Source organism: Carassius carassius, chromosome 10 (assembly GCF_963082965.1).
Source record: "Carassius carassius chromosome 10, fCarCar2.1, whole genome shotgun sequence".
NCBI classification, from domain to species: domain Eukaryota; kingdom Metazoa; phylum Chordata; class Actinopteri; order Cypriniformes; family Cyprinidae; genus Carassius; species Carassius carassius.
Window position 1 is genome coordinate 24,411,494 of NC_081764.1, and position 72,089 is coordinate 24,483,582.

The following is a 72,089-nucleotide window of genomic DNA, read 5'->3' on the forward strand; positions in this document are numbered from 1 at the left end:
TACCCCCACTCTCCGTCTGATCTAGCATTCATTTCTAGCTTGTCCCCAGCGGAGTGTATCAAGAAAATAGAGTAGGAGGGGTTCAAGGCTGAGGTAGATGGGGAGCAGCAAAGCAGTCTTTATCTAAAGGTGAGGAGGGTTTAAGCACCATGGAGTACATCGCATCTTATTTTCAGCTCTGAGTCCTTATCATGTCGCCTCCAAATCCACCACTCAAGGGGCCGCAGACTAGGGGCTAGACCTACCCCAACAGGGCTTTCCTCTTGAGATAATCCTAACTGGTGTTGTCCAGTACATCTTGCAGGTCTGAGTTACTTCCCATCACTTAGCAGAAATCATGCCATAACAAGATTGTTTAACACAGAGTGGAGGGAGATGTTGATAAAAACACATTTGTAACAAAGTAAAACCTTCGACCAATATTGATTTTGCACACAAATTCAGATTTTGTTGGTGCGGATTTTGTACCTGCACCATGGTGCAGGTACAGTATTTAAGAAATCTTTAACAAAATATTAATATTTGTCTTATTTGCAGTTGGTACCGTTGATATCATTGGTTGTTGCATTTTGCATTTGTGAACAATTAAGTCACATCAGTCCATTGAATGTATGGTGAGTTTATGCTTGAATCATTGTGCTACACATCTTGCCTTGGAAACATAGAGGTCGTCACTTTCATGACTGTGTACCAAGTCTTAATAGTCACCTCGATGTGTTCCAGTTAACTTTGTGCTGTACCACTGTGCTCCAATGTGGGAGATGGCAGATAAGAACATGTTGGGCCTGAGTAAAATGCAGCATGCAGGGCTTTTTCTCAAGACAAATGGTTAATGAAAACAATAAAACAAATTCTTGGTCTAATGACCACAAAACTCTGCAGAAAATTAATAATTAGGACATTAATGTAAAAGAATATCCAAAGAATATTCACGTGCTAATCACTATTGATAAATGCATCTCACTTTCTCCAAAAGGTTTAGCGAAAAAGTAAATATCAAGAGAGAACGTGTCTGTAAAAAAAGAATTGTAAGAAGAGATTTTCATGCCAAATTAGATGTCTGTGGGATAGTGGTGTATTTAACTGTTGTTAGCCTTTTCTGCTGCAAAGTTGTAGAATGATTATTGGTACCTTCAGGTGAACTGAGAGATAAATCCACTCCAGTTTGTAGAAGGAATATGATGTGGGTGAATAAATGCTTAATGGCTGTACCCTGTATCCATATAAATATAGAATTTACAAATTAACTATTTAATTCATCAATTAACTCTGATTGCTGACCACTTGTACAAAGAGGGGAATTCAAAATTTGTCAGAAAAAATGGTCTTCAAAATTACATCTTGTGTTGTACAAAATGTTTCTTTTTTTTGTCTTTTCTTTTCAATTTCAATTTTTGGCTTGATGTTTTTCTTTCATCTGCGTGTCCAGAGTAGCACCCACTCCCTTGTACATATATGCATTGATTCATTTTTTTTTTTTAAAGCTAGAAATATGTTCCCCATTTTAGATAAAATATGAAAGTCTGAACATAATATCGCGGTTGCAAGCATAATCATGATTATCATCATAATTGTCATCAAAGCATTATTAAATAACAGTAGTAATATATGTAACTTGTTATTTTCCCAGAGTTGTTGGTTTATGTAAAGCTGATATTTTCTTCTTTTTATTGGTTTTAAATTCTCATGGTTTTAAATAGGTGTTGAATATGTTCTCTTCTTGAAGTGTATTCCAGTCTTTTTCAATATTACAAAAGCTGAACTAGCAGCATCCTGACTGAGTTTAGAGACGCAGGCCTGAGGACAAGGAGAGAGGGATGGAGGAGAAGATAAAGGAGGGAGGATGCTGTCTCCTCACGGAAACTGCTGGACACCGAACCGATGGTCTTTAGCCCGGATCTCAATCTAAAATAGACAATAAAAAGAGAGGGGGAAAAACAAGAAAATTATACAAAGAGCAGTACAGACCTTAAAGATCAGAGTTGACTGATTTAAAGGGACAGTTCACCAAAAATGAAAATTCTGTCATCATGTACTTAATCCAAGACTCTATGACATTTCCACGTTGAGCATAAGGAAAAGGTCTGAGAAATGTCTCAGTGTTTCAGTGTCGACACAGTGAAAGTCCATGGTCATGGAACGTTTTCTTCAAAATATCTTCTTTTGAGTTTTATGAAAAAGTTATACAGGTTTGAAATGGTATGAGAGTGAGTAAATGATGACAGAATTGTTTTTATTTATGTGTGTGAACTATCCCATTAATTACCTAAATAAATAATATTTTTGGATTTTTCAAGTCAGATAAACCTACATATAAATTTTAAGAGAATTCATATCAAATAAATTATGGGTGAACTTATGTCATATCCCTTTAAGCTCCAGAAGAAATAAAAGTAAATAAATAAAATAAATAGAAATCAAATGCTTGTTACTTACATGTATGCATAATTCAACAAACATTACTTTGGTAAAGATTACAACCCAACATAACAATTCAAACCTTTGGAATTACTACAGCATAAAATTATTTACTTAATAAGCATCAATCATTTAGTACTACACTCAGTAATTAATAGTCATTTTTGTTTTGCGTCATATACATTTTTTGTTTTTCAGTTGTTTGGGGACATTCAAGCAAAGGAGGAATCAGGGGAAAGAGGACAGGAGTAGTATAGCATATCCTGGATCAGCACAGACTGACAAAGGAAGGGAAAGGTTTCATTCAGACACAAAACACATCCTCCTACCGCCATACACACTTTGGTCCCTGTAAGGTATAAGTATTTTGAAGAACATGTGAAAACCAAATATCAAACCATAACCAAAAAGAGACTCAATTGTTTTGAATACGCAATACATCTATAGTTTATAGATATATAATATGTCTGTGAATATGGTAAAATTACAGTCTATGTGACTTAAGATCTAATAAGGAATCCTACTTAGTCTCATGAGAAATATTTGACCCTACATATATTTTTTTGCAAAAAAGAGAGAGATTATAGTAAATAGCATTTTATGGCGTTCATCTCACAAGTCTGTCACAGAGCCTAATAACCTTTGGATAATAAAATGCACATGTTATATGAAAATAAGCAGCTTGAGGAGAAAATATTTTAGTGTCTACATTTTAGAGCTATATTTTGTTGTAGCTCTAATTGTATAGCATATAGAATGAAACTTGAATGCATTGTAAGTGGTTTAAATGCTTGGGAAATTTATGTGGACCTTTCTAAGGATTACATTTACATTTAATCATTTAGCAAACGCTTTTATCCAAAGCGACTTACAAATGAGAACAATAGAAGCAATAAGACCAACAAGAGAAAAACAACAGTATACAAGTGCCATGACAAGTCTCAGTTAGTCTAGCACAGAACCTAGTTTTTGTTTTTTTTTTTGTTTTGTTTTTTTCAAGAATAGGATAGACAAGAAAAGGTAAGTGCTAGTATTAGTTGGTTAAGTGCTGGCGAAAAAGATGAGTCTTTAGATATTTTTTTGAAAATGAGTAAAGACTCAGCTGTACGAATTGAGATTCGGAGGTCATTCCACCAGCTGGGCACAGTCCAGGAAAAGGTCAGTGAGAGTGATTTTGAACCTCTTTGGGATGGCACCACAAGGCGCCGTTCCCTCACAGAATGCAAGCTTCTGGAGGGTGCATAAGTTTGAACTAATGAGTTTAGGTATATTGGTGCCGTGCAAGTGGTTGTCTTGTAGGCAAGCATCAGTACCTTGAACTTGATAGATCATCTGGTTGGAATGAGAAGTAGAGTTGAGTGTCATCAGCATAGCAGTGATAGGAAAAGTCATGCTTCTGAATGACAGATCCTAATGACGTTGTGTAGATGAAGAAGAGAAGTGGTTCAAGTACTGAGCCTTGAGGAACCCTAGTAGCAAGAAGTTGTGTCTTAGAAACTTCACCCCTCCAAGACACCCTGAAGGATCTATCTGAGAGGTAGGACTTAAAACACAGGAGTGCGGTTCCAGAGATGCCCATCTTTCTGAGGGTGGACAGTAGAATCTGGTGATTAACTGTGTCAAAAGCAGCAGACAGATCCAGCAAGATGAGTACTGAGGATTTGCAAGCTGCTCTTGTCAGTCAGAGGGCTTCAGTAACTGAGAGCAGGGCAGTCTCAGTTGAGTGGACGCTTTTGAAACCAGATTGGTTGCTGTCCAGGAGGTTGTTCTGTACGAGAAACATAGAGAGTTGGTTGAACAACACTTGCTTAAGTGTCTTTGCAATGAATGGAAGAAGGGAAGTCTGTAGTTTTCTAGAAGTGCTGGATTTAGAGATGTTTCTTAAGCAGTGGGCTTACCCAAGCCTGCTTAAATGCTGAGGGAAATGTAACAAAGTGAAGAGAGTTGTTGATAATGTGAGTAAGTGAAGGCATGACTGAAGAAGAAATCACTTAAAGGAGGAGAGTGGGGATAGAATCAAGTGGACAAGTAGTAGGATGATTGTACAGGATGAGTTTGGAAAAGTCCGTCTCTGAGAGTGGAAAGAAGGAGGAGAGAGAGTGTGTATTAGTCGTTATAAAGTTATAATCAGTCTGTGGTGTGGAGAATTGGTCACTGATGATTCTTGTCTTATTTGTGAAGAAAACTGCAAAGTCATCGACTGTAACAGTCGATGAAGGTGGAGGTGGACTAAGAAGAAAAGAGAAAGTTTTGAAAAGTGTGCAAGAGTCAGAACAGTTATTAATTTTGTTGTGGTAATATGATTTCGTGGAAGGACTAATTTGGGTTTTAAAATTAAGTTTAGATTTAGTGGGTTAAAAATGCCAATTGGTTGTGTTGGTGTATACTGTGAATACTGTAGAACTTTATTTAATGACATTATGAGTTTTCTTTTTTTATATTGTACATTATCCGTTTTTATCTATACTGGAGAAAATCTATTTGAGAGTAATTAAACATTTTAGCATGAAATTGCAGTTACTTGTACATAGGGTAAGATTTTTCAAATGTAGCAAAAATAACATTTTTCCCCAGTACAATCTTTAAACAATATTGCAGGGGTTCTCAACTCTGGCCCTGGAGGTCCAATTTCCTTTAGTGTTTAAGTCCAACCTTGATCAAACTCACCTGCCTGTAACTTTCTAATAATCATGAGGGCCTTGATTAGCTTGTTTCTGTTGTGTTTGATTAGGTTAGTCTCGCGTAGCCAGACCTTCAGACTGACGGCAGAAGGTCTGGGAACTCTGGCCGCTTTGAATGGCAAGCAACGCCCAAGAGGCCATATGACTGACAGATAAAGCATCCAATCATCTTTCAGTTTGTGCTGTTTAGGTACGTGAAAATGTCCCCACCGTAACAGATCATGTGTAAAACTCTTGGGCATATTTTAAAGATTCTATGCTGCAAACTTTAAATATTTCACATACTTTTTGGAAAGATGACAGCGTTCTTCTTACATGAGTGGGTTTGGCATCACAGCATATTTGTTTGTTAGCAGAACATTAAAGAATGCGATATGCATGTTTCCCAGAAATCCTGTATACTTCAACCAATCCGATGATGACTTCAAAACACGAAGTGTTTCCAACTTTGTGTGTCGTATGCATCAGAAATTCAACCAAAAGTCCATGGGTGTGACGTCTGAGGCTAAGACTAGATTAGGGTAGGAGATAAACTTTGCAGGAAAGTTGACTTCGTGGGCCAGAGTTGAGAACCCATGAAATACTGTTTAAAACAATATTACAAAATCTTTCCAATTCAACTAAAGTCTTGGTTTGGTAAGGATGAGGGTAAACAAGCATGTGAATATAACAGACAGTGGCATTACTAGTTTACCCTCTTGGGGTGAGAATTTGTATACAGGTCCTTCTCAAAAAATTTGCATATTGTGATAAAGTTCATTATTTTTGAAATTTTAAAATTTCTGAACGAACAGGCTGTTCCCAGAGTGCTGTATCAAGGCACCTCAGTGGGAAGTCTGTGGGAAGGAAAAAGTGTGGCAAAAAACGCTGCACAACGAGAAGAGGTGACCGGACCCTGAGGAAGATTGTGGAGAAGGACCGATTCCAGACCTTGGGGGACCTGCGGAAGCAGTGGACTGAGTCTGGAGTAGAAACATCCAGAGCCACCGTGCACAGGCGTGTGCAGAAAATGGGCTGCAGGTGCCGCATTCCCCAGGTCAAGCCACTTTGGGCTATAGAGAAGCAGCACTGGACTGTTGGACAAATTTTGCATGTCATTCGGAAATCAAGGTGCCAGAGTCTGTAGGAAGACTGGGGAGAAGGAAATGCCAAAATACCTGAAGTCCAGTGTCAAGTACCCACAGTCAGTGATGGTCTGGGGTGCCATGTCAGCTGCTGGTGTTGGTCCACTGTGTTTTATCAAGGGCAGGGTCAATGCAGCTAGCTATCAGGAGATTTTGGAGCACTTCATGCTTCCATCTGCTGAAAAGCTTTATGGAGATGAAGATTTCATTTTTCAGCACGACCTGGCACCTGCTCACAGTGCCAAAACCACTGGTAAATGGTTTACTGACCATGGTATTACTGTGCTCAATTGGCCTGCCAACTCTCCTGACCTGAACCCCATAGAGAATCTGTGGGATATTGTGAAGAGAAAGTTAAGAGACGCAAGACCCAACACTCTGGATGAGCTTAAGGCCGCTATCGAAGCATCCTGGGCCTCCATAACACCTCAGCAGTGCCACAGGCTGATTGCCTCCATGCCACGCCGCATTGAAGCAGTCATTTCTGCAAAAGGATTCCCGACCAAGTATTGAGTGCGTAACTGAACATAATTATTTGAAGGTTGACTTTTTTTTGTATTAAAAACACTTTTCTTTTATTGGTCGGATGAAATATGCAAATTTTTTGAGACAGGCATTTTGGGTTTTCATGAGCTGTATGCCAAAATCATCAGTAATAAAACAATAAAAGACCTGAAATATATCAGTTGGTGTGCAATGAATCTAAAATATATGAAAGTTTAATTTTTATCATTACATTATGGAAAATAATGAACTTTATCACAATATGCTAATTTTTTGAGAAGGACCTGTATGTGGGATGAGGAGATAGTTATGCCTGTGAGTGCAAGGAGTCTATGATTTGAATCCTGGATCATATAAAGATTTTTTTCTTTAATGAATCAAAATGGCTGCTGTATGTCAGTGCATGTATATGAATTACTGCTCTATAACAAGATTTGCTGCTGAGTAATGTTATGTTTCAATAAGAAATCCACTAGCAGATGGATTTTCAGTATCATTACTCCAGTCTTTAGTGTCACATCCTTAAGAAATCAAATCATTCTAATATGCTGATTTGCTGATTATCAATATTTAAAACGAGTAAAAAAAATTTCATTTTACAGTATATCGTTTAACTTTTTTTTTTTTTTTTTTTTTGAAAATTATAGAAATTTATATTTTTTATTAAGCAAGCTTTAAAATCTCAAATTACATTTTAAAATATATTCAACATTTAAAATATAGGCAACTTTAATTATTCTCTAATTTCGAGCTTTTAATTGACTTAACTGCTGGACAATAACAAATAATAATGATTTTTTATATACTACAAACACGTATTTATCACATAATAAGGCAGAATAGTTTGTATACTGTAATAAATCTATGTCAATTAGCACTGTTTTGTTCATATACTGTATTTATCACCTGCTGGAGATGACTTGAAAAACCATATATTGTCGCAATCGTATATTAATGTCTTTGTGTTTCCATAAGTTTCAGTTCTTCTGTCAAAACAACTGTTTTCATACAGCGATAGCTGGATGCTGTTGCCCATATTAGGAGTTTCCTGTTATGACTTTCTGCGCCAGAGGTGCAAACCAAAGGTAATCACCAAGTACTCAATCTTGAATATCAACCAGGTAATATGCATTCCGACCATCTATCTTTGTAAAGATGATGGATCCTTGCAGTCCCAGAGCAGAAGACATGAACCCATCATAGTCAATTCATGGTTACAGAGAGACATCCTCCTTGACAATGAAGAAGAAACCGGGCTCCACAGGCCATAAAGAGGGACAGATTAGGCCTAGGCAACCACTCCAGGGAATGCTATACTTTGAAACCACTGGCCTAGGAGATTTAAGCGAGGCACTGACCGTTGAGGGCACGGGCACTCAGAGGGGAGCTTAACTCAGTAACAGGTAGCCCATCCTTGTCTGCCAGTGCCATGCAAAAAAAGTTCTCATTAGTCCCATAGTTGTTGCAAATCTACAGCTGGTGACTTTGGGCACTACATTTTAGTGTAGCTGGGAGAAGAATGCAGAGAATGTGGGAGTTAGAAAGCAGTGTTGCACACAGCAGAAAAAGTTCCTACTGACAAGCATCAGCATTTACTGTACATACTGCTGAAAAATGACTCAGCTTGCCACAACATAAACAAACTCAATTACAGTGTTGGATCTCATCCTTTATTCCCTAATAACAGTCCATGCAGACTCAGTGGTACAGTCCGATATTCAGCTCCCCTGGTGAAGGTGAAGGGGTAGATGTGCTTCCTTGCCATAGAGTAAACAATAATACTTTTTCATCTCCCTGGGAAAATCAGCAAAAGGAGAGAGGGTTTCCCACACAGCCACTCCCCAGCAGTAAGCTGCATAATAATGTGCATATTCTTTGCCTTCCTGAATGCTACACTGGAACATAGACAGAGCTGGCAATGGATATCTGCTAGGCAGCAAGCCAAGCAAACAAACTTTAACTCAACAAAAACAAACAAACAACAACAACATAAAAACCCAGTCAAAGAACAGGTGAGGAATTCAGGACAGATGAAACATGAAGATAAAGCACTCAACGGGTAACAGAATGGAAATAACAAGACAGGTGAAACAAGACAGGTATGGGCGATTCCACAGATGACAAATTGCCTGAAAGGCTGGGAGTCCATGTGGAAAAACAAATGCATGAAACACAATAATCCACCACCCACTCCTGACCATTATACTAAGACTCCTTAATGCAGTGGCTTTCAACTCTGGTTTTGGGGATTCAAAGCTCTGCACATGTTGTATGTCTTCCTTATCAAACACACCTGATTCACATCAGTGGCTCGTTAGGAGAGAGCTCTATTAACTGAAATAAGTATGAATGTGTCAGATAAAAGACAGAGAAAATGAGTGAGTGGTGAGACACTAGGGTCCTCATTTCTAAAATGTTGTGTAGAAACCGTCCTACATTTAATCTTATGATAATTTCTCAAATGTGCATAGATGTGATTCAGAGAATGAACGATTACGAACACACACAAAAACGTGTGAACACCTCTTTCAGATATGAAATTTATAAATGACAAATGCTGAATGGTTCAACGTCCAAACCCTTTACTTGAATGACGAGCAAAAAGAAATTCTTAAATTTTCAAATACCTGCAGTACTCAGACATCAAAAAGTGTGTATGCCAGCTTTGACCTTGATGTGATACTAAGCACTGTTACATGTTAAAGACCATTTTTATAAATCTGAATGCTGGCTTCCCTTACAGAAAACCACATGAATTTCACATGTATAATTGCATGTTAAAATCACATGTGAAATGATTTGAAACTCGTGTGAAACACATATGAAACATTTTCGTGGTGTAATTGTGTGAAATCCATGTGATCAATTGTGAACAAATGTGGGCACTTGGACAATATGTGATCACATGGGTTTCACATTATTTACTCCATGAAAATGTTTCGAAACCATGTTTCATGTGTGTTTCATGTTTTTTACTTGTGTTTCACATATTGCACGTGATTTTAATGTGGTTGCACGTGTAAAGTTCATGTCTGTCTGTTTTTTTTTCTCTAAGGGTTGGATTTAAAGGTTGTAGTTTAAAGACTGGGCCTCTATGGAAGTTCACTTTTTTTTGCTGTTTTAATAATAGCACTTTCTGATGACTCATGTTGAAGCATAAGCTAATTTTACACAAATGAGATTACACTCATGAGTCATAATAAATCATTGTGGGTTTTGGGAGTGAATGCAATTTACAGTAATGTAAAGATGGATTACACAAACAATAATTTGCCATATACAAGGAACAATTTTTGATAAAACCATTAATAATCTGCATATGACACTCTGTGGCAATGTGTTAAACTTATACTTATACCCCTATTTATAACCTTCTTTCTTAAATTTAGTATAACTAGGATTACCAGAGATAATCTAAAAATGTTGTTAGGATCAGTTTCTAATCAGTATTCTTGCATGAGAAGTCAGGTGTACTGATACTGAAGATACTAGTCTCTTCCTTTAAGATGCCTTTATTATGACTGTGGTGGGCCACATCGTCTCAACTTTGTAACAAAAGCTACAAAAACATTCAGAGGTAGAATTCTTAATAAAAATACATTCTTATCTTGTGTTATCTTATACTGTTTCTAGGGGTGAAATGGTTTATCAAGGCATGTAAATCATAAAAACATAACATCTTAGGGATTATTCAATTGATTAATAGTTCGTCTTAGTCTGTTATATCATCCAAATGATCCCACTGTTTTCCTTTCTCTAAGGCATACTTTCCAGAAATTCTTAAGTATTTTATGATTTGGTGAATTGGTTGCACAATTCGTATGAATGTATTGTATGTTTTTGTACAATCTGCTCCCTGATAGTCATGTTGACATTTTCCCTACAAAATCAAGAACACGTGAATTCATGTACAATTGCACACTCTTTCGAATTCTCATGAGTAGGGACTGATTGTCCAAAGGACAGAAACTGCACTTATTTTAATATCAACCATGTCTCGCTCTGTAAATGGTATAGTACAACTAAGGTTAGACAAAACATTAATTCTAAAAACATTTTAGAACATAAAGATTTCTTCTCACAAAGAAAATTCTGTGAAACTATTTTTACCCCCATGTCATTCCAAAACTGCATAAACTTCTTTCTCCTGTGGAAGATACACATTGTATTTGGAGAAAATATTATTTTTCCATACAATGGAAGTCAATGGTCATCAAAACTGTTTGGTAACCAACATTTTTCAAAATATATTATAAATTCATACAGGGTTGGAACCCATCAAAGTTAATGATGACAATTTATCCCTTTAATTTCTGTAATTTATCAGACAAAATTGGACTTTTTTGAGTCAGACAAACCAAGTATATCAGACTATAGTTGAAGAAGAGAAACAACTGAAAAACTAGTTGTTCAGTTCAGCTGCAAACACATTATGCAGATTTTCTGAAAATGCAGTTGTCACAATTTTTTTGGTACAGCATGGGATAAAAGCACTCAGAAGAGGTGTGTGTATATGGCCAGAAGTTTACTTACATTTTCAATTTAAAGATAAGTGAAATTAAACACTGAATATTATTTGAAGTTTATTATTATTATTTTAAATTTAGTGTATAACTGTAAGCTGTGAATGTAAAACAATGTGAAAGGGCCTGGGCCCAACTCCACCTGAACTGCAAATAGTTATGCCACTGCCAAGGACATTGCACACAAAATGACACAACGAGGGAGTGTTCAACATAATTTCATCAGCATTATGGCTGAAAGGATTAGACAATATTCCAAGTGTGAAGCTCTGTGGTAATAATAGCTACATGCTATTATTTCATGCATAGTTTTTTAGGGAGTGGATCAATTGATAAAAAACAGTGAAGTTAAACTGTACTCAAGTTAAGCTTACTCCATCCACTCGAAGAGAAGACCCTACACGTAGAGGTTGCTGTGGAGGAAAACAGTTGTTAATAATACTCTGATAACACTGTAACTGTTCACACACATTTTAATGTATACATAAAATACCAACAATCAGATGTACCAAATATGGCAATGGAGTTGTTAACACTGCACATAGAATATTTTTTGAATGCCTCTGTCTAATCAATTATTGTATAGAAACATCCAACATAGCTTTTGAAACATGCACTTTTTCATGCAGTGTTTTACCTGCGTTGGATATTAAATTACTTTTTATCCTTTGTGTTTATAATGTCTACCCATGAATGACATTCATAAATAAGTATATGTCTGCAAAAATGGGGATTTTATAAAGTAAGCTAATTGCTAACCATGACAACGGAAAGTACATATAGTCAGGGAGAAACTACAAGACTAATGTTTGTACCACAACAACTTTACATGACCACACAAGCACAAAAGTCACAGCAGCTGAACGACTTACCCTGGATCCTGCCAAATCTGTGAAGACAGAATAGAAGCGATTGTTTAGTAAGGAGTGTTTTGTGTATTTAGCAGTTTTAATACTGGATTTTCTCCCCAAAGCCTTTAAAAAAAGACTGTAAAGACAATGGAAATCTATAGGTATTTATCGATGTATCATTGCTTGTAGCTATTTTTGTCTAGGTTCTGTGTTCTTGATTTTGATGTCCTGCTTCTCATGCTAACTGTGCCAACAACCAACCTGTTTATTCGTGATAATGTGCGGTCCAAGTAGGCCTATCTGTCATTGTGCTTTGTATTGTTTTGATGTTTTATTTGTTAGTTTTTATGCAAGTGCTGGTGGTTTTGTTCTTAAAGCACTGTAGGTCTTTCTACATTAGATCTACAGAATGCATATAGTGGGACATGTCAAATCATTACTTTAATGAATAAGATTTAATGAAAGATTTTGGGGGTCAAATGAGATGGTGGCGTACAGTAGAATAGATTTCAGGCAGAGATGACACAAGGAAGGTAAGGGAGGTTTGGCAACCTACCAAAAGGTGTGTATCGATTTTTCAGAACTTATGCCCAAGATATCACAGATGATGTGCACACAAGCTTTCACATTTTTTGTCTTTCTGTCATCATCACTTATGTACCTTGTTTCCAAAAGAATCAGGAATCAAGTTGCTGGGGAGAGAGCAGCAGATCCTGTTATCTTGCTGGAATCTGACATGTAATCGTGTAATTAATTTCCCCAGTTGATTTGTCAATCTATAAAGAAATTGGGGGTGATTTTTCTTCAGATTTTCTCTCTCTCTTTTTCTTGCCAGTTATTAATTGTAGCAAAAGCACTCACATGATGAGGAAAATAAGGAAATACTGTCAAAAAGTCTGATTTAAGATCAAATAATCAAATATTTATAAACATATGGTGTATACCTCTGCATGCACTCATCAGAGTGGTATTTATACCTGGCCACTTCTTGCATTTTTGATTGTTTGGAATGCTATCCAATTGAGCTTGTTCTATTAATGTTTGGCTAGATAAATGTGTGTCCACAAATCAAACATAAATTTGTTAAAGCCTTCCTGCATTGCAGCTAAAACTTAGTTCACTCTGTTGTATTAAAACCACTCTCTTCTGTCCATATGGCAATTAATGTTTGAGATTTGCGGTTGCTGCATGCGTCTCACCCATCATTGCTTACTCATGTGTGGATTATAGGGTTACCAATCTTCCATATGCTGACATACTCCCAGTTGGAAGGAGTAAAGCTTGCATATGTTACATGAAAAAGCAGATGCTTTTACATTTGAAAGATTTGCATCTGAAATAATCCTAAACCAACTCCTGAAGAATGGAATGCATTGCTTCTTGAATGTGCCTTGGAAGGCACTTACACTTGGTTTGTTCCTAAATGAATAGTTATGATGGCCAAGTGTAAATATCCCCAGTCACTCAAGCTTCCTTACAAATCATACGAGTCACCAAAGCGGAGCTAACAAAATGATGGCACCTTGAAGCTGTCCAAAAAATCCACAGCAAAACTGTGACTGTTTTGCCACATCAAACAATAATAATTGATTAAAATTGATGAATTAATTGATTAAAAATCTGTAGGCCACCTCTCACCTTTATTTTCAGCCTTGATTTCATCATGTATAAAGTCGTTCTGGCGGTTTCCGAGGACAAATGCAAGAAAGGACAGGATGAGAGCATCTAGGATGCCGATGATGGCCAGTATGTAAGTCCAGCGCACTGAACAGTTGCCCAGTGTGTACTTTCCTGTCTCCTCTCCGCACATATCTCGGATGACCTCTGCATCCCAGCCATCTGGGAAAATCAAACAGCCCAGCACCAGGCACACAGCTGCCAAAAGAGAAAGGTTGAGAGACTGAGACAAAGGATTGTATAACAAAAAGTTTAATAAAAGCATAAATAAATTTAAAAAAGAAACAGTGGTCAGTGTATATTTGTAAAATATATGGACTCTAGTTACACAAACCCAGATGAAAAATAGGTACTCTTAAATGTACTATGAATTAAAAATGTACTTGAAATTCAAAATCAGTTACTATATTTATAATACAATTATACTCCTAACATACTTACTTGAAATGCATTAAAAATGTATTGAATTGCATTTTTATATATATTATACAAGTACTTTGGTAATACATATATGCTTTGTTAGCTAGAAATAAGCTAAAATACAAGCATACTTTTGTGTCATTTTAGTATATTTACAGAAAACATACTTATTTTTAGGGATGCACGATCATGATTTTTCATGGCCGATTCCGATACCAATTTTTTACAAGCAAACTGGCCGATTCCGATACCGATGTCCGATTTTTTTTTATCTTTAAGCAACAAACAAGAAAGAAGGAAAGTGTGCATAAACAAGATGTTTATTTGGTATTTAATAGGCCAAACTGACTTTTGGCTATTGAAAACAATAACCATAACCATCTGAAATTAACGGCAGTAACTGCACAGTAAGTAGACTACATTCAATACAAACATTGATGGTACAGACATCAGCATTTAGCTTTTGTTTTTGAATTGGGTTGAAACTACATAGAACTGGCCTTAAATTAAAAGATTAACTGTAACCATGTGAAATTAAATGCAACAACTGCATAGTTCTACAGTCCAAACAACACAATCAACACACATTCAATAAGATGTCTCTTAATCAGCATTCAGTATTTGTTTTAGTTTATTTATTTGGTTTTAAATAAAAAAAGGTCTTTACCAGTGAGACTAAATAAAAGTATAATATATAAATACATTATTCCAAAATGTTAAAATCAAATAATGTTTGTGCGAATAAAACAAAGATCCAAAGTGTTTAATTCATCCAATTAAAAAAAAAAAATTAGGGTAATGATTCACATCTATATTTTTTTACTTGAGCCTATGAAAAATAAATAACTATTGTCTCAAGTAAAAAAATATAGATGTGAATCATTACCCTAAAATGTTTTAATTGGATGAATGAAATTCATTTAAATCCATTCAATCCTAAAATTTTAGGACCGTTTATTTTGCGTATCCTGTACGATTTTGTCATTGGCGGAGCGGTCGGTCAATCCCACCTTTCTAGTAAATACGACTTGTGATTGGACTGTACGTCAGCAGACAGCAAAGCATTGGGCAAGAGAAGAAGGCCCTCCCTCTAGGATTTTTTTTTCAAGTTGCGAGGTTGCGAAGCTTCATTTTCGCTCAGTCTAAGTTTCAGAGTTTCAGAGCAGAGCTGTGTGACAATGCTGCCACAAATCAGTCGCAAGATCGCAACTGTATGGGCGTATCTCCGCAAAGTGGGTGTTGTTGTCACACACCTGGACTCATTTTGTGTGTTTTTGCCCCTGTGACCCAGTTTCTGTCTTCCGTGTGTGGTTTGATTAGTTCCCAGGTGTGTCTAGTCATTTCCGCATGTGTTCCATGTCCCTGTTAATTTAGTCATGCCATCCACCTGTGTTTCCCCATTATCCTTTGTATAAAAGCCTTGTCCTTTCTGTTCTGTTTTGTCGGGTCTACTCGTCAACTAGTCAACTCGTCTACTCGTTACTTGTCTGCTTGTCAACTTGTTACCTGTTACTTGCCACTTGCCACTTGCCACCTGTTATTTACTACTTACCTTGTTTATGTTTGATTTAATAAATCCTTGTTTCGTTTATCCCTCGGCTTCGTGTTCCTTCCAGCAGCGTAAGCCGTGACAGAAGACCCGACCTAAAAAGTTAAAAAAATTACGTGTTTTCCCTCCGTTTTGTTTTCCGTTTTTTCACAGTCTTTTTCTTTCCGCAGTGTGTCATGGATCCCCTCTATCGCCCCGAATACCTCCTCCTCCTGCTGGAGCAGGAGGGACTGTCTCTCGAGGACCATACCAGACGGTTTCTCTGGATAGCTAATGCCACCAGCTACCCGGACCACGCGCACGGGCGTTGTCGCCCGAAGATGGTCCTCGGGAGGATTTCGCCGCATTTATAGAGTGGAATCTGGTGAGAAATGGGTCACCTCTCACGGTCGGCCCAATGGAGGATCTCGCCAGGTCCACTCTGGACCCAGAGCCCAGCCTACAATCTCCCCACGGTACGAGGCTTAAGCCCGAGCCCACCGATGACGGAGAGCCAGAGAGCAACCCGTCAGACCAGGTGCGAGAACCGGCGACACTGCCCACCACGAGGGAGCAAAATGTGGAGCGCCAAATGGGTCAAAATGAGGGGGTTTCCAATTCACCTATGCCAGATCCTCCTGTAAGCCTAGGACGGGCTCCTGTTCCCCCGTTAAGCCCAGGACGGGCTCCTGTTCCCCCGTTAAGCCCAGGACGGGCTCCTGTTCCCCCGTTAAGCCCAGGACGGGCTCCTGTTCCCCCGTTAAGCCCAGGACGGGCTCCTGAACCCCCGTTAAGCCCAGGACGGGCTCCTGAACCCCCGTTAAGCCCAGGACGGGCTCCTGAACCCCCGTTAAGCCCAGGAAGGGCTACTGATCCTCCTTTAAGCCCAGGACGGGCTCCTGATCCCCCGTTAAGCCCAGGACGGGCTCCTGATCCCCCGTTAAGCCCAGGATGGGCTCCTGTTCCCCCGTTAAGCCCAGGACGGGCTCCTGTTCCCCCGTTAAGCCCAGGACGGGCTCCTGATCCTCCGTTAAGCCCAGGACGGGCTCCTGATCTTCCGTTAAGCCCAGGACGGGCTCCTGATCCTCCTGTAAGCCCAGGACGGGCTCCTGATTCCCCGTTAAGCCCAGGACGGGCTCCTGATCCCCCGTTAAGCCCAGGACGGGCTCCTGATCCCCCGTTAAGCCCAGGACGGGCTCCTGATCCCCCGTTAAGCCCAGGACGGGCTCCTGTTCCCCCGTTAAGCCCAGGACGGGCTCCTGATCCTCCGTTAAGCCCAGGACGGGCTCCTGATCTTCCGTTAAGCCCAGGACGGGCTCCTGATCCTCCTGTAAGCCCAGGACGGGCTCCTGATCCTCTGTTAAGCCCAGGACGGGCTCCTGATTCCCCGTTAAGCCCAGGACGGGCTCCTGTTCCCCCGTTAAGCCCAGGACGGGCTCCTGATCCTCCTTTAAGCCAAGGACGGGCTCCTGATCCTCCGTTAAGCCCAGGACGGGCTCCTGATCCTCCGTTAAGCCCAGGGCGGGCTCCTGATCCTCCTGTAAGCCCAGGACGGGCTCCTGATCCTCGTTAAGCCCAGGACGGGCTCCTGTTCCCCCGTTAAGCCCAGGACGGGCTCCTGTTCCCCCGTTAAGCCCAGGACGGGCTCCTGTTCCCCCGTTAAGCCCAGGACGGGCTCCTGTTCCCCCGTTAAGCCCAGGACGGGCTCCTGTTCCCCCGTTAAGCCCAGGACGGGCTCCTGTTCCCCCGTTAAGCCCAGGACGGGCTCCTGATCCTCCTTTAAGCCCAGGACGGGCTCCTGATCCTCCTTTAAGCCCAGGACGGGCTCCTGATCCTCCTGTAAGCCCAGGACGGGCTCCTGATCCTCCGTTAAGCCAAGGACGGGCTCCTGATCCTCCGTTAAGCCCAGGACGGGCTCCTGATTCCCCGTTAAGCCCAGGACGGGCTCCTGTTCCCCCGTTAAGCCCAGGACGGGCTCCTGATCCTCTGTTAAGCCCAGGACGGGCTCCTGATCCTCTGTTAAGCCCAGGACGGGCTCCTGATCCCCCGTTAAGCCCAGGACGGGCTCCTGAACCCCCGTTAAGCCCAGGACGGGCTCCTGAACCCCCGTTAAGCCCAGGACGGGCTCCTGAACCCCCGTTAAGCCCAGGACGGGCTCCTGATCCTCCGTTAAGCCCAGGACGGGCTCCTGATCCTCCGTTAAGCCCAGGAAGGGCTCCAGCCCCAGAGCTTACTCCAATGCCTGCTCCTCCAAAATTCCCACCCTCCCACCCACTCCTGCCCCCTCCTCCGCTGTCGTCTGGCTGCCCCTCTGCTCGCCCTCAGCCTACCATCATTGTGGTGCGAGCTCAGCGGGACTGCCATCCTCCAGCGACGCCTTGGTCGGCGTCTCCCTCACCTCCGCCTCCAGCCTCTGAGGCCTGGACTCCGCCTCGGCCCGTTGACTCGTCGGCTCCACCATGGCTCCTAGCTCCTTCCTCTCCGCCGTGGCCCGGCAGTCCGCAGGCTCTGCCTGGCTCCCTCGTCCCTCCGGCTCCGCCTTGGTCTGGCGTCGTCCATCCTATGCCTCGGGACTCCACTCCTCCGGCTTCGCCTCATCCCTCCGTCCCTCCGGCTCCGTCAGGCTCCTTCATCCCCTCGGCTACACCTCAGTCCTCGGTCACTCTGGCCTCACTGCGGCCTTCCGGATCCACATCGCCGCGTCAGTCACCAGAGCCATCAGTTCCGCCTAGGACCTCCGGCTCCTCCCCGTCACCCTGGCTCTTCGGCTCTCCGCCTCGGGCTCCTCCTCCACTTGCTCCGTTGCCGTGGGTCGAGTCCCTGGAGTCGGTGACCATTCCTCATCCATGGCTCCTTCCACCGTCGGCCCCACCTTGGGCCGTTATGGCTGTGGCCTGGGTCCTGCTGGGTACCTCCTGCTTCAGATCCTTCCTGTCTCCTCCCTGGCTCCTCCCTCCGTCATCTCCTCCCTGGCTCCTTCCTCTGTGGTCCCTGTCTGCTGGCCCCCTCCTGGGAGGCTGTCCTCCACCGGAACCTCCTCCCAATTTCCCACCCACGCCTCCCTTTGTTGTTTCTACGGTGCGAGGACGCACCTACCGGGAGGGGGGAGTACTGTCACACACCTGGACTCATTTTGTGTGTTTTTGCCCCTGTGACCCAGTTTCTGTCTTCCGTGTGTGGTTTGATTAGTTCCCAGGTGTGTCTAGTCATTTCCGCATGTGTTCCATGTCCCTGTTAATTTAGTCATGCCATCCACCTGTGTTTCCCCATTATCCTTTGTATAAAAGCCTTGTCCTTTCTGTTCTGTTTTGTCGGGTCTACTCGTCAACTAGTCTACTTGTTACTTGTCAACTCGTCTACTCGTTACTTGTCTGCTTGTCAACTTGTTACCTGTTACTTGCCACTTGCCACCTGTTATTTACTACTTACCTTTTTTATGTTTGATTTAATAAATCCTTGTTTCATTTATCCCTCAGCTTCCTGTTCCTTCCAGCAGCGTAAGCCGTGACAGTTGTAAACTCGGCTCTGAAAAAAATAGTCTGCAATAGGAGTGCTAATGTAATAAGTTTCGCCCTTTCGAACCTCAGTTTTCAAAGTTTCAAAACTTTTTTTCACCTATTCGCACACCAGTTTTCAGATCACTATTTACAAGGTTTCAAATCTTGAAAACAAACTATACACTGGGAGAACACTGACAAATTCGAAACTCTGAAAAAATTATTTCACAACACCGTCAAAAAGAGTGTTGCACTTCTGAAGAAGGAAAACTCAAAAACAAAATTATGTTTGCAGAGATTTAATTTTTTTTACCACTTTGCAAGCCTGCAAAACTCTGTTTTCAGTTTCAAAACTTTTTTTCACACATTCGCACACCAGTTTTCAGATCACCATTTACAAGGTTTCAAACCTGGAAAACAAACTAATACAGTGGGAGAACACTGACAAATTTGATAATCTGAAAAATTCTTTGTGCAACATCGTAAAAAAAATGTTGCAGTTCTGAAGAAGGAAATCTCAAAAACATGATGTTTGCAGAGATATTTTTCTTTTTTTACATTTTGCAAGCTTGCAAATCTTATTTTTCGATCTAGCAAAAATTTTTTTTGTAATATTTTGAGTTTTCGAACACTTAGTTTCAACCTTTCAGAACTTTATTTTCAGTTTTGAATCATCAGCAGGATTTTAATCCCATAGGAAAGGGGCTCTTATTTTTGCGCCAGTACAACAACGGCTGATCGCTTCCTGCTATCTGTACCTCAGACATGTAGCTCGGCACTTCCAGTGCTGAACGGCTGCTCGTGTCCTGCGCACAGATTTCGAAATACTTAAACACAAATGACATGATAGCGAATGATTACAATGTAGTCTGTGCATGCGGGTGCACTTCGGGAAAAATCGGCCAAAAAAAGACCAAAAATGAAAATCGTCCAGTTCCGATTTATGCATCCCTACTTATTTTACTCTTACTTATAGAATATTTTATGTTTACTTTTTATAAGAATGTAGTAAAATGATACAGCTTTTAGTGAGTTTAAATTATGTATCTTATTTAAATGTAAATTAAATTATTGTATCTTATTTATAACTAGATATTGACATACTGCTATATATTTTAACTTTTTATGTAATGAACATGTGCTTCAGCTTTCTTTTCAAAAGGTAGATATCTTGAAAAAACATTTTTAACATTTTAATATATTTTATAAACTATATTTATTAACTCACAGATATTAAATCCTAGACTAAAATGGCCATTTAAACCAGATTAACAGAAATCTGCTTTCTATGTCATGGCTTTAAATAGTGTTATAGTCTAGATCTGAATTTAATAGGCTGATTTTCTGGAGGAAGACTAGAGCTATTAAACTGACGCTTAAATTAAACCTACCAGGAAACAGGTTTAACTTCAGATTAATGTTGTGTTTCTAGTCTTTATATATATATAAAAAAATCCCAAACCTATAACCTTTCATTGAAGTAAAATGGTAGAGAAATGAAATCTCATTGTGAACTAAATGTTTTTCTCGAATACTCATTGCAACTTCCTTTTGCTAATTTAACAGCTATAATTCTCGGCTAAAATGCCTGATATAATGAGTTTGGAGAACACCTGACAAGAGATTAGAGACCAATCCTTCATATAGAATCACTCCAGACCCTTCAGATTTCCAGATCCATGTTGATACCCTCTCCACTTCAGTTGTCTATACGGTTCAGGTCAGGGAACTGGGATGACCATGGCAAAACCTTCCTCTTGTGCTTATGACCCATTTCCGTGTTGATTTTGATGGTGCTTTTGGATCATTGTTCTGTTGGACGACCCAATCATGGCACATTATAAGCCTTTCTGACCCAAAGACTCAACTATTTTCTGCAATTATCCAACTGTGAACCTTGGAGAGTCTTTGGTCGCTCAAACTGTCTTCCTCACATTGCATTAAGACAGTACAGACACAGACAATTTACTGTAAGCAGATACTGTAAGCAGATTTACTTCTTCTTTATATTAATCCTGTTCATTTTAGTTCAGGACTCCATAGTCAAGGAGTTAGTAATCTGTTCTTAATCTGTGTTTCAGAAATTCATTTTTAAAACCATGATTAACTCCCTGGCTTAATTTAAACATTCTGCCCCTATAGCTTTAAAATAAGCAAATGCATTCTTAAATTAAACTAATTTATAGCTAATCTATTATAAATATAAATTTGTCAACTATGCCTTAATAAACATACTTAAAATCAATATATTGTTCACTTTTACTTGTTTGTAAGAATACTAGGATGTTTTTAATACAATTTTAAATTACAATTCAATTACAATTCAAATACATTTTAAATACGTTACATTAATTGTAATAGGCTAACTGTACTTTTCCACAAGCATTTCCACATCGTATCATTTGAAGTGCATCATAAATAATTTTTCCAAAGATTTATTTACTTATGTAACTAAATTAAACAAGCTCATCAGATTGTTGAAAACAAACCTCAATGGCTTTTGTGGAAGCTCATATGTGCTTGTGTAACACATGCGACAAAATATGATTGGTTCTCAAGCATAAGGCAATTATTTCCAGAGGTGGGTAGAGTACCCAAAAACTGTACTCAAGTAAAAGTAAAAGTACTTCTAGAAATATTTACTCAAGTAAAAGTACTAGTCTTGAATAGTTACTTGAGTAAGAGTAAAAGAGTATCGGATAAAAAATCTACTCAAGTAGTTAGTTACTAGTTACTTTGGGACATATATACTGAGCCTATTTTTATTTAGATATATAGATAAAATGTATGTAATGTATGTGTGCGTGTATAAATGTATATAATTCATCAGCCTTTACTCCAATTTATGTAATTTATTATAAAACCTTGTCTGTTTACTTAAGTAACAGATATAGGTGTCATGCCATAACATATTTTTAATACGACTTTATATTAAATGTGAATTTAACATTGAAAGTTAATGTGATATAAATATTGCTACTAATCTTTCATTGTTCAGAAAGAGAGCAAATAACATTTACATTATTAAAGATCATTTTCACTGACAGTCTAGATTTCAATCACTCTCAGAAACTCACATTAAAATCACTGAAACTGTTAACACTGTGAAATCAATATCTTAATTAAAGATTCGTACACACATCTGCACTTTGTTGTTTCTGACGAGATAATTCGCCAGAGATAGGTATTCAGTCAGCGAGCGAGTGAAGGAAGCACCGGCATTTTAGCGATGACTCATCGGAACACCTCTGATTGGCCAATGCTTTAATAAGCTCAAAAGAATCATGTGTGATTGGTTATAATGCGCAGTGCTGTAAAAATGCGTCTGTCTCTGGCTCAGCGCCAGCAAGCGATCACAGATCTGAATTTAGCAGCTGATGATATGACTTGCTGAACGTACTCGCACCGGTGTGATTGTATTAAAATTAATAAAATCTTAATCGGCTATTTTTTGTCTTTTAGAAGCTGCATTCAACTTGACTCCCCTCTGTTATAAGCCACACACGTACAACAAACTAATGTCACAGTGGTATCGTGTACTGTAATCGAATGTAGCCCAAGTTATTACCTGTTAAACAGTAGACAGCACACGCGGTGTTCATCTAATAAGGATCTCCATCGCTAGCAAATAATAGCCTTTGCAGATTAGCTTTCTATTCAGTGCAGTTCCATAGCCACGTTTTCAACGCTCCTGATGTTAAACCTTACAACTCCGAGTGAACCGCTTCAGATGCTCAGCGCGTGCGGCAGGGAACTGAACGACTCATTCAAACTGATTCATGAACCAATTCACTCGTTTGCCAATTGGTTTTATCAAGCCTTTGAACAGAATTGAATCAAAAGAATGAATCATTCGCGAATGGGCATCGCTCATTGCCCAGAGAAAAGTAGACGCCGCGTTTGGAATAAACTGAAGCATTTATAACATTTATTGCATTAAGATAAAGTAACGAGAGGAGCGTCGCCCACAGTAACGAAGTAAAAGTACAGATTTCCCCCCCACAATTTACTCAAGTAAGAGTATAAAGTACCCATCTTTAAATATACTCCGAAAAGTATTAGTTACCCCAAAAAATTACTCAAGTAAATGTAACAAAGTAAATGTAACTCGTTACTACCCACCTCTGATTATTTCTGAGCTTTGGTTTAGCAATTCTGATGTGTGTGTGTGTGTGCGTCAAATGGATGTGAATAAAAGTCTCAACTAAAACCACTAATTCGTATAGAATAATTGTTGAAAAGTTTTTATATTTTTCCTATTTAAAACTTGACTCTTCTGTAGTTACATCATGTACAAAGACTGAAGGAAAATGAAAAGTTGCGATTTTCTAGGATGATATGCCTAAGAACTATACTCTCATTTCTGCGTAATAATCAAGGAGCTTTGCTGACGTACCATGTCCTACCCTCCATATTTATTTACCTTTAGTTCTCATTGTATTTTCTGCATATTCAAATTTGGCACAGCAACAATGCAGGGGAGGGACATTTAAGTTTATGCAGTTTTTACTCCTCCTATTTCCTTATATGGCAATAAGTGTGATTTGTTTCCACATGAATGGAAAATTTGTGGGTGTACTATAAATTAAACAGGCATAGCAGAGAGGAAGCTTTTCTATAAATAATTGCTTAAACTGTGGACCTGTTCTTCACACAGATGAATTTCACAGCTCTACAATGAAATGATCTTAAATTAATAAAATATTTTACCTTTCTTAGCTAAATGTGCTCTATGTATTATTTGATAAATTAATTTGTTTTATGCAAGTTAAAAATATAATTGAATGTAACTTTTTTAATGTCAGTAATATCTAAATTAAACTGACAGATTGCATCAGTGGAAGTAATTGTTATGGGATAGATCAAGTAGAAATATATCCTTGAAATGCAGGTTACGTTTTAGTGTGCCAACCTAGGATTTTTGTGACCCTCAGGCCAGTCCCTTGAAATTTTCCTGGAGGCTCCACTGTTTCTACTTCTATCTGATGTCATTAAGATGAATACATCAATGCAAGACTGCCTGCACAGGAACAGATCGGAAATTACTTCAGATTTCATGTCTACATAATTGCCCAGTCACATTCTCATCTATTTATTAATAATGTGTGTATGTTTAACCAGCTTGTTTGCAGCATGTTTTATAATTGTAATTATGTATATATGTGTATGTGTGTATCTGTGTTTATTAGGGGTGTAACGGTACGCAAAAATCACGGTTCGGTACGTACCTCGGTTTTAAAGTCACGGTTCGGTTCATTTTCGGTACAGTAAGGGAAAGAAATGCAAACATTAACCCTCTTGAGTCGATTAACGCGGATACGCGTTTTGAGTCATTTTCTCCTGATAACCCCGAAAAGAACTTAAATTACACTTTCAGTTTTAATCGTACAGATAAGAGCAATACATCAATCGAATCTGTAAAGGGTCTACTTTTTTTTGAATACATACACAATAACAACAAAACTTTGTGCACTTATAAAATAAAGATAACAAACAAGGTGCGCTGTCTGCAGCCTTTGTCTGCGCTGATCTTCTTTTACAAACACGCCATTTAAATGAACTGTAACTCCGTGAATACTCAACGAAAATACATGAGAGAGATATCTATAGAAAGCTTGACATGTCTATTTTTAAACTAAACAGGTGCCGCCGAAAACAGATATTCTGTGATAAAGTAATCCATATGAAAACAACACGATGTCTGTTTTTCATGTCTCCCTTCATTATATCTAATGTGACCACGCCCCCGCGCTGAACGCTCTATTCAGATTCAAACTGAAGCGCGCGGCTTGAATATGCCCATAACAGAAGAAAAAGCAGCCAGACTGTTCTTCAAGTTTTTATTGCAGGTTGTTTATTACTATATTTACTATATAACTTTTTTTAACAATTTGTTTACACTTTTTTAAAATACTTTTTAGAATAAGAAATAAAATACTGCTGCAAAGTTCTCCACTAAATAAAATACTCTGTCTCAAACCAATATCATATAATAAAATATAATGAAAAATATAAATAAATAACTATGATTACAGTGCAGCATTATCAATCCCAGCTTGTAGGCCTGCTCATATTTAAAAAAAAATATATATAACTTTTCCAAAGTGTAAAATGCAGCATCAACAGTTTCAGTTTTTAGACCTGCTCAGATTTCGTTATTTCGTTGGACCGATCGGAATTAAGAGCAAAGGTCTGTTTAAATGCCGACAGGAGCTGCGTTTGAATTACAATCGTTTTTTTCCTAGTTGTAGTGATGTTCACACTCGCGTGATGCCTTTTGAAAACCTTAGGCCGGTGACACACTGGCATATTGCACCTGTCAAACATAGTCTATTTTGCCGTCAATACAGTTGATATTCACTCATCAATACTGTGCAAATGAAGTTTCAGTTTCAATATGCATATGGAAGTTAATAGTTAGTTAAAGTTAATTTTATTTGGTGTAACACAGCAAGGTATATTATTAAAATAAACTATACTTGTGTTACAGAGATTTTAAATTATCTTTAAAATGTAATGAATTTATTGTAAATGCATGGAAAAGGCACAATGTATTATTCAAAATTCCTTGAAAATTCCAAACATTTTCTTTGAAAATCCTGGCTACAACATCTACATCAAGCTACGAGAAAGTAGAATCACTTCCTGTTTCTGTTGCCTTTTGGCATATTGTTTATATTTAGCTTACTCAGCTCTCTTAATTAATCCTTTTTTTGTTAAAATACACTTTATTGCAAATTTTACTCTATGCATACAATTATACTGCACAACTATTGTAGAGAGCACTTCATCAATCTCGAACAACCTGCCAAGTCAAGAATCTCACTTGGACTCTACTACAGCTTTTAGAATGTGAAAATGTGTTTTTAAAATTTTTGGTACTTACCAAATAATGCTTAATGCTTGGAATTTTGAGTCAGTTTCTTACACACTATTGGAGAATATGACAAAGGAGACTAGTACCAAGCAAACGATATGAGGGACGAAGAATGCTGGAGCCAGTTCATCATCAGTCATCATCAGGTGGCCAGTCCATAACAAGACTAACAAACACTTATGTTTTCATACACTCATAACTTTAGGCAATGTCTTAAATTCACCTGACATTTATGGATTGTAATACAACCTGGAGAATTTATATTTGCAGATGGGGGTCCTAATGACATCACATGGAGCACCAGTGTATATAAATAGGTGCCTACATTACATCATCAACTTTTATTGTCTGAGGCAGACATACTGGCATGATGTTGATACTATAGGAACATTAATATCCACTACGCTGACCAAATTCCTGCTTCACTAAGCTGTGAAGATCAAACACAGACATAGTAAGCTAAGCACTAAACTGACTCTATAGACCTAGACCTGGAGTTGAGTACTAAGGAATTCACATACATTCTGATATGTCCCAGTAGTATGTCAAGTTCTCTGACCATGCAACTGATGAGATATGGAATCACTACAGTGGTTTCTTCCAAGATTTTTTTCCTGGAGTTTTGGTTCCTTGCCGCTGTTGCCTCTGGCTTGCTTAGTTGGGGATACTTAATTACCAGTGATTTCGTTGAATTGATTGCCCAGATACTATTTAAACTGAACTTAGCTGGATGATGACATTGTTGAATTAAATGATGAACTACCTTTTTGCTTTATCGACACACTATTTTCCTATTTAATGCTGTTCAGTTGCTTTGTTACAATCTACAACTCTGTTAAAAGCACTATATAAATAAAGGTGACTTGACTTGACTTGACTCTACACATCTTGCCATGTTGGACTACCTGCTGGCACCTCAGACAATACTTACCTCAGAAGCTCCTAGGGAGCAGCCTACTGTAAGGAGCATGCAAGGTAAAAACTTAATCTGTCTGCACCGCTACACTTAGGTCCAATCACAATTCTATTATATACACCAAACCTTTCCACTTGGCCCTTGAAACAAATTGATAAAAAACAAAAAGGGGTAGGGGTGAAAATATTCCCCTAAGAAATGGGACACCACCATTACACTGTTACACGTCATCACACAACAAAGGAGATATGCTAATGTTTATCACAATCTTCCAAGGTTCCAAGATGCTGACATGGTATGCTGTCAAGTCACCAGGTATCAGACATGAAAATATGTTGTGGGGCTATCATTCAGTAAATGGTTAAAGTTAGAAAACTTTAAAGTCAAAGTGACGTGTAGCCAAGTATGGTGCCCCATAATATGTGCTCTGCATTTAACCCATCAAGTGCAAACACACAGCAGTGAGTTGTGAACACACACACACACACATAGTGAAAACACACCTGGAGCAGTGGGAAGCCATTTTGTTGTAGCGCATGTGGAGCAGTTGGGTATTTGGTGACTTACTCAAGGGTCTCACTTCAGTTGTGATATTAAGGGTGGAAGAGAGCGCTGGTAATTCGCTGCCCCTACCTACAATCCCTGCCAGTACCAAAGACTCAAACTTGTGACCTTTGTGTTACAGGTCAGACTCACTAAACATTAGGACATGGCTTCCCCCAATGTATTACAATTTATTGCAAATGTTTCTACATTTATTCATTTTAGCTGACACTTTTATCCAAAGCGACTTACAATTGCTATATTTTCTTTATCGCACACCTCTGGAGCAACTAGGGGTTAAGTGTCTTGCTCAGGGACACATTGGTGTCTCACAGTGGATTCGAACTCGGGTCTCTCACACCAAAGGCATGTGTCTTATCCACTGCGCCAACACCACCCAACAGCAGTTTCTTTGAATAACATGACCTTTAATTTTTCATTTATATCTTTATTAATGCCAAAAAGTACTTAAATGTATGGGTCTCCTTGTTTGCTAGTGCAGCCATGTCGCTGCCATAGCAGGTTTGTGCTGAGATAATTCTCATACCACTCCATTTGAAGTGGGGTCCAAAATAATCTTAATTTGAAGGGCTGTCCAGCCCTTCCCCCTACCCCGGCTCTTCCAACCAAAAAAGAATTGACACACCCCTACATTCACGCCTTGAAGGGAGTACTTCTACTTTGAGAAAAGCTCTAAAAAATGCTAGATCTGCTTACTTTTAGAAGAAAACAAACATAAAAGGTATGTATTCAATACAGTGGATAAATTAACAAAAAATAAAGCATCAACAGGCACATACATTTCTCAAAAGCACAGCATTAATGATTTTATGAACAAGTACAGCAGTAATGACTTCATGAACTTATTTATTTCCAAGATTGATATTATTAGAGATAAAATTCTAACCATGCAGCCATCTGCTACAGTATTGCATCAAGCAGTCACTAGAGGCCCCACAATATATTATCACAATACTTGTGTCACGATACAATATTATTGTGATTTTAAATATACTGCAATATTCTGTGCTATATTACAATTTATTACCTATTTTAACTAATAAGAAACATTTCTCAGTTTATCTTACTTCAATTTTACTGCTGCAGTGCAAAATGGGATTGTCAAGCAGATAAACTAACCAACACTTCCATGAAAACCTGTCATAAAACTCAACTATATGTATTACAGTCCAGTCTAGTCCACCTTAATTAAATTAATTTTACTCTCATTTATTTCATGGTCTGTCTGAATTCTTGATTCACATTGGCTGGCAGGTATGCATTAAAACCGTTTAGTTCCAAGTCACCATTCTATATTAATGTGGCACTTTAATTGACACACACAAACGAACACACATCATTTGCACACAGAGAGAGAGAGAGAGATTGGAGATCATGCTGCTCACACAGAAACGTTCAGGAGTAGGCCAATATAAACTTGTTGCCAACTTAACAGATTAAAATTTTTACCCATTTGGTCAAATATTGCACTGCAAAGAGCAGTACTAGTTTTAACTTGTCTATAACTTGGCAAATGACAGTGGAATAAGTGGGAATAATCAACGGCTTGTCGTGCATTAAAAGATTTTTGAAAAAAATTCAACATTACCATCAAGTGTGCTGTAAATAAATTGATTTTATTATTCTACCAAATAGTATAATAAAAGACTATAGTATTGCTGGGGAAAACATCACAATACTATAATAATAATTCCTTACATTTATATAGCGCTTTTCTCGGCACTCAAAGCACTTTACATAGAAGAGAGGAATCTCCTCAACCACCACCAGTGTGCAGCATCCATCTGGATGATGCGATGGCAGCCATATTGCGCCAGAACGCCAACCACACACTAGTTTACTGGTGGAGAGGAGACAGAGTGAAGAAGCCAATCAGCAGATACGGGGATGGATAGGAGGCCATGATGGTCAGAGGCCAGTGGGCGAATTTGGCCAGGATGCCGGGGTTACACCCCAACTCTTTTTCGAAATACATCCTGGGATTTTTAATGACCACAGAGAGTCTGGACCTCGGTTTAATGTCTCATCCGAAAGAGGGTGCTTTTTGTCAGTATAGTGTCACCATCACTACAGTGGGGCATTAGGACCCACACAGACCACAGGGTGAGCACCCCCTGCTGACCTCACTAACACTTCTTCCAGTAGCAACCTAGTTGTCCCAGGTTTTTCTTAGTTTAACCAGTCTTGGGCTGCAGGGTGATATGGCTGCTGATGACTATGTTATATCGGTATTTTTTACCCACCCTTACCGTAGATCCCCAGAAGAACAACTATGTTGCTGCTTAGCTTGAGTTGGCAACCAGTCTTGGGATGCAGTGTGATATGGCGGCAGCTGACTATGTTGTGTCATTTTTTGAGTCACCCTTCCTGTAGATCCCCAGAGGAACAATTCCATTCATTCTCTGCTATAGCAGAGGAAACATTTTATGAACTTGTCAAATTATCAGAACCAACAACATGTAGTTAGACCATATTACATCTAAGCTACTAAAAGAGGTGCATAGATCCTATCCTGAATATCATTAATTTGTCATTGACAGTGTTTGGAATAACGGCGTTTAAAAGAACAGCGTTAGGTAACAACGTTATTTTTTCAGTAACGGGGTAATTTAACTAATTACTTTTCCCGTCGTTAAAACGGCATTAACATTACTGAACGTTAAATGCGGTGCGTTACTATGCATTGATTTAATAAACTATGCAATCCGAACGCACCCCTGGCTCACAGCGAGTGAGCAGGTGGGTTAATAATAGTGATGTCCGATTCGTAAACGAATCGTACAATTTAAACGTTTTTTCTTAGTGAACCAGTTGAACCAGTTCACCAAATCGAACTGAATCGTTTGAAATGGTTCGCATCTCCAATAAGCATTAATCCACAAATTATTTAAGCTGTTAACTTTTATAACGTGACTGACACTCCCTCTGAGTCAGAATAAACCAATATCCCGGAGTAATTCATTTACTCAAACAGTACACTGACTGAACTGTTGTGAAGACCGAACTGATGATGAACACCGAGCCAAGCCAGATGACGAACGTACACGCCCACTGCTGGAGCAGTTCTCGTTCTCGAGTCAAGAACCGGTTGCATCGGTTTTCGGATCACCAGTACAGTGAACCGAGAATCGTTTCTGTCGGACGCGTCCTATTTGAGAACCGATGAACTGATGATAATGCGCATGCGTGTAATTTTTTAAGTATTTTGTTAAACATCGGAAAGTGTGATAAAATAACTATATTTTATTTTGCTTTTTTTTTTTTTTTTTTAAGATGCATTTTTCTAATCTGTATATTGTAGATAATGTATAGGCCAAAAGGGGTTTTCAGGGAAGTTGGACAATAATTAAGACTATAAAGACTCTGTGTTTAATAGGAATAAGGGATGATTTATGAAATATCTGTACTGTATTTATAGTTAATGATGACACATTCACAAATTGAGTTTGTAGTAAACAGAACATGAACACGAGTGGAGCAGCTGATGATACTGAACTGCAGCATGTGCCGGTTAGAGCGATTCTCTTTCTCGAGTCAAGAACCGGTTGCATCGGTTTTCGGATCATCAGTACGTACACTGAACTGAAAACCGTTTCTTTCGGACGGGTCCAATTCGAGAACCGAGGAGCTGATGATACTGTGCATGCGTGATTCAGCGTAAAGCCGACTGACTCACTGCGCATCTGAACTGAACTGATTCTTTTGGTGATTGATTCTGAACTGATTCTGTGCTAATGTTATGAGCACGGGTAAACCGAAGGCTTGAATGAAGGGCAATCTGGTGAAACGTAAGTTCATTTAATAACAAATACATCGCAATGGATTATGTAAGAGGATCATGGTTTCTGCGCTGATGACACCTAATTTATTTACTTTATATTCAAGACTTAAATCCTCGTATGCACATTATTGCTGTTACTGTACGTATTTGGGTGCGTTGTTGCAAAACTTAATTGTAAACGTTTCATGATTATGAGGTTTTTAACTGACTAAAGTTGATTACTGACTTTATATATTTGAATGTTTGATAGACGTGACGCCATTACGTCATCACCAATGACGTCATTACGTCGAGTGTAAAAGAACTGCTGAACCGTTTTTTTCAACCGGTTTATTGAATCGAACCGTCCGAAAGAACCGGTTCGCGGAAAAGAACCGAAATTCCCATCACTACTGGTGATCCGAAAACCGATGCAACCAGTTCTTGACTCGAGAACGAGTCAATCATTCGTTCGTTATTTGGCTCGGGTCGGTGTTCATCTTCAGTTCTCTCTTCACAGCAGTTCAGTCAGTGTACTGTTTGAGTAAATGAATTACTCTGGGATATTGGTTTGTTTTAACTCAGAGGGAGTCTCAGCCACATTAAAAAAGTTAACAGCTTAAGTCATTTGTGGATTAATGCTTTTAATCCGTTTCAAATGATTCAGTTCAATTTGGTGAACTGGTTCAAGAAGATCCGGTTACATTGAGTGATTTGTTCGCGAACCGGATATCACTATACTGCAGTGTTTAGAACTCGCTCACAACAGATCCGGAAGAGAAGATAATGCTAAATAAAGTCATAGTTTTTGCTCTTTTTGAACCAAAATCTATTTTCCATGCTTCAAAAAATTCTAACTGACCCTCTGATGTCACATGGACTACTTTGAAGATGTTTTTATAACCTTTCTGGACATGGACAGTATACCGTACACACACTTTCAATGAAGGGACAGAAAGCTCTTTGACTAAATCTAAAATATCGTAAACTGTGTTCCGAAGATAAACGGATGTCTTACGGGTTTGGAACAACATGAGGGTGAGTTATTAATGACATAATTTTCCTTTTTGGGTGAATTAACCCTTTAATATATTTTTTTTTTTTTTTTTACAAGTTTTTACAAACTTCTTAGGCTTAAGAAGCTTTTGGGAAACGCAGCCCTGATTGATTGTGAGGCCACACGCTCATAAGGATCTACTGCGTCGTTTTCTACAAAGTCCCTCCTTCTGACAAGCGCATTCTGCTCTGTTTGGCCAACTGACCCACTGCATTGTGATTGGCCATCCAATCACCACAAGCACTCTTCGGAAATGTAATGGCCCTTTCCATAAAAGCTTTATCTTTCAAAATAAATGTAAAGACAGTTAATAATGTCCTTTAGTTTTATCCATCAGTTCAAGCCTGAAAGGGGAACACAGTGGTGTGACAGACACAGTTATGAAGCTCTTATGTGTTTTCAGTACACAAGCCATGGACGGTTAAGACAGCTCACTCCACTGTGTGACCATCTCTCTCTCTCTCTCTCTCTCTCTCTCTCTCTCTCTCTCTCCCTCTCTCTCTCTCTCCCTCTCTCTCTCTCTCTCTCTCTCTCTCTCTCACACACACACACACACACACACACACACCTGGCGCTCAAAACTTTACTTTTGAACATTCAATAGCAAATACTAAAACTAATAACAAGATATAGATATACACAGCATCTTCCTGAGATGGCTGCTTCAACACTAACTGCGGTTACTGAAACCACGCCTTCTTTCTTTGTTTGAAAATATGGGTGGCATTACGCAAATATTTCCACATAGTGAAATAGATATCTGGAGGCATGTTTGAATGAGCCTTTTTTGGTTGTGGTGTTGCAGAGTCTTAACTTTTATAAAAAATATCTCTTTGGATTTGAGACTTTAGTCTTTGCAACTTTACAGATCTTCTTTATGCACCAATAGCTTATAACACTCCAAAGAGAAAGGTAAATTTGAATTTGCATCATATGATCCCTTTAAATAAGTAAATAAGAATGTTCAAATAGTTTTGTAGACAGTTATATATGAAGAGTTCAGATGCAAATGACTCATCCAACATTTTCTTCTAAAATAATCATTTTCTCATGCTCCTATATGCTTATGTTCAGCTATTTTACTTTAATGGGAAAGAAAGGAAACTATTCACTGCCATTAAAATGAAATTACTGAACTTACACATGGAAGCCTGATAAAAATGCTCATTTTAGCAGAAAATTTTGAACGGCACAGAGGCTTTTGCATCTGAACTCATATAAAGTAGTAATCAATTTACACTATTTGAAAATAATATTTTATTTTAAAATGTGAACACTCACTCTTATTCGCATGTCTAATAGTCGAAAACGCAAACGTCTCTTTTTACATTTATGTTTTACATGAATCATAATACATAATACACGAATAAAACATTTTCAATTCAAAACGCCGAAATTTCATTAAAAGTTGAGTAGTTTGCATCAGTAGACAGTCTATTACGGTCGGTAGTTAAACATTTATATCATATAACAGTTATCTAATTCAGTACTACTTACATCTTTCCACAAACTTTAGTTGCATTGTGACAGTGACTGTAAGACCCGCATTCTTTGATTTGACTGGGCATCTCGATCATTTTGACATTGACGAGCGCTGTTGGACCACTGAGGCAGACCAGCCTAGAGCAGTGCATGGGCCTCAAATTTAGGCCCTAGCCGGAGACACTCAGGCCCTAGCCCGGCCCGTGTCTGACAGCTTATCAGAATTACCGGCCCGAGTCCTCCCCCCCCCCCACCTTCTCCCAAAAAAGCTTATACTACTGTTCCAGCTATTAAAATAATTCAGTTTTATATTTAATGACAAAGTGATTATATTTAGTTTTGTTTATTTTATTAAATCAATTTAGAAAATAGTTTGGAGCATTTTTTGTTTGTTAAATATATATTTAAAAAAACAAATAATAATTTAATGACCAAGCATCAGAAAGTGAGTCTATGTTTGATCAATTTAGCCTTCTCAAATCATCATGACTTGCCTAAAATAAAATCTATAGATATAAAACAGTTCAAGAATGTTTGAACGTTAAACCTAGATAGATGCGCTATATCCAATAGTTTGTCCATAGAGTGGAAGCTAAAGCCCACTTTGCAGGACAAATCAAAAACTCTCTCATTATAATCATAATCCATAAAGATGCACTTCTCTCCAATGGTGCACCTAATGAAGAGTTGGCGAGTCAGGATTCAACACAGACTCAGAAAACACTTTTTAAATAATTAAAATATCTTTTAAAACACTTAGTAAATAATTAAAATATCTCCTTCCTATTTCCCTCTGACACATTACTTTTGCCAATGGTTTGCGTTAAGCTTAAGCCTATTGCGTGCATTTGAATGCAGAACTGTTCAGCTGCGCTGCTTTGGTGGGACAATAAATACCGTCGAGCCGTTCTTGATAGTTGTGGTAGCATGGTCTTGTGTTGTTTCCCCCAGTGCAGCAATTTTTTTCATCACTTATTGATGGATGTCTAAAATATAAAAATAAGGAGAAGCCTAATACAGGCTCGAGGCTCAGCCTGCATCTGAACTATTACACCCGTGGGGCGTAAAAAAGTTAGGGTGAAATACAGGACTCTAGGCCAGCCTAAAAGTTTAACTTTAAAAACTTTTTGTCATCCTAACAACAAACAGCTTTACTCATTCTTATACACAGAGTCTTATACTGCCTATCAGCTATGACTATTTTAGTTTTTCAAAGGACAAAACAGTAATAAAAATTAAACATAAAATGCAGGCCAGTAGCGAAGCCCTCTAGAGGCGCGAGGCCCTGTGCGGTTGCACACTTGGCACAGCCCATTTTTACAAGCTTGTTGAATGTGGTGCGGTGCAAGTGCAGTGCTGAGGATGAAATCAAGTGGGAACTGGAAATGGTGAAAAACAATTATGATTACGTTATTGTTGTTCAACATTAGCGCCCCCTCCTGGACTGGTAGGAGCGACTGCACATAGTCCTACATCACCAAACTATTTGCTTAATCTTAACGGTACTTTAGGGCACGATGGAAACACAGACACCAACAGGTCTGAAAAAAAAAAAACGTAGTTTGTTACTATTATAAAATAGTTCCAGGCCTTTTCGACAGAAAAGTGGCTTTGGTTTCAGATTACTGTAGATTCATGGCCAGTTAAACTAAAACTCTTTATGTTCCCGTGTTCTTAAAATTTGGTACATATGAGAAACTGCTTCAGATGATTCAGTGTGTGATTCAAATTAATTCAGAGAATTTAGCCAAATTGTTTGATCGAGGCCTTGAACAGAGTTGAATTTACTCAAAAGAGTGATTAATTTGTGAATGGGGCATCGCTCATACCCCTGAAAAAAGAGACAGTGCGCTTGGAATAATCTACATGTTGCATTAAAATTAAGTAATGAGAGGAATGTCACCCAGCAAAATGAAGAAAAAGTACTGTTTGTTGTTACAGTACACGCCTTTAAATATACACCTAAAAGTAGAAATTCTCCAAACAATTGCTAAAGTCAATGAAACGCAGTAAAAGCACTTCATTACTACCCACATCTGGTGGTCACACTCTGTGCCTGGGGCAGACTACAAGGAGCAAATAGCAGCCCAAGGAATTTCTCTATGACACCAGTTGTCACTGAGCCCATGGAGGTAACCACAAACCATTTCAAACACAGCTCATTTACAACACCCAAAGAGCCCTAGTGGTAACTTGCCACAGATATTCAACAAAATATGATGATGTTGGAGGCTATTATTCATATGTTGTAACAGAAGAGGAGAAGAGTTGAGATAGTAGTGAGAGAAATGTTAGAATTACTGCATGGCTTCGTCAGGCAATGCAAGAACTAGACAGTTCATGTATCTCTTCATGCTTTACATGTTACCCTTGGGAGATATCATCAGGAAACATGGTGTTAGCTTTCACTGTTTTGCTGATGATACTCAGCTCTATATTTCTTTGTGTCCCGGTGAAACACACCAATTTGAAAAACTACTGGAATGCATAGTCGATATAAAAAACTGGATGACGAGTAATTTCTTACTGCTAAATTCTGAAAAAAACTGGTTTTAATTATAGGATCTAAAAACTCTGCTTGTAATAACCTAGAACACTGTCTAAGACTTGATGGTTGCTCTGTCAATTCTTCGTCATCAGTTAGGAACCTAGGTGTGCTATTTGATCGCAATCTTTCCTTAGAAAGCCACGTTTCTAGCATTTGTAAAACTGCATTTTTCCATCTCAAAAATATATCTAAATTACAGCATATGCTCTCAATGTCAAATGCAGAAATGTTAATCCATGCATTTATGACCTCAAGGTTGGATTATTGTAATGCTTTATTGGGTGGTTGTTCTGCACGCTTAGTGAACAAACTACAGCTAGTCCAAAGTTCTTTCTAGAACCAGGAAGTATGACCATATTAGCCTGGTTCTGTGAACACTGCACTGGCTCCCTATCAAACATCGTATAGATTTTAAAACCTTGCTTATTACTTATAAAGCCCTGAATGGTTTAGCACCTCAGTATTTGAATGAGCTCCTTTCACATTATAATCCTCTACGTCCGCTACGTTCTCAAAACTCAGGCAATTTGATAATACCTAGATTATCAAAATCAACTGTGGGCGGCAGATCATTTCCCTATTTGGCGCCTAAACTCTGGAATAACCTACCTAACATTGTTCAGGAGGCAGACACACTCTTGCAGTTTAAATCTAGATTAAAGACCCCTCTCTTTAACCTGGTTTACACATAACACACTAATATGCTTCTAATATCCAAATCTGTTAAAGGATTTTTAAGTTGCATTAATTGGGTAAACCGGAACCAGGAACACTTCCCATAACACCCGATGTACTTGCTACATCATTAGAAGAATGGCATCTAGGCTAATATTAGTCTGTTTCTCTCTTATTCCAAGGTCACCGTAGCCACCAGATCCAGTCTGTATCCAGATCAGAGGGTCACTGCCGTCACCTGGATCCAGTGTGTGTCCAGACCAGATGGTGGATCAGCACCTAGAAAGGACCTCTACTGCCCTGAAAGACAGCGGAGACCAGGACAACTAGAGCCCCAGATACAGATCCCCTGTAAAGACCTTGTCTCAGATGACCACCAGGACAAGACCACAGGAAACAGATGATTCTTCTGCACAATCTGACTTTGCTGCAGCCTGGAATTGAACTACTGTTTCGTCTGGTCAGAGGAGAACTGGCCCCCCAACTGAGCCTGGTTTCTCCCAAGGTTTTTTTCTCCATTCTGTCACTGATGGAGTTTTGGTTCCTTGCCGCTGTCGCCTCTGGCTTGCTTAGTTGGGGTCACTTCATTTACAGCGATATCGTTGACTTGATTGCACATGAATGCACAGACACTATTTAAACTGAACAGAGATGACATCACTGAATTCAAAAATGAACTGCCTTTAACTGTCATTTTGCATTACTGACACACTGTTTTCCTAATGAATGTTGTTCAGTTGCTTTGACGCAATGTATTTTGTTTAAAGTGCTATATAAATAAAGGTGACTTGACTTGGAAAGAAGATTCACACTTTTGCATGAAACCCATAAGGTTGCAAAATTGTTTGTGTGGTGCTTAGCAGGGTTGGAGCATTAGAACAGTATCATTAGAAAATGATACTGTTGCAGTCTGTCTGCCCATCGCTAGAGTCATAAGCCTGGAACACACCAAGCTGACGGTCGGCCGTCGGGCAGTTTTTGTGCGTCGGCCGACTAAGTTTCCTCAGTGTGTTCCGCACCGTCGGCTGAAATTGGTCCTCGTCTGCTTTTCTTCTGCCGATTCGACATGTTGAATCGGCGTCGGAACGTCGGTGAAAGAGGGAACTCTGATTAGCTGTTCAGCTAAGTGAACGAGTCAGTGGACGAGAATAATAGCAAAACAGCGAGCCAAAACGGTACAGATAGAGGCTGTTCTAATGATATGTCATCTTACCTGATTGTTCCTTAGCGAATATTTTAATATTAACACGAGAGGAGTGGAATAAAGAAAGTGTTTAGCAGGATTAATATTCAAAACAGTAAGCACGCGCTGCTTTGTTTACGGTTTGTATAACTTCAGCCGGCAGCGTCAGTTTCCCTTTTTGAATGACGAATATAGACAAAAATATCTGCAGAAATAGACAGTTGTCTCATTTACACGCAGGTGCAGAACGCGCATTCTACCTAACAGTCGGCAGTAGTTCTCTCGTGTGTTCAAGTGCAGCTTTTTACCCCGACGCGAGGCGACAACACAGTTGGCTTTCATCAGCGCTAGTTCGTCGGCATCGGCTTGGTGTGTTCCAGGCTATAGAGGTCAATGGTCCATGCCTGTGGAACACATGAATTAGGTTCAATAAGGTTGTCCATGTTGGAGTGAAAGTAAGGCCATATAGAAAAATACAGCATAATTTCTAAGCCCAAATGCATGCCAAGGCTTTGCTCTCTGTAACTAAATTATTTTGCTGATGAAGCTTTTTTTTGTGACAAGTGCTCTGATGTGAATGCCACAGTCTTCATCCATGCCATTATGCAGTTGTGAGAAGAAAGCAACCACAGATATGGCAGAGGCATCACACATTGACCAGTTTCTTGGCATGTCTTTTTGAACTTCAATAGAGGATCTGTGGTGGCAAAATAATGGAGTAGTGGGAAAATAATGAGAGCAGAATGTAATAGGCCACCATGCCTAAAAAAGACGAAAGCCTTAATGCTGGTTGCCACCCGTGATAAAACAGAAGCAGAGACAATATACAACTACTACTCTAGTGTGGGGGGATATGATAGACAGTATGCAGGACTTGCATACTGTCTGTCATAGCTCAAAAGGGAGCAATACCACCACTCACCATTCACCACTCACTCACCACCACCTGTTATCTTGAAATACCTCCAACTTGTTCACCCACCTCCACCCCGTTATCTTGCAGATTTGGCCACTGTACAGAGAGTAAGTTGCAATTATTTTGTTAACCTTGAAATGGGTAAAAAGCCTTTCTATGTTTAATTATATTTACATTCCTTTGGGCTTTTAGTCTAAAAGTGTGCTCTTTCAGGTAAAAAGGTAGAGATTATCGTTTATTTAAATATCTTTCTTTTTTCCTACCCATAATAGAGTGTTAAACTCTCAAATGTAATTTATGTTTCATTCATAGTTAACGCATGAGGACCCCCCCTTACACAGACTCACAGGAGTAATACAATTTAAGAGGTTCCAGGAAATCCCTAATATGGTTGAAAACATCAAGCAATACCTGTAGCAGAATAAAATACAGACAGAGACATTTTGACTTTTTTCTAAATACTTTTTACACAGTACTCCAATCAACTGACCTTATAAAATACTGCAATGATAAATAGATAAACCAAGATGAGAGTCAGGCTCAGGCAAAACTAGATCAAACGAATCATATTAATATTATAACATTATAGCATATTAATACTATATTAAGAAAACATGGAAATTCAAGAACAGAGATTTAAAAAAAAAAAATAATTTCAGGCAAAAAATAAGCTGATATAAAGCTGTTGTAGTTCTTTATGATATCACACTGCATTTGTATGCAGCAAATAAGCTCAAAAGGGAAATGTATATAAATAATTACAATTAATTATAATATAAAAGCTGCCACTAGTAACTGTAGCAGAATTAATATTACCCTCAACTAAACTGTTTGCCCAGTGAACATTCAGTGGAATTTCATAACAACTCTAAAAAAATGATATTTTCATGGCCACAGAAAATAACTTTCTTACAGTACTAGTTCATTAGTCCATGTAACAAGATCAGGTATCATTAAAGGGACATTATCCACAAGCAGTGACAGAATCAGAAACTTACGGAATTTGTGCATAAAGGTTTTATTAACTAAACACTAACACAAAACTAGTCTAACAAACATACACTAACATCACTAAAACATAAAATAAAAAGGGGAGTTAAAGAGGATGAATGAACCCAGAGAATGCCGCTATGGAAAGTGAGTCAGTTAACCACCTGAGCAGAAACAATCAATACCATTTCACAACAGGGTCTACAGCTTATACTAAACCTCTGTTTGGTTTAGTTAAATGTACAATACTTGCATTGCCTTGGCCATTGAACGAGTGTCAAGATGCAGCCTCAGATAAAAGTCTTGAAGGTTTGAAGGTTTTGTGGTGTTGGAATTGCGATCAAGTTCTTCCGGGTTTGAAGAGTGTTGAACTCCAAAAATGTTTTTCTGACTCAGTTGTGATTGGGTTCTGTTCTGAGTGAAAAGTTGCAACATAGCTTTCTGTAACTTTGATGGCCTGCAGGCACGGGGGGAACCCCCATGGGTTGTGGGTGAATTAGATGTCCAAGAGGTAAGGTGGTAAGATCGCTGGAGAAGAGAGACGTGAGATCACTATTGTGGTCTTTTAACTTCTATGGATGTAACACCTCCAGGGGTCAGTGAGTTTTTTGAAGGCAAAGTTTATGCCTTTTTGTCTTCGAACATGGTATTTTGCATATGTATCTGTATTGGGTGTGGATGCAAAAAATATGAAAGATTCCTAGAACACTAATATGTTGCACGGGTATCCAAATATAATATACACTCTCGTTAAGATCATCAAAATGCGAATTTGTAGATACCAAACATGGTATAGGTGAGGTTTCATAAACTAATGGTTCTACCCTTCTACAGTATTTTCCACAAATAAAGTTAATGACAAGACAATAAATAAAATAACCAAAAGTAAAGGCTGTTACACACCAAGCTGATGGTCAGTCACTGACAAACGCAAGGCTGGCACTGAGCATCTGTAGACTTGACGCTGTGTTCTACAACGATAGCAATATTCAGAACCCTATCAATGGCTTTTTGGCTGATTGAGCATGTTGTATCAGCAGCAGAGCCAGGCAATGAGAGAGATCACTGTGATTGGCTTACAGTAAGCCAATGCACAAGAAGGGTAAATAGAAGTGATGAATTCAAGCAAACAACACAGTCAAGAGGAAACATATAAAGCTCTTCTCATTCACCTTTTTTAACTAGATGACAAATCTGTATGTGGTAAGCGAGATTTGTGTGGAAAAGAAAAGCAAGTACTGGTATGGATAGTTATTTCCTCTAAAGCAGGTGAATAAATGGGAGCTCTAGTGCAAATTCAACCGGGAAGTCTCTAATGTCATGTCATTCATTACTCATAGATCTAGCCAATCAGCACACAACACCTGGAGTATATAATTTCTGTTCATACTCATCATTGTTTTCACAGATACTGACGCCGGCATTCACTACTTGGTCAGAGAAGTCTCTTAAAACTTTAGCCCAGGTTTTCATAAAATAATGACATATAATTTAAAATTAACCTTCTGTGAATGATTGTGTAAATGACATCCCTTTCACGATGCATCAGTTAGTTAACTAATCTCAAAAATGTATGCAGTTGTTTGATCATCCCACTACAAGCGTTAATAATTTTCTCAATGGAAAATGTGAAACAATAGTGTGGCTTTTAAGTTCATATCAGCAATCATTTCAAATGCTCATCGAACTGTCACATCAATTTTACTCACATTTTAATCTCCAATTTATATTTTTGTCTGTAGGCACATGTAAACTTTCAGTTAAGACTCTCCAGGCCTCCTATAAAAAACATGACTGCTAGTCTCTTTCAGCCAACACCATGATAAGTATTTTATACACATGTGGTGTGGTGTTGAATTTATTTTTTGGAAGTTTATTCACTAGTGATGGTGAAACCAAGCTTTGTGAAGCTGGTACAATGCTGCATTGAGATGATTTGCTTCTTTTTGATACAATCTTTAAAGCCTCGGTGCCGAATGTAACATCACTACTAGGCTACTCACTCACAGTGTTTAAGACAAAGTGCATGCTCATATTGAGTGAACACTCATGGTGTGATTTTTCGTGTATGCGGTTAATCTAGCAGACTAGCGCTGCATGATTAACCCACATTGAGCCTAGGTTGCACTTTGGCTCAGTGCGATTGTGAAATAATAAAGTTTTAATTACTTGTTCAGCATATTATTGGTGAAGTACAGTACTGAGAACAGATAGAATGTATTGATTGGTTCACATAATGCTGCAAAATCTTTGAAAGCTCAGTTGTCACCTTTAACGTGCATTTAATAGAAACATGACCTTAATATATTTTTCAAATTTTGATGTGAAGCATTTACTATTTGTTTTCAACTGAAGAGAATACTTAATATGCAGTATGATTATCAAAGCATTAATCCAGTAAATCGCTTCCATCAATACCTCCAAAGTTTGCACAGACATATACAGGTGCATCTAAAAAAATTGTGAAACTCGTGTATTAAATAATTTCAGTGCACACAGACTGAAGTAGTTTAAGTCTTTGGTTCTTTTAATTGTGATGATTTTGGCTCACATTTAACAAAACCCCACAAATTCACTATCTCAAAAAATTAGAATACTTCATAAGACCTATACAAAATTTTGTTTTGGTGAATTGTTGGCCTTCTGGAAAGTATGTTCATTTACTGTACAATGTACTCGATACTTGATAGGGGCTCCTTTTGCTTTAATTATTGCCTCCGTTCGGCGTGGCATGGAGGTGATCATTTTGTGGCACTGCTGAGGTGGTATGGAAGCCCAGGTTTCTTTGACAGTGGCCTTCAGCTTTTTTTCACCTTTTTTGGTCTCTTGTTTCTCATTTTTCTCTTGACAATAGAATAGAATCTATGGGGTTCAGGTCTGGTCACACCAACACCATGGTCATTTAACCAACTTTTGGTGCATTTGGCAGTGTGGGCAGGTGCCAAATCCTGCTGGAAAGTGAAATCAGCATCTTCTAAAAGCTGGTACGCAGAAGGAAGCATGAAGTGCTCCAAAATTTCTTGGTAAACAAGTTTTCAAAAAACATAATGGAACAACACCAGCAGATGACATTCCACCCTACTGTAAATCATCACAGACTGTGGAAACTTATAACGCATTCTCATCCCAAGGCGTCATATACTGACCCTCTTGACATTTCGTCAACATCCTACGCATATGGCACCCTCTAGCGTCAATATGAGACACAGATTATGGGTTAAGGTTAGGGTTAGGGTTAGGGTTAGGGTTAGACCGCTAGGAGGCGCCTTCTGGCCCATTTTTATCTGCTTCTAATATTGACGCTAGAGGGTGCCATGTGCGTAGGATGTTGACGAAATGTCAAAAGGGTCAGTATATGACGCCTTGGGATGAGAACGGTCTGAAACTTAACACTGGACTTCAAGCAACTTGGGCTTTGAGCTTCTCCACCCTTCCTCCAGACTCTAGGACCTTGGTTTCAAAATGAAATACAAAACTTGCTCTCATCTAAAAAAAAGGACTTTGGACCACTGGGCAAAAGTCCAGTTCTTCTTCTCCTTAGCCCAGGTAAGACGCCTCTAACATTGTCTATGGTTCAGGAGTGGCTTAACAAGAGGAATACAACAACTGTAGCCAAATTCCTTGTCACATCTGTATGCCTTAACCCCAGTCTCAGTCCATTCCTTGTGAAGTTCATTCAAATTCTTGAATCGATTTTGCTTGACAATCCTCATAAGGCTGCGGTTCTCTCGTTTGGTGGCACATCTTTTTTTCCACACTTTTTCCTTCCATTCAACTTTCTGTTAACATGCTTGGATACAGCACTCTGTGAACAGCCATCTTCTTTGGCAATGAATGTTTGTGGCTTACCCTCCTTGTGAAGGGTGTCAATGATTGTCTTCTGGACAACTGTCAGATCAGCAGTCTTCCCCATGATTGTGTGGCCTATAGTGAACCAAACTGAAAGACCATTCTGAAGGCTCAGGAAACCTTTGCAGGTGTTTTGAGTTGATTCTAATTTGTTGATATAGTGAATTAGTGGGTTTTTGTTAAATGTAAGCCAAAATCATCACAATAAAAACAACCAAAGACTTAAAGTACTTCAGTTTGTGTGCACTGATTTTTTTAAGGTGAATTACTGAAATAAATGAACTTTTCCACGACATTCTCACTTTTTGAAATGCACCTGTTCCGCTTCCTTCATCAACATTTTACTCTGTAACATTACTCAGTTTTATCTGTCTCGCGTGAAATCCATGTTGGCCAGATGTGGGCCGAATCTGGGCCGAAACAGCTTGCTGCCTGGAAGCGTTGTCTTCTAAATGACGAGATAACTCGGGGAAAGAGATGACATGTTTTTACTCAGACTCATTCAATAACATCCAGTCTTTGAAACAACCTTTCGTTATCTGATGTGGTTTCATATAATTTTCCACTGATAAAGAATATGTTGTTTGCATTATTCTTTCACGTTAAGCCATCAGTTTTCATAATAGTATGTTTTGTCTTTATGTTCCTTCATTCATGTAGCCCTTTACTGTATGAGTATTTCCCTGGGGCGGTTACACTTCACTTTTCGTCCCACTGACTTTTATATAAGTACTCATGCAAATTCATCAAACCAAAAACGCAAGCTTGGTGAACTCTGACCTGCAAATTCGTGTCATGTGCTTGGGCATAGAATACGCAGGAGATGTGTCTTCACCTCCACATTTAATGAAATGTAAATTTTTCCCATGCACTTTTTTTTTGGCAAGTGTGTTCACGTAGAGGTTTTCAGGGGGCAGTGTGAAAAAAAAACCTAGATTTAAATTCAAAGAGAAAAGAGAATGACATGGTGTTTTATTCGGATCCAAAATGAGAAGATGTGATTGTGAACATTGCTAAGCTTTAAATATTCTCATGCAGTGTTTCATTAATACTCTAATCCAGTGGGTGCTCTAGTGCCAAAACTTCAAAACGAATTCATAGAAGTTATAACTTATGTGCCCTGTGGATCATTAATGTTTAGTTGGATGCCTATTTGTGACTAACTGCTATACTGTTGTGCTACATTTATTCTTGTGCAAGGGTATCTATTAAACATTGCTTTTGCACGGTTCAATAAAATGAAATTAGCTAGTAAGGTGTTGTTGTCAAAAGTGTTCTTATCCTTCTGCAAGGGTACCGCAAGGTTATTTATCAATCTTCATTCTTTGTTCCATGCATTCTTAGAATTTATTTAACCTTATATGTTATACATTCTTGTTTATTTTCTTTTGGGGGTTCACTCGTCTGGTTCCAACAGCTAGATGGAGTTTTGTCTGCAGAGTCTATCAAGAAGTTGCAGATGTCAAGCCCCAAAATATTTATATTTATTTCGGTACCAGTTTTTCTGAGTTGTCTGTTAGAACTTAAATACCAGTAAAGAAAAATCCCAGTGTCCTGCTGACTGATTTGACTGCATCTACAGTACTTTGATTTATTTAACATTTATTTAATTTATTATTACTTTATATTGTTGCCTACCTGATGGATGCAAGTTATATCTTAGTTTGGCTTCAAATTGAAAGTGAAAGTGAAGTGACATTCAGCCAAGTATGGTGACCCATACTCAGAATTTGTGCTCTGCATTTAACCCATCCGAAATGCACACACACAGAGCAGTGAACACACACACACACTGTGAGCACACACCCGGAGCAGTGGGCAGCCATTTATGCTGCGGCGCCCGGGGAGCAGTTGAGGGTTCGATGCCTTGCTCAAGGGCACCTAAGTCGTGGTATTGAAGTTGGAGAGAGAACTGTACATGCACTCCCCCCACCCACAATTGTGACCGGTGGATTGGAAAAATAAATGTGATAGCTTGATAAAAATTAAATTGATAGCCTAATAAATCATTTATCCGCTAATGTTATCTGCTCTGCAATGCTATTTACCTCATCTCTGGGGAAGGGATTCTGTACTCAAAAAAAGAAAATCCCTGCCCTGCATGAACATGCACCATAATGAAGTGAATGACTTTTCTTGTCCATAACAAGGCATCTTTATCCATAACAAGATTTTGGAAATAGCTGTAGGCTAAATCTGGTGCTAAAAGTAATGCATTTTAGCTCTAGTTTAGCTTACTTTTAGTTTCATACTGTACAGTCCAAAATGAGTCCTTATGTCTTAGTACACATTTTTTATCTGACATAGACATTATGTACAGTCCACACTGTACAGTCCAAAATGAGGCAAGAGTGTTGGTGTCTTAGTACACTGGAGCGGGTTCAGGAGCTGATTCGAGGACTGGAGCAGGCTCTGGCACAGACTCGTGGAGCGGACTCAAGAGGAGTAACAGCGGAATGGCGGCCATCTTCTGTAGAGGCTCTGGTGTGACAGCCACTGGACTAGGGAGTGCTCAGAGCACAGAAGTGGCAACCATAATCACTGGACTTGACGGTGATCCCAATGAACCAAGGTCCACTGTCGCTGGATTTTGCCGGTTCTGGCCCCCTCCCAAAAAAACTCTAGTGGTTTACAGTCCTCCATCTCCTCCACAGTGAATGGTGAGCCAGTTAGCAAAAGAGCACAATTCATAAACTCACAGAATGACCCTTGAGGACCATCACGAATGAGTTGTGATTTTAATGTTTGACTCAGTCCATAACCGAAAAAATCAATGAGCACATAGTCCGAGAGATCAGAGTGATAAGCAATGTCCAAAAAGTCCTGAATGTGGTCCTCGAGGGATAATGTTCCCTGTCGGAAGGCAACTAACCTGATCGCTGGGTCCATACTGTCCATGAAAACACTCCAAAGCCGCTTGATCCGTGTTAGGCTCAGTAAATGACAAATCAGTAGCGGATTCAAGTGCACGGTTTTATTAGAATTGTGGTCAAAAACGGCAGAGTCAAACAACAGCAAACAGGTATAATCCAGGGCAAGACAAAAGAGTAATGCACAAAACAGGTGAAGGTCAGGGTAGGCAGCAAACAATAAGATCAACAATCAGAAACAGTCCAGGGTCAAAAACAAGGCAAGGCAGCAAGGAACAAGGAAAACACAGGAATTAGAGAATGCTACAGGCTAGACAAGTCTAAGCAAGGAATGAATGGATAACCAGGCTATAAATATGGTGAGACTGATGGAGGTAACAAGACACAAATGAATGCAATAAGTGATAATGAGTCTGGCAAAGGATTATGGGAGAGTCTGTGAGAGTGGCAAGAGTCAGGGGTGGAGTGCCCTGAGAACTAAATAACTTCATGTTTGTAGATATGTCATGGCAAAGCAGCTAGCTTCCCTCCCAAAAAAGGGACAACTGAACCTTAAGATGTGTATCACAGAGGGCCAAACCGGAGAGTGATTTCTACCAAGAAGGAACCCACTCCATTCCCCCATTTACATTTACCATAAGCTTAAAAAAAAGCCCATTAACCCACTTTGGCAGAATCCCTGTTCAAAATCTAATAGTTCAACTAAAAACTTAATTTGTTCCTGTGAGGGTACTTAATTAGACATAACTTGAAAAAAATTACCTCTAGCTATACAATCTCTGAATTAACAATGGCCTCCCAAGAGTTCATTTCCATCCTGGAGTCAACTGTTGTTTCCAACGTAGTAGGAAAATTAAATGGGCTAGACCCATGCTGTTGAAACAACTTATAGGAAAGCTTTTCAATAATATTTTAATTTTCCTACTCTAGTATTTTCGAAATTGGGCAGATCTTTCCCCATTTCCTGCTCTGATATCTAATCATGAACAGTCTTGACTTTACAGAGGAACAAGAGTGAATACAAACCTTTGGCTGTGACTTCAGGAAGTTTATTTTTTCTCAGCATAGAGAAATTGACAGATGGTGATCCAGTAAGGCCCAATTAAACAAGCTAGACCCAGAGTTTTGGTAAGCAAATAAACACAGACAGCCAAACATTGTAAGTACAAGTGTATTCCATGATCAGCTGGTGAAACAATTTCAACTGTAATTTAGGTGGGAAAAAGAAACAAACTTTAATGAGATTATTAAGATGGCAATTGCAACTTTTAATTAAACTCAGGACTCCACTTTAGTCATTAACTGAGTTACTGCCAAAGGCACAAAGTAAAAATGAATGTTTTTTCTGGTAGGAGACAATGTCTGTCTGACAGAGAATAGTCTCAAAATTCTGTCTACATTTGTATTAAATAAGAGGACCTCATTGATTTTTATCCATTAATAGTGTACAAGATAAATGGTCTTCCATTAATTTCCATGCATCACTCTATCCTAAATTAGTAGAGACATGTCAGTATTAGGGGAGGACATATGCAATTATGCGCAAACACATATGTTGCAATCTAGTCTAACAAATTACAGTCTCTTCTGAACAAACCTGCAATTCATCAAAAAGAAGATCTCCTGAATTTGCTGTCTAAAGTGGGATCTTACAGAATCTGTTAAAAAGTCAAGTCACCTATATGTATATATATATATATATATATATATATATATATATATATATATATATATATATATATATATATATAGGGGCTCAAGCCACCCCCAGTGCACGCCACTGCCACTAGGGTCAACAGAGTTGTTGTACAATGGTTATTTATTTTTTGGGTTCACACCACTCTCATTCTGCCATACAGGAAGTTTTCTTTCATGAACTGTTTGTTTTATGTGCAACATTTCAATGGGTATGAAATCTAGACTTTGTCTATACCATTCCAAAACTTTAAATGTATTGATTTTGATCTATTTTGCAGTACCCCTGTTTTTATGTTTTGCATCAAAACATGACCCAACTGTGCTTTCCGTAATGGCAAATTATCCAGTTCCTGATGTAGCAAGACATCAACAAATTATACACTACCGTTCTTGACTATTGTGTGAGCTTCCTCTCTATCAATACAGTGTTTGCTTTTCATCAAACATAACCAGGCCAATATCAAACAAATAATTTTGCACTTTTCATTTTGTTCACATTGTTCCAGAAATCTTGAGGAACATTCAGTTGCTTATTAGCAATCATGAGACAAGCTTTCGTGTTTTTCTTTGTTAATAATGGTTTCCACCATGAATCCCATTTTAGCTCAGTATATTTCCTATGATAGGGTCATGTATACTGACCTTTACCAAGGTAAGAAAGTCCTGATCTTTGAATGTTGCTCTAGGGTTCTAGAGAGTTCCTGGATAATTCTGCACCAAACGATTGTGTCAGTTTAACCATCAAAGCTACACTACCACACACAAATAAATATGTGTACAAAATGAGGGACAAAGAAGTTTTCAGAGCACTGCAGGCACAAGAAAAAAAACAGCTCCCATGCATGCATGGCTTTCAGGCTGTCTGACCCTGTATGAATAACAGATTGTATAGAAAGCCATACAAAAGGGGGTAGGGGAACGTGTAGGAGGAAGAAAACAAAGATGGAAAGAAACTCACAACTATTATTTTCCAAAGTTTAAATATGTCAGCATAATTGATGTAAACAGACAAAAAGGTAAAAAAACAAAACAATTCAGTGTTCACAATCATTCAAAAACCTTGTTGTAAAATTCATATATATAGTACTGATGATGTTAGTAACTGTGGTATGCTGTTGTCATTAAGGCTTTCATTCACTAAAATCAAAATTTTAATTCTGATAAAACCAATAATAATCATTCATTCATATATATGAATTAAAGATATCAAAAATTGGACTTGCAATATGTCTGTTAAAGACCTGCTAATCTGTGACTCCAAAGATTACAAATGAATCTATCACAGTAAATATCCTAAAATCAGAAACACAGGAAATCACTTAAATAATTTGTTATTTAATACTTGACTAGTATTGGACACTATGTAATTAAATTATTTATATTTATAGACATATTTATGAATGTGCCTTCCAAAAGGATGGGCTCGCCCAGCTGTTTTTGCTTCTATTCAAGATTTTCTATACCTTCAACTCAACTTCAACTTCAGCTTCGCTTTATTGTTATTCTTCCACAGTATACAGAAGAACGAAATGTTGTTTCTGATGGACCAAGGTGCAAAGACACTGACAAAACAAATATACACACGTGCTCATGACAACATGGATCAGACATAAGAGCACATTAAATATAACTGCCAATAAACATGACGAGCACAATAAATATAGCAAAGCAGAAGTGTTAAATGAGGTAGGAATGTTAGAAATGTTAGAGTGCTTGTGCACAATTGTGTGGCTCAGAGCAGATACTAGGTTAGAATATGTGCATTTTGCACAGAGTGTCTTTAGTGCACATTGGGTGGGTTAAGTGTGGATGTATCTAAACTGATATATATCTAGACATCAGATCTTTCTTTCTTTTATTTCTTTTAATTTGTTTTGCTTTTGTTGTTGTTGTTGTGGTTCTCTTTACTTTTTAAAATAACATATAACACCACATAATAATATCTGAAAACCACAGAAATGTATATTACCCCATTCCAGGGAAAACAGTAAGATTAGCCTACTTGTTTTCTATAGGAAAACGGATCAATGTCAAATGGAAATTTACAATATTAAATATTGCAAACATAAAAAGAGATTCATTAAGTGCACAGAAAACACAAAAGTGCTTTATTGATTTTGACCCTTACCTGTTTATTTCTGTTTAAAAATGTGAGAAATAGCATACGTTACATTGTGCAATATTCAATTCGAAAATGCTTTTTGAAAATGTATTAATATATATATATATATATATATATATATATATATATATATATATATATATATATATATATATAATTTTTTTTTTTTTGTGAGCTAACAAGGCAATGAAGGCATGATCACTGACCCCCCTAAAATCACACGCATACACGATGAGCTCCATTCAAATAAACAAGCATCAGGCATCAGTTCTTACACCAACGTGTATTTTGTTGGAAAGAGAGATACATCTATTCTAGACTAAAGGTAAATTTATAATTATGCCGTATTCTTGATTTATCTATTTCCCACAAAACCTTTAAAAAATACTCACCGCAAAGCAGCTGCATCCAAGCGCAGGTTTTGTAGACGGTGGCGGTGTTGCAGAAGAAGAAGAGCGCCATACAGGCGATGCAGCTCAAAATGAGCACCATGGACAGCAGCACGAAGAAAGAGGCCGCCTTAAACGCGCCGGACGGGATGGAACTGAAGTCGGAAAATGTTCCCTGGCAAATCAGCTCCCGGTTCGAGTTACCGTCGCCCACGCAGTAATGGAACAACCCGAAGTAACCGGCATGTGGTGTACTCACGCTGTCCCCGATCCAGTAAGGCTGGATGAAAACTACCACGTTGATGGTGGCGAAGCAGATGGTGAAGATGGCCCACAGGACACCGATGGTTCGAGAGTTACGCATATAGTTATCATGGTAAATCTTTGAGGCTTCTTGCGAAGGAAGCATTTTTCTCGCTTGCTCCCAACCGTCTACTCTCCTGTGACTTGTTTCAGCTATTTCCGGCGTCTCTATCTCCCCCTATCTACCCCACCGGTACCCTCAGAAATGCGCTTCTGCCGCGAGTCCACTGACTGGAGATGAATAAAGATTTGATCAAATTTTAAGTAGTAAGGATTTGTCCGTCCTTGATTTGATTGGCCAGATAGAATAAGTATTTTTGTCACACCAGAATTGTTCATGAATGAATTAAATTATGTTTGCTATAATGCATTCAGTGAATAAAAAATCCCGTTCTGTTCCTTCCCCCTCTGTTCTAGAAAACAGGTGAGACTACTGAGATTACATTGCAAAACAAATGTCAATGGCAAAATCGACAATAAGCATTATTGCTGCTCTTTGTGTATGGGTATAAATAGTATACCCGGTGCACCTCTCATCGGCTGTACTGCTGTCAAGATCTCAGTGATGGATCTTCCTCAAAGAAACGATAGCAGATTTAACGAAATCTGGAACATCAGAGACAGATGTCGCACATTGTCGTAATAACCTGTATGTGTCCGTCGACAAAAACATCTGAATCTCATTAAAAAGGGCACTCCGTTTCGCAGTTTAGGTTTTTTCTTTCTTTTTCCAAGCCACCGCGTCAACGTTGTCCGGGCATTTTCTTCTTTGCGCGCACACGCTTATGGTGATGTTCAGAGCTGCCGGTGAATGCGCGCACACGATTTGGGATATTGCAGAAATTTCTGTAAGTACACGCCCCCTTTAATATGCGTCAGTACAAAGTAGTAACTGTAATTGTTTTCATGCCCGTTATCTGTTTACAATTGTATAGCTATTTTTATTTTAGTTTAACCTACACTAGCAGACAGGAACTGATGCTATCAATGATAAGTAATGAAATCCAAAAATATGAAATAGAATAAATTAAACCAAATTCCTGTAGATTGTAACACTAAAGTAATCTGTCACATTAAATTACTATTTTCATGTCACAGATTCAGTTATTGAAAAAAAAAGTTTCACCTGGTGTCAATTGGCATTTAGACCAATTTGTAAATGTCTGTTTTAAAGTTACTGCTTGATTGCAAATCTACGGAGCCCCGCACATGCCATGCAAGTAAGAATAAATAAAATTGTGCGCACGATTTACTAATTCGTTCCCTCAATTTACTAAAACGTGCACACGATTACTATTGCATTCCCAAATCGATGGAACAAATTAGTCGAGTTAACGCAATAGTAAATCGAGGGAACACTATAGTAATTGTGTGTTTTAGTACATTGAGGGAACGAATAAGTAAATCGTGCACACGATTTAGCCTTATATTTTTTCCTGCGTGTCATGTGTGGGGTTCCGTACAAATCAGATTGCAAACTGATTATTTCTTCCACAAAGAAATGAGAGGGCCCTAGGTCTTTTTTTCTTATAAGGATTTTTCTCTTATTGTCTGCTGACACAATTTGATTTGATGTGCAAATTAAATCATTTTTTTTTAACCAACACACCAAAGAAAATGATCAAGTCAATAGACTGATATTCTATTCAAGCTTTTTCAGATACTATTTTTTTTTTATACTTTAGGACAATTTACCTTTAATTTGGCAGGACAGCATGAGGAGAGCCAGGAAGGGATAGGAACAGGATTGCCAATCTGTCTTTCTTAAAACAGCTGTTGCCTGATGATCCTAGGGGTTCTCAGAAATGGGAACAAATACAATCAAAAAGTAGCCTATATCAAAAAAAAATCTAATCCAAAATAATGGCGTAAGAAACATGTTTAAAATTTGGGCTGTCAAAGTTAAGCATGTGATTAAGTCAAATCCTTAAAGGGTTAGTTCAACCAAAAATGAAAATTAGACTGTGTTTTATTTACCCTCGAAGCATCATATGGCTTTCTTCTTTAAGATAAATCCATTCAAAGTTATATAAAAAATTGTCCTGGCTATTCCAAGCTCTATCATTGCAGTCAGCAAATGATGACAAAATGAACATGTTAAACAAGATAAATATGCTTAATTTAATGATAAATAGGTAAAAGGGGTGTGGTTAATCAAATTAAACATTTTAATCTATTGACATTAATTTATGTAGAATACAACAAAAAAGAAACTGAAAATTTTTTTTTAAGGCATTTAGCAGATGCCTTTTTCTAGAGCTATAAGTGTAACATAGTGAACTATTTTGCTAGATTTGTTTTTACAAACAATCATTTGAAGAAGTGAAGAGAAAATGAACATTGTCATTACAGTAGCCTAAGATAAATAGTATAGGAAAAAATAAGTGCTTTCCCCTCCTTAATTTAACCTATTCTCCTTCATGCACACTACGATTCTTTCAAAACAGATGCAGCGCAGTTATCACAACAAATTTCTCAAAAACACAGTCTTCACTGTATGAATTAAAATTGTGTTACATTTGCAATTCTCATTAAAGCTAAAAAGGTTATTCAGTATTCAATCAACAGCAGTGAGTAATTTTCTCTTTACTGACAATTAAAACATTTCTGTCAGTTTAAAGGGATTACCCAAAGTTTACTCAAAAATAAAATTTATCTTATCATTTACTCATTACCCTCTTGTTGTTCCAAAGCCATAAAAACTTTGTTCATCTTCGAAACTCAAATTAATACTCTCTGATCATTTTTATCCATATACTGAAAGCCCCTATCAAACTAATTTCTAAATTCAAACACATAGCAAAAGTAATCTATGAATTGAGTGGTTTAACCCAAGTATTTTTAAGAGTCATGATCTGTTTATCCGAACAGCTTTAATTTAGGCTTTTATTCACACTATGTTAAGACTATTTTCTAGTACAAATTATATTCAAAAGTAATTTAAATATGTATTTTACACTGAATTAAAATTCTGCCCATCTGATGTAATGAGCGACAATATGGGTCTGCCAGGGGATCTCTAACAAGATGCCCTTAAACCTGCTTTACCATCTGCTGGAGATCAGCTTCCTGGGAAGGGGTAAGCTGTTCGGCAACATCAAGACCCAGTGATTTCTTTGGGGTGGCAAAACAACAACAACTACAACAACAAAAAACTACATCTACTTAAAGGGGTTGTTAACAAGTGACTTTCAGCAAAATTATAAGCCTCTCACGAAAACAGCTGACATAATACAACATAGACATTAGGCTTGGATTTACAGAAAGTAGATGTTCCAGGCTCAGTGGTTCATGTAGGTTGTCTACAAACCGAAAGGTTGGTGGTTCAATCCCCGGCTCCACCTGACCAAGTGTCGAGGTGTCCTTGAGCAAGACACCAAAACCCCAGTAGCTCCTTTCGAGCTGGATGGCCCCTTTAATGGCTGACACCGCAGTCAGTGTGTGAATGAGTGAGTGAATGGGTGAATATGAGGCAACTTGTAAAGCGCTTAGGATGGCGATGGGGTCTGTTGAAAGCGCCATATAAACGCAGTCCATTTACCATATGCGTTAGACAGCACATGACTCTAACTCTATTAATACCTGCCCAAACAACTTTGAGGTAAAGTTAGTCCCTTGGTCATTCTGGATGACTTTTGGTTACCCGAAAGTAGAAAGAAACTTGATCAGTTACTTACTTTATAGAGCGCAAAGGGATAGCCTTAAGAAAGCCAGTGGCAGTTCACATTATTGTCAGGATATACTGATACCTTGATTTGGACCTAAGTAGAGGACCAACACAATCAATGTTTAACCTTTTGAATGGTTCTCCCATTGCTGGTACTGGACGTAAAGGGGCTGGGAGCACTTCCTGGTTGGGCTTACCAGACAATTGACATGTGTGACATGCTTTACAGAATCAGGAAATACTTAATTCCGTGTACTTAGTGATATGGTTTTAAGTTTATGTAATCCCTAAGTGACCTGCAAGAACATGCTCATGTGATAGCTTTAGAACTTGCAAGCGGTAAGCAGAGGGTAACACTATTTGATAGCTAGCAAGAGCATCATCAGCTAAACTGGGGTTTCATTTCCACATCAAACCTTCATGGTCCCAATAATATTGCACCCCAGCTGGCGGCTTAATATCCACATAAGCAGCTTCAATGCAATGCTTAAGGGTTGGGTCTGACTGTTGCATAGCAACAAGTTGCTCCCATTCAGTCTTTAGGGATGGCAGTTTTGTGGAAGGCATGTCATCAGCAGTAGGAGTATATAGCTTAGTTTCAATCTTAAGCTTACATTCTGCAGGTTCAGAGAGGTCAATAACGTCAGCAAATTTCCTGGCTTGTGCACGAGGGACAGAACAATCAGGAAATGCAGTGGAAAAACGGGTAGATAAATTTGCCTGACCACAAAATTCAGGGTTATCTACTTGATAAACCTGATAAACACCTTGATAAACACTTTGCTACCTGCCAGATTATTCCCTGAAATTAGGCTTATACCCCATTAACATACTGTGATGTCATGCAACACTGTATTTATCCTATTGTAAGGGTAGGTTTAGGTTTGGGGTAGGTGTACATGTAAAACCATGTCTGCATTTGTGATCGGAGAAATTACAAAAAACAAGCACCAATCTCTACACTGCTCAAAACTTGTGTTTGAATCATCAGTGGCAAATCCTTTAAATTTGAAAACGTACTTACAGTCTGTGAGTCAGAACAGCCGGCATTGTACTCTACATATGACCCCTTTAACAGGTCTTGAAACTAACTCAGAGGGAAGACAGATAGCGTGTAGTGGTACCTTTACACAACTTAGTTCGACACCTCGAACTAAAGCAGCTTTTCCACAGGCCGAAGGATTCTCTTTGCTTAACCGTTCCATTTTGTGATTGTGATCCATTCTTGCCTTATTAGTTCTAGGAGTTGATTTGTGGACTTCTGCTTGTCCACTCACCTTTTTAGGAATGACCACAGGTTCTTTATGGGATTGAAATCCAGGGAGTTGTGTGACCACAGATCCAAAATTTAAATGTAATGATCTTCAAGCCACTTCTTTATCACTCTTGTCTTGTGACATGGTGCTTCATTATGATGGAAAATGCACGGATCATCACCAAATTTCACATGGATCGTTGGAAGAAATTGCTCTTGCAGGACGTTTTGATACCCTTCTTTATTTATGGCAGTGTTTTTGGGCAGAATTATGAGAGATCCCCCTCCCTTGGTTGAAAAGCAACCCCACAAATGGATGGTCTCAGGATGATTCACTGTTGGCACAACACAGGACCCATGGTAGCGTTCACCTTTTCATTTCCAAACAGTCGATCTTCCAGATGTCCCAAACAGTCAGAAGGGAGCTTCATCAGAGAAAATAACTTTGCACCAGTCTTCAGCTGTCTAATCCTTGTACTTCCTGAAGAATTTCAGTCTGTTCATAATTTTTTTCTTGGAAAGAAGTTGTTTCTTTGCTACCTTTCTTGACACCAGGCTGTTGTCCAAAAGTCTTGGCCTAACTACACGTGCAGATGCTCTCACATCAACCTGATGCCATTCCTGATCAAGCTCTGTACTGGTGGTGACACAATTCCATAGCTGACTCCTTCCGGGCACTTGCTGGGCACTCTGGGACATCCTGAAGACTTCTTCATGGGAGTCAAACCGCTCTTGTTGAAGTTCTTGATGATCCAGTAAATGGTTCTTTCATGTGCAATATTCTTTGTAGCAATTTCCTTGCATGTGAGGCCATTTTGATTCAAAGTGATGATGGCTGCACGTGTTTCTTTGGAGGTAACCATTGTTAACAAGAACACAATGACTGGAAGCACTTCTTCCCTCCTTTTATTGCAATCAGTGTGCTCTTACAATCTAATTAGTATGATTGTGATTTCAACTGACTAGTACTCATTCACACTTCCACATGTTTCACATTAGTCAATTAATGTTGACTAATCAAATCACATGCAAGGGAATTGGTAAATTTGTGTCAGGATCAAAAACCTGTGAAATAGTTTTTTTTGTGAAAAGTTAACTTTTTGTTCATCTACACAATAATATAGAGACAATGTGAATGAACATCAGAACGGTTTAAGCAGCAAAGTTTGTAAAACACAAAATTTATGTCACTGCCAAAACTGTTTTAGACATTTTTTATATTTTATACTGCACGTAGCATAGCTGTTTACTTGGATGTTTGATTAAATGGCACACTTCTGTTTAGCCAGGTATAGAGAAACTGGTAGCCAGGCAACAGATTGGCGATGTCACACACGTGCACTCTAACAGCACAGTTTGTATGGCAGTGTTTTTGGGCAGAATTATGAGAGATCCCCCTCCCTTGGTTGAAAAGCAACCCAGAAAAGCGGCTTAAGAAGCTTGTGCCTGTGTAAGACTAAGGTGAAAAAGGCAAAACACTATCCAGCATCAGGGACTGACAAGCCCCAGTGTCACGTAGAATCGAGACAAGGTAAGCGTGGGAATCAGGGGAGAGTGAAACGGTTCCACTTAACAAAAGGTTCATAACCAGAGACGTTTGATAGCATAGAATTCTCAACACCAGCAGCGGATTGAACAAAAGCGACTCTTTTAGCCTTCATGCCAATTTTTTGCTTCCACGTCCTACACTCTGGCTCACCGGAAAAATATTTTTGTTGGTGAGCACAAATTTGTCAGCAATTACAGCTGCTTCGGAGAGCGTCATGACCTTCTGGTCATTCAAATGAACAACTACACTCTCTGTCTAACTATTTTTTAAATCTCCCAATAAAATCAGTTCCTAAAGCTGTTCAAGACTTCACAAAACCACTTTTCAAAGAGATTTTTCTTTTCTTGAGCAAATTCAGTGCAAGTTTGATTGACTGTTTTTGTTAATTGTTAAACACTGTCATATAAGCGTTGGGCACTAGCTCATAAGTCAAGTCAAGTCAAGACACCTTTGTTTATATAGCGCTTTAAACAAAACCGGTTGTGTCAAAGCAGCTAAACAACATTAATTAGGAAAACAGTGTGTCAATAATGCAAAATGACAGTTTAAGGCAGTTCATCATTGAATTCAGTGATGTCATCATCAAGCTCAGTTCAGTTTAAATAGTATCTTTGCAATCATTTGCAATTAAGTCAATGATATCACTTTAAATGAAGTGTCCCCATCTATGCAAGCCAGAAGTGACGGCGGTAAGGAACCAAAACTCCATCAGTGACAGAATGGAGAATGGAGTATCTGGGTCTCATCTAGTTGTCCTGGTCTCCGCTGTCTTTCAAGGCTGTAGAGGTCCTTTCTAGGTGCTGATCCACCATCACCTTTATTTATTTATATAGCGCTTTAAGCAAAGTACATTGCATCAAAGCAACTGAACAACATTCATTAGGAAAACAGTGTCAATAATGCAAAAATGATTGTTAAAGGCAGTTCATCATTGGATTCAGTTATGTCATCTCTGTTCAGTTAAATAGTGTCTGTGCATTTATTTGCAATCAAGTCAACGATATCGCTGTAGATGAAGTGTCCCCAACTAAGCAAGCCAGAGGCGACAGCGGCAAGGAACCGAAACTCCATCGGTGACAGAATGGAGAAAAAAACCTTGGGAGAAACCAAGCTCAGTTGGGGGGCCAGTTCTCCTCTGACCAGACGAAACCAGTAGTTCAATTCCAGGCTGCAGCAAAGTCAGATTGTGCAGAAGAATCATCTGTTTCCTGTGGTCTTGTCCTGGTGCTCCTCTGAGACAAGGTCTTTACAGGGGATCTGTATCTGGGGCTCTAGTTGTCCTGGTCTCCGCTGTCTTTCAGGGCAGTAGAAGTCCTTTCTAGGTGATGATCCACCATCTGGTCTGGATCCGGGTGACTGCAGTGACCCTCTGATCTGGACACAGACTGGATCTGGTTGCCACGGTGACCTCGGAACAAGAGAGAAACAGACAAATATTAGCGTAGATTCCATTCTTTTAATGATGTAGCAAGTACATTGGGTGTTATGGGAAGTGTTCCCAGTTCCAGTTTATCTAATTAATTCAGCATAAAAATCCTTTAACGGATTAAACGTTAAAGAGATGGGTCTTTTATCTAGATTTAAACTGCAAGAGTGTGTCTGCCTCCCGAACAATGTTAGGTAGGTTATTCCAGAGTTTAGGCGCCAAATAGGAAAAGGATCTGCCACCCGCAGTTGATTTTGATATTCTAGGTATTATCAAATTGCCTGAGTTTTGAGAACGTAGCGGACGTAGAGGATTATAATGTAAAAGGAGCTCATTCAAATACTGAGGTGCTAAACCATTCAGGGCTTTATAAGTAATAAGCAATATTTTAAAATCTATACGATGCTTGATAGGGAGCCAGTGCAGTGTTGACAGGACCGGGCTAATATGGTCATACTTTCTGGTTCTAGTAAGAACTCTTGCTGCTGCATTTTGGACTAGCTGTAGTTTGTTTACTAAGCGTGCAGAACAACCACCCAATAAAGCATTACAATAATCTAACCTTGAGGTCATAAATGCATGGATTAACATTTCTGCATTTGACATTGAGAGCATAGGCTGTAATTTAGATATATTTTTGAGATGGAAAAATGCAGTTTTACAAATGCTAGAAACGTGGCTTTCTAAGGAAAGATTGCGATCAAATAGCACACCTATGTTCCTAACTGATGACGAAGAATTGACAGAGCAACCATCAAGTCTTAGACAGTGTTCTAGGTTATTACAAGCAGAGTTTTTAGGTCCTATAATTAACACCTCTGTTTTTTCAGAATTTAGCAGTAAGAAATTACTCGTCATCCAGTTTTTTATATCGACTATGCAATCCATTAGTTTTTCAAATTGGTGTGTTTCACCGGGCTGCGAAGAAATATAGAGCTGAGTATCATCAGCATAACAGTGAAAGCTAACACCATGTTTCCTGATGATATCTCCCAAGGGTAACATATAAAGCGTGAAGAGTAGCGGCCTTAGTACTGAGCCTTGAGGTACTCCACACTGCACTTGTGATCGATAGGATACATCTTCATTCACTGCTACGAACTGATGGCGGTCATATAAGTACGATTTAAACCATGCTAATGCACTTCCACTGATGCCAACAAAGTGTTCAAGTCTATGCAAAAGAATGTTGTGGTCAATTGTGTCAAACGCAGCACTAAGATCCAATAAAACTAATAGAGAGATACACCCACGATCAGACGATAAGAGCAGGTCATTTGTAACTCTAGAGCAGTCTCAGTACTATGATACGGTCTAAATCCTGACTGGAAATCCTCACATATACCATTTTTCTCTAAGAAGGAATATAATTGTGAGGATACCACCTTTTCTAGTATCTTGGACAGAAAAGGGAGATTCGAGATTGGTCTATAATTAACTAGTTCTTTGGGGTCAAGTTGTGGTTTTTTGATGAGAGGCTTAATAACAGCCAGTTTGAAGGTTTTGGGGACATATCCTAATGACAATGAGGAATTAATAATAATAATTCTGGAAGCACCTCTTTTAGGAGCTTAGATGGTATAGGGTCTAACATACATGTTGTTGGTTTAGATGATTTAACAAGTTTATACAATTCTTCCTCTCCTATAGTAGAGAATGAGTGGAACTGTTCCTCAGGGGGTCTATAGTGCACTGTCTGATGTGATACTGTAGCTGACGGCCGAATGGTTGCAATTTTATCTCTAATAGTATCAATTTTAGAAGTAAAGTAGTTCATAAAGTCATTACTGCTGTCGTGTTGGGAAATGTCCACACTTGTTGAGGCTTTATTTTTCGTTAATTTAGCCACTGTATTGAATAAATACCTGGGGTTATGTTTGTTTTCTTCTAAAAGAGAAGTAAAGTAATCGGATCTAGCAGTTTTTAATGCTTTTCTGTAGGATATGTTACTTTCCCACCAAGCAATACGAAATACCTCTAGTTTTGTTTTCCTCCAGCTGCGTTCCATTTTTCGGGCTGCTCTCTTTAGGGTGCGAGTATGCTCATTATACCATGGTGTCAAACTGTTTTCCTTAACCTTCCTTAAGCGTAAAGGAGCAACTGTATTTAAAGTGCTAGAAAAGAGAGAGTCCATAGTTTCTGTTACATCATCAAGTTGTTCTGAGGTTTTGGATATGCTAAGGAATTTGGTTACATCAGGAAGATAACATAAAAAGCACTCTTTTGTGTTAGAAGTGATGGTTCTTCCATACTTGTAACAAGAAGTAGAATTTACAATTTTGGCTATATGAAGTTTGCACAGAACTAAATAATGATCTGAGATATCATCACTTGGCTGAATAATTTCAACACCATCAACATCAATTCCATGTGACAGTATTAAATCTAGAGTATGATTTAGACAATGAGTAGGTCCTGAAACGTGTTGTCTAACACCAATAGAGTTCAGAATGTCTATAAATGCTGATCCCAATGCATCTTTTTCATTATCAACATGGATATTAAAATCACCAACTATTAAGACTTTAAACTCTTTAATAAAGTCTGTATGGTGCCCTGGTGGCCTGTATACAGTAGCCAGTACAAACATAACAGGGGATTTATCATTAACATTTGTTTCTCTGGATAATGTTATATGAAGCACCATTACTTCAAACGAGTTATACTTGAAGCCTGCCCTCTGAGAAATCCTGAAAACGTTGTTATAAGAGTGTGTCTGCCTCCCGAACAAAGTTAGGTAGGTTTCCAGAGTTTAGGTGTTAAATAGGAAAAGGATCTACCGCCTGCAGTTGATTTTGATATTCTAGGTATTATCAAATTGCCAGAGTTTTGAGAATGCAGCAGACGTGGAGGACTATAATGTAACAAGAGCTCGTTGAAATACTCAGGTGCTAAACCATTCAAGGCTTTATAAGTAATAAGCAAGATTTTAAAATCTATACAATGTTTAATAGGTAGCCAGTGCAGTGTTCACAGAACAGGGCTAATATGGTCATACTTACTGGTTCTAGTAAGAACTCTAACTGCTGCATTTTGAACAAGCTGGAGTTTGTTTATTAAGCGTGCAAAACAACCACAGAATAAAGCATTACAATTATCTAACCTTGAGATCATAAACGCATGGATTCACATTTCTGCATTTGACATTGAGAGCATAGGTCGTAATTTTAATATATTTTTGAGATGGAAAAATGCAGTTTTACAAATAAATGCTAGAAACGTGGCTTTCTAAGGAAAGATTGCTATCACATAGCACACCTAGGTTCCTAACTGGTGACAAACAATTGACAGAGCAGCCATCAAGTCTTACACAGTGTTCTAGGTTATTACATGCAGAGTTTTTAAGTCCTATAATTAACACCTCTGTTTTTTTTTTTTCAGAATTTAGCAGTAAAAAATTACTCGTCAAATAGCCAAAATTTGCTCAAATAGCAAAAGAAAAACTCCACAATTGTGTTTTCATGACTTGAAAATATCCGTTCAGCAGATATTCTCCAAAATGGTGCTACGGTGATGTGGAGAGATACAGAGCAGACGAATTGTTGAATAAAGTAGTTATTTTTGTTTTCTTCATATACGAAAACGATTATTGTCACTTCATAACGTTACAGTTGAATCACTGATGGCAGATGGACTACTCTGATGATGTCTTTCATACTTTTCTGGACCTTGACAGTGTCATTTACTTAGCAGTTAATGGGACAGTCACAATCCTTCTTATTTTCATCTAAATCATCTTAAATTGTGTTCCGAAGATGAACAAACATTTACGGGTGTGGAACAACATGGGGGTAAGTGATTAATGACAAAATTTTCATTTTGGGGTGGAGTATGCCTTTAATTATTTTAATCTTCAAATATTAATCTGTGGGCAGTGTGACATTATTTTAGGCACGGATCTGAATCTCATGCTTGACCCAGTGCTTGACTGGATCAGTTTAATGAAGAGTAAAACACCCAAACCGAAATTAAAAAATATGTGTAAAGCTTTTGGGCAAGTAGATATCTGGAGGATTCTGAATCCAGATGAGAGAGAGTATGCATTCTATTCTGCTCCGCATAAACTATATTTTAGAATCGATTACTTTTTGGTATCCAAGTCTCTCTTTTCTTGTTCTTCTTGTTCTATTGGAACCATTTATAATATCAGATCATGCTTGGGTTTGTATGGAAATTATCCCACGTCAGATTAGTCAACATTGTTACAGATGGAGATTTACTGTAATCCTTTACTTTCACAAATACCAGAGTTTAAAGAGGCATTAAAATCTCAAATCAAAATTTACGAAGAGACAAATTTGGCAACAGCGCCCTCTGCAGGAATACTTGGGAATCTTTGAAGGCAGTGTTAAGGGGTCACATTATTCAGTATGCTCCGTACTCTAAACATTTTTATAATAGAGACCTGGCTAATTTGGAAAGGAAAAATAAAGAGAGTGAATTGGATGAAAAAGACCACACATGAAGGTCTGAGATATTTAACTCCGTTAAAATATAAGTACACTGAACAAAATTATATTGTTTTTGCGCCCATTTTTCATTAGCTGAACACAAAGATCTAAGACTTTTTCTATGTACACAAAAAGGCCTATTTCTCTCAAATATTGTTCACAAATCTGTTGTACATCCAACCGGCCTCACAACAGCAGATCATGTGTAACCACACCAGCCCAGGACCTCCACATCCAGCATTTTCTCCTCCAAGATCATCTGAGAACAACCACCTGGACAGCTACTACAACAATTGGTTTGCAAAACCAGAGAATTTCTGTACAAACTGTCAGAAACTGTTTCAGGGAAGCTCATCTGCATGCTCGTCATCCTCATCGGGGTCTTGACCTGACTGCAGTTTGTCATCGTAACTGACTTGAGTGGGCAAATGCTTATATTCGATGGTGTCTGGCACTTTGGAGAGGTGTTCACTTCACAGGTGAATCCCGGTTTTCATTGTACAGGGCAGATGGCAGACATTGTGCATGGTGTCGTTTGTCAACATTGTGGATCGAGTGGCCCATGGTGGCGGTGAGGGTTATGGTATGGGCAGGCAGATGCTATGGACAATGAACACAGGTGCATTTTTTATGGCGTGTGGTCCGGTCCAAAAATAAGGCTACTGACTTGTCGCGGGAATTCACCATGCAATTGCCAGTAGCCACTGGGGTTTACCACTGATAGGCCGGAGGTGCATCAGTATACACACACACCTCACGCAGCGAATTAACGACTCACTTTCCTCAGCGAACAACTCACTTTCCTCAGTGAACGAATCACTAGGCGTTTCTCAATGTCAAGGATACTTCCTTGGCAGGACTGGTCCTTCCAAGTCACTTCCTTCAGAGGCTAGGCGATACTCCTCTTTAGCATTCAGAGAATACATAAATGGAACAGGCTAGCAAGTGCACGTAATTGCTACATTACGTCAGTGAAAAGGTCCGTTTGAATAACGCTGTGAATGGTATCGTTAAATTGGACTTAACTAGGTATTTATAAAAGAAATGCTGATGACGCAACCAAGCTAACAATTGTTAAATGACAGGTCCGGTTCAGTTAACCATTTGTATTTGTATTTGTATAATTTACAATATCAATATGGTAGTAATTTGTACTGGCATTTAAACGTTAAACTTTACTTATATTTACTACAGTTATAACAAATGTTTGGTAACGTAAATAAAAACCGTTAACGCTCTGACTCCGCTAACGTTTGACATTTTTGAATTTTTGAACAAGATAGCTAAGCTGCGCGCATAGGATTGTGGGTGATTTGAGAGCGCGAAGGATACACATATGCATCCTTTCCTGTGTATGGGATATTTTTCAAACGAAGGACTCAGTCCTTGGTTGAAATTCCGAGGATCCTCGACTTTGGAACAGTCCTTCGACGGATGTCGATGACGTAGCATCCTCGAAATACTGGCTTCCGAGGATCCTTCCTTGACATTGAGAAACACCTACTTTCCTCACGCAGCGAACGACTCACTTTCCTCACGCAGCGAACGACCAACTTTCCTCACTCAGCGAACGACTCACTTTCCTCAATGAACGACTCATGCAGTGAACGACTCACTTTCCTCACGAAGCGTACCACAGACTCTCTCTTCATGTATGGACCGATTATTATAATTAAAGTGACTTCTATATTGCGTCCAAAAGAATATTTAGATATTATATTTAAATATTAAGAAAGGTGTACAGTGTATTTTTTTTACTTTAAAATATTTCAATAAATTGATAAATAATTGCCTATTGCAAATTTATAAATGCATTAACTTTTTTCTGCAGTAACTATGCTATATGTATTGAGACATTTTAAAATCTATATTTTGTAAAAATAATAAAAAATAAATAAACCTGAATTATAATCTAAACATCTGTACTTTCATATATGATATAAGTAGTATATATATATATATATATATACACACACGGGGTGGTGTTAGCGCAGTGGATAAGACGCATGCCTGTGGTGTGGGAGACCCGGGTTCGAATCCACTGTGAACCGCCAGTGTGTCCCTGAGCAAGACACTTAACCCCTAGTTGCTCCAGAGGCGTGCGACCTCTGACATATATAGCAATTGTAAGTCGCTTTGGATAAAAGCGTCAGCTAAATGTAAATGTAAATATATATATATATTTAACATATATAAGTATATATATATAGATAGATAGATAGATAGATAGATATAACATAAATAAGTAGGCTACTAAATATTTCATGTTTAAAAAATATGATATAAACTATTTGTTTTCCACCACATCACTAAAATTTTACTGTGTTAAGGAAAAAAAAAGCAAATTCCCAGCAGAAACATAATTCATGTTATATTGTGTTTCTATGGGAGTGTTTATACTGTGTGTGTGTGTGTGTGTGTGTGTGTCTGTGTGTGTGTGTGTGTGTGTGTGGATTGAGGATATTCTGTTGTCTCAGCCCTTTGTTTGGGTAAATCTTTACTGGATTGCAGAGGTGGAAAGAGTACAAAAATATTCTACTCAAGTAAAAGTACCATTACATTAATTAAATTTTACTTAAGTACAAGTAAAAGTACCAGTCTAAAAATCAACTCAAGTAAAAGTAAAAAGTAGCTCATTTAAAATTTACTCAGAGTAAAAATTACTCTGAGGGAGTCAAAAATGGGACAGGCCAAGGGTGTCAAACTCAGTTCCTGGAGGGCCACAGTCCTGCACAGTTTAGATTTAACCCTAATTAAACACACCTGATCCAGCTAATCTAATCATTTAGGTTTATTTGAAAACTACATGATATATGTGCTGGAGCAGTGTTAGAACTAAACTCTGCAGGGCTATGGCCCTCCAGGAACTGAGTTTGACACCCCTGGGATAGGTCTATTAATCTCAAACTAGTTGTTTTTAATTAAAGGAATCAGTTATTTAGAATAATAAAACATTTGGGCTGTTACCAGGCAAATCAGTATCAACAAACTCATCTTTTAATGCAGAGGAAATGCAGAAGATTCATTGGAAGTGGCATTTAGATGTATTACACTGTTTAGTGCAGGACAATAATGCATTTAACATGCAGTTACAAATGCATGAATAATGTTTTGATATACAAGACATAAAATGTTGAATACTCATTTGAAATTATAAGAAATTCATTATTTAAAAAAAATCAAAAGATACTTTAAATGTGAAATAAATTAAAATGGCAAGTATGTGTCAGCAAGTCACTGTTAATAAGTGAGTCATTGCGATTGAACCGAATCATTTAAACGGTTGATTCATTCAGGAACGAAACACTGTCACGTTGCTCAGAGACGCAAAACTGTGTTTTGGTGGCTGTGTTTGGAATTATTTTCTGTTGTAGAAATAGAGCTAAAAAAGGCAATATGGTGTCTAAAACGCAAGTCTCTTAATTAACTTGTTTACTGAACTGTTATATATATGTATGTATGTATATATATATTAGGGATGTCCCGATCAGGTTTTTTTGTCCTCGAGTCCGAGTCATTTGATTTTGAGTATCTGCCGATACCGAGTCCCGATCCGATACTTCTATAATACATAAAAAAAGAATAAAGAAGAGCGAAAAAACAGATCTAGGATCTTCAATAAATTACATTTTGAAATATATTCAAATATAAATCAGCTATTTTAAATAGGCTAGTAAAAATATTTCAAAATCTTACTGTTTTGTTGTACTTTGGATCAAATAAATGCAGGCTTGGTGAATAGAAGGGACTTTAAAAAAAAAAAAAAAAACCTTAAGCTTACTGTTCAAAAACTTCTGACTGGTAGTATAGGCAACTTTATTTTTTCTCTAATTTCTAGCTTTTAATTGGCTTAGAAATCTATAAATGCTGGACAATAACAAATAATTTGTTTATATACTACAAACACTGTTTATCACATAATAATGCAGAATAGTTTCTATACTATAATAAATACTATGTCAATCAGCACTGCATTGTTCATACTTTATTTATCACCTGCTGGAGATGACTTGAAGAACAATTTATTGTCGTGATCGTATATTAATGTCTTCGTGTTTGCATAAGTTTCTGTTTTCCTGTGCGCACCACAGCACAGCTGGACGCTTTTGTCCATATTAGGAATATCCTGATATCAGCGCGAGAGCGTGCTCCGGCTTCGAGTATGAATGAGACACACACTGCATGAGAGTTTAGCGCTCTGTGATGTTCATCTCGCTGTATCCTGAGTCCGAATGAAATATCAGGTCATGCGCAAACTATCATGTCTCTGAGTTTGAATCTGTATTTATTCACACCAGCTCTTGAAATCAAAGTGATGTCATGCCGCACGCGTTGCTGTTTCTGTGTGGAGTCAAAAGGGTCTAACTCTGTGCCACTGCATAACAAAAGATGTGTTAAAAATGAATGAGAATATATATATATCAGAGTCCTAATCGGGAGGTAACGTCCGATTCCGATCGAGTCTGAAACCACGCGATAGGGCCCGATTTCCGATCACGTGATCGGATCTGGACATCCCCAATATTCATGATGTTTTTGGAGGAAAAGACGGCATTCTTTGTGTGATTTTGATTTAATATATGAAATTATATAAATATGTGAATTTTCTGCCCCTATATCTTCAATTTGGTGATCATTCTAAATGCATTTTAGGAGACTGAATCACACAGTGAAAGAACGCACTATAAATGCGCGCGCACATCATTAAAACAAAAAATATGATATTATCGCAGACGATATATATATATAGCACACTCCTCACCACTGTCTTTTTGGCTAATTCGTGCAAAACCTCTTGCTAAAATGTCAAAGCTACATTTTAACCACCAATGCAACGATGCAATTCTTGCGAAGGGTTGATGTCTTGTCGAGATTTTATAAGCTGCTAGTTTGGTCTTCCTAGGCAAGTACAGCTTACACTGCATAATAGAGCATACATATGGCCAGGGGTTCACTTCATTTCCTTCGAGTTCAACTTCAGAATATGACGGGGTTTCGTTTTCAGCGGTGTCTGCACCACTAACGCCTGTTTTGACCGTCTGCATCTTTCTTGTGATTTTAGCGCCAGTTTGCCCTCCTGCCCATTAATTACTGACGTAGTTTCCAGGGAGCGATTTTTTTTTTTTACTCAGTAATTAATGTGTTTTAAAATGTAGCGAAGTACAATACTTTAAACAAAATATACTTAAGTAAAAGTAAAATTAAAGATTTAAAAAATTACTTTAAAAAGTATTAGTACACAAAAAAGCTACTCAATTACAGTAACGTGAGTAAATGTAATTCGTTACTTTCCACCTCTGCTGTATTGTCTGTACTCAATCCTAGCCATCTTCAAGAATCATCTTAAAACGCATCTCTTCCATCTTTATTTGACCCTCTAACTTTAACACTCACTATTCTAATTCTATTCTTTAAAAAAAAGAATTGTCGGTTTACTTTTAATTTATTATACAATTAACAAAGGCAAAAAAGACCTCTAACACTAGCTTGCTCTATTCTTTTTCTATTCAATCTGTTTTTTTTCCCTTTATTATTGTGACGATCGTGACCCAGTGAAATACAGGCAGAGAGAAATCCAAGTGCAGGTATGTATTTATTAGGGTAATCCAAAACGAAATCCAAAACAAGCCAGGGTCAAAACCAAAAAACAGTCCAAACAAACAAACAAAGAAGGCACAGGAAGGGAACAGGAACCAGAACTCGGAAAGCGAGGAACTCGGGAGACGAGAAGACTGGGTACGACATAAAACAGAAGGTAAGGACTCCATGAAGACAAACAGGAAAAGACGGGTAAATATAGGGAGGCTAATGACTAATAAGTGAAGAGACCTGGTGCAATTAGCAGGAGTGCAATTACTGTGATGAAAGGACAAGGCTAGTGGGAATTGTAGTGCCTACGGTGAAGTGCCTAAGGGGAAGTGAGCCCACTAGTGGACACCCAGGGAAACAGAGACTAGACAGCGTGACATTACTCCCTCCTCGGAGCAGCTGCCAGATGCTCAACCCGAACCCAAGAAGAGACCAAGGACACAAAGAGACCAGGAGTGAGGTGGAGCGGTGGAGGACCAGGGGGAGGGACGGAGGGCCAGGTAAAATGGGGAAACAGAGACAAGAGGTGCAAACACAAAAACAAGGAGCCCAGGAGGGAGGTGGACCGGCGGAGGATCAGGGGGAGGGACGGAGGGCCAGGTCCTTAGAGGGGAACAGAGAGAAAGACAAAGACAAGGAACCCAGGAGGAAGGTGGACCGGCAGGGGGATCAGGGGGAGGGACGGAGGGCCAGGTCCATAGATGGAAAACAGACAGAAGAGCAAAAACAAAACAACCACAAAACACAAGTCCAGGAATGACGTGAAGCCCACCAGGGCGGAGCAGAAGACCACCACATCCGTGTGGTCGAGACAGAAGCCCACCAGGGCGGAGCAGAAGACCACCACATCCGTGTGGTCGAGACAGAAGCCCCCCAGGGTGGAGCAGAAGACCACCACATCCGTGTGGTCGAGACAGAAGCCCACCAGGGCGGCGCAGATGACTACCACAGTGGGATCGAATTAACAGGAGAGCAACAGTGAGTCTCTGGCTGCGCAAAGTGAGTCGCCGGCTGCGTGAGGAAAGTGAGTCGTTCACTGCACAAGTCATTCGCTGAGGAAAGTGAGTCGTTAGCTGCGTGAAGAAAGTGAGTTGTTCGCTGCGTGTCGTTCACTGAGGAAAGGTAGTCGTTCGCTGAGGAAAGTGAGTCGTTTGCTGCGTGAGTCGTTCGCTGCATGAGGAAAGTGATTCGTTCACTGAGGAAAATGAGTCATTCGCTGCGTGAGGAAAGTGAGTCAATCGCTGAGGAAAGTGAGTTGTTCGCTGCGTGAGTGAGTCGTTCGCTGAGGAATGTGAGTCGTTCGCTGCGTGAGGAAAGTGATTCGTTCGCTGAGGAAAGTGAGTTGTTCGCTGCATGTGTATACTGATGCACCGCCGGTCCTATCAGTGGTAAACTCACTTCCTGCACTCTCTCAGTTCTCTGCTCTGGACACGAACAGCGCTACGGACACTCTTTGCTCCACTTTAACATCTTGCTTGGACAACTTTTGCCCACTGTTGTCTAGACCAGCACGCACTGCCCCATCTGCCCCCTGGCTATCTGAGGTTCTCCGTGAACATCGCTCTAAACTCAGGGCTGCAGAGAGGAAATGGCAGAAATCAAGAAACTCTACAGACCTCAGTGTGTATCAGTCTCTCCTCTCTTCCTTCTCTGCAAATGTCTTCACGGCTAAAACATCCTACTACCACAACAAAATTAACAGCTGTTGTGACGCTCGGACACTCTTCAAGACTTTCTCTTCTCTTCTTAATCCGCCGCCACCACCTCCTCCATCGACTCTTACAGCGGACGACTTTGCAGTTTTCTTCACAAATAAGACGAGATCCATCAGCGGCCAATTCTCCACACCGCAGACTGAGGACAACTTCACAATGACCGATGCACACTCTTTCTCCTCCTTCTCCCCACTCTCAGAGATGGACGTCTCCGAACTTCTCCTGTCCAATCATCCTACTACTTGTCCACTTGATCCGATCCCCACTCACCTCCTTCAAGCGATCTCTTCTTCAGTCATACCTTCGCTTACTCACGTTATCAACTCCTCTCTTCACTCTGGAACATTTCCCTCAGCATTCAAGCAGGCTCGGGTAAGCCCACTGCTCAAGAAACCATCACTAAATCCAGCGCTTCTTGAAAACTACAGACCGGTATCCCTTCTTCCATTCATTGCAAAGACACTTGAGCGAGCTGTGTTCAACCAGTTTTCTATATTCCTTGTACAGAACAACCTCCTGGACAGCAACCAATCTGGCTTCAAAAGTGGCCACTCAACTGAGACTGCTCTGCTCTCGGTTACTGAAGCCCTGCGACTAGCAAGAGCAGCTTCAAAATCCTCGGTACTCATCTTACTGGACCTTTCTGCTGCTTTTGACACTGTTAATCACCAGATTCTCCTGTCCACCCTCAGAAAGATGGGCATCTCTGGAACAGCACTCCTGTGGGTTAAGTCCTACCTCTCTGACAGATCCTTCAGTGTGTCTTGGAGGGGTGATGTTTCAAAGTCACACCACCTTGCTACTGGGGTTCCTCAAGGCTCAGTACTTGGACCACTTCTCTTCTCAATCTACATGACATCATTAGGATCTGTCATTCAGAAGCATGGCTTTTCTTATCACTGCTACGCTGATGACACCCAACTCTACCTCTCATTCCAACCAGATGACCCGACGGTAGCTGCTCGCATTTCAGCCTGTCTGAGTGACATCTCTAGCTGGATGAATGACCATCACC

General features: G+C 38.9%; 1 protein-coding gene across 3 annotated transcripts; it reads right to left on the reverse strand.

The window, feature by feature from the left end:
• Positions 1-1,076: 1,076 nt before the first annotated feature.
• Positions 1,077-52,242, reverse strand: LOC132151998 (LHFPL tetraspan subfamily member 4 protein-like). Of its 3 annotated transcripts, XM_059560601.1 has the most exons (5): positions 51,123-52,242; positions 13,740-13,976; positions 12,123-12,139; positions 11,625-11,663; positions 1,077-1,905 (listed from the first exon to the last, which is right to left on the reverse strand). In XM_059560601.1, the coding sequence occupies exons 1-5, from the start codon at positions 51,526-51,528 to the stop codon at positions 1,855-1,857; spliced, it is 750 nt and encodes a 249-aa protein (XP_059416584.1). In that variant the 5' UTR covers positions 51,529-52,242; the 3' UTR covers positions 1,077-1,854. The 3 variants fall into 3 exon arrangements, with proteins under 3 accessions (XP_059416584.1, XP_059416585.1, XP_059416586.1); XM_059560602.1 differs by lacking the exon at positions 11,625-11,663; XM_059560603.1 differs by lacking the exons at positions 11,625-11,663; positions 12,123-12,139.
• Between the last annotated feature and the right edge of the window lie 19,847 nt (positions 52,243-72,089).

What these genes read in the sequence shown, in the direction of transcription:
- LOC132151998 (XM_059560601.1), bottom strand. Translation starts at nt 51,528, where the DNA reads ATGCTTCCTTCGCAAGAAGCCTCAAAGATTTACCATGATAACTATATG. An exon ending in TTGGATGCAGCTGCTTTGCG is followed by an intron (nt 13,977 to 51,122) that starts GTGAGTATTTTT and finishes CTCTTTTGGCAG; the next exon opens with CTGTGTGCCTGGTGCTGGGC. An exon ending in CTTCTCTTCGAGTGGATGGA is followed by an intron (nt 1,906 to 11,624) that starts GTAAGCTTAACT and finishes TGTCTATTTTAG; the next exon opens with ATTGAGATCCGGGCTAAAGA.